Source organism: Nyctereutes procyonoides, unplaced genomic scaffold (genome assembly GCF_905146905.1).
Source record: "Nyctereutes procyonoides isolate TBG_1078 unplaced genomic scaffold, NYPRO_anot_genome, whole genome shotgun sequence".
Taxonomy (NCBI): Eukaryota; Metazoa; Chordata; class Mammalia; order Carnivora; family Canidae; genus Nyctereutes; species Nyctereutes procyonoides.
The window spans coordinates 27,371,515-27,443,603 of record NW_026575140.1 but is presented as its reverse complement, the minus strand read 5'-3'; the positions used below and the strand labels follow the sequence as shown (position 1 = coordinate 27,443,603).

The window sequence follows — 72,089 nt, the reverse complement described above, 5'->3', positions numbered from 1 at the left end:
CAGGCAGAGGGAGAAGCAGGCTCCATGCTGAGAGCCCGATGTGGGACTCCATCCAGGGTCTCCAGGATCACGCCCCGGGCTGCAGGCGGCGCTAAACCGCTGCACCACCGGGGCTGCGAGAGAGAGAGAGAGAGAGAGAGAGAGAGAGAGAGAGAGAGAGAGAGAGAGAATCTTAAACAGGCTCCATGCCCAGCACTGATAGAGCCCAACTCGGGGTTTCGATCTTAGGACCTTGAGATCATGACCTGAGCCGAAGTCAAGAGTTGGATACCTAACTGACTGAGCCACCCAGGCACCTCAATAATACTTTCTATTTTATGTTTTTCCTGCTTTTCAGAAACTTCTACTCTTGTTCTTTCTTTTCCAGAATTTTTAAATTCTAAAATTGAATGTTTAGTTCATTTATTTTGAGATTTTCTTCTTTCCTAACTTACATATCCAAGACTAAACATTGTTTCTATACATTTTTTTAAATATTTTATTTATTTATTCATGAGAGACACACAGAGAGAGGCAGAGACACAGTCAGAGGGAGAAGCAGGCTCCATGCAGGGAGCCTTGATCCAGGGGCTCCAGGAAAACGCCCTGGGCCAGGGTAGGCACTAAACCACTGAGCCACCCAGGGACTCCCTGTTTCTATACATTGATTTCAGTTTGTGTCAGTGTTCAGTTCTGATTCCTTCCAAGTGTATGCATTTTATCCCAATTTAATTTAGCTGTATTTTGTCACTAATTTCTAACTTAATTGTAGTGTGGTCAGAGAGCCTGGTCTGTGTGGTACCAATCCTGTGAAATATGTGGAACCTAACAGTTGGTCAACTTTTGTAAATATTTCAAGTGTGATTGAAAAGAATGGGTCTTCTCACATTCACCAAAATGGCTTAAATGAAGAGTGGAATACTACCAAGCATTGATGAGGTATGGAGCTACTAGAAGGCTCACATACTGCTGGTGGGAATATAAATTGCTACAACCATTTGGAAACCTTTTGGGTAATGTCTGCAAAGGCTAAATGTACCTAACAGAAATACATACACATGATCATCAGAAGACATCTACCAGAATGTTCATCCTGGGACACCCACTGGCTGGCTCAGTTGGTACAGCACATGACTCTTGACCTTAAGGTCACGAGTTCAAATGCCTTATTGAGTGTAGAGATTACTAAAAGAAAAATAATAATAAAGGTTAAAAAAAACACAAAAGAATGTTCATCCCAGCACCATTTATGCTACCTGCAAAGAGGCAACAATCTCAATGTCCATCAACAGAAGAACGGATAAATTTAGTTCATTCATACAATGGAATGAGAATGAAAAAGATATTTCCACACACATAAATCTCACAAACATAGTATTGAGCAAAAGGTACACAAAAGAATACTACTCTATGGTTTCATTTATATTAAGTAAATATAGGCAAATTTAATCTATACATTTGAAGTTAGGGTGATGGTTTCTTGTAACATGTACTATGACTGGGGGTGGAGCAGTGGCAGGATAAAGGGTTTGAGAGTACCATGAAGTTCTATTTCCTGATCTAATCAAAGTCTTGAGTCTCTAGTGTGTCAACTTCATGGGAATTCATTAGGTCATATATTTTTGATTTGCATACTTTTCTGTATATATGTTATTGTTCAATAAAAAAGTTCAGTTAAGGGTCATCTGATGGCTCAGTCCTTAAATGTTGGACTCTTGTTTTCAGCTCAGGTCATGATCTTGGGGTCCTGGGATGGAACCCTCTATCAGGCTCCATGCTTAGTGGGGAGTTTGCTTGAGGATTCTCTCTCCCTCTCTCTTTCAAATAAATAAATCTTATAAAAAATTCAGTTAAAAAAAAGAATGTGTGGTGTTTAATTACTAGGTACAATATTTATATATTCATTGAATCAAGTTTGTTAGACGTTCCTGGCTGGCTCGGTTGGTGGAGCCTGTGGTGCTTGATCTCTGGGTTGTGGGTTTGAGCCCCACGTTGGGTGTAAAGATTATTTAAAAATAAAATAAATCTCTTTAAATCAAGCTTGTTAATTGTTCTGGTCAAATCTCTATCCTTACTTATTTCTTACACACTTGATCTGTCAAACTAAGAAAAGTTGTGCTAAACTTTCCCACCATAACAGTAGATTTGTCGGTCTCTTTTCATAGATCTGCAAATGTTTGATTTATATGTCTTGAGGCTGTGTTATTGGATGCTTACAAGTTTAGAATCATTATCTCTTCCTGGTGAATTGGAATTTTTTGTCATTATGTAGTCCTTTTTATCATAGGTGACAATTTTTGCTTTCTTATCTATTTTGTCTGGCGTTTGATAGCTATTGCAGTCTTTTCTTGGCTACTGTTTTCCAGTTTATCTTTATCTGTATTTTCAAATTTTTTTAGTGTCTTTATGTTTTGGAAGGATGTCTTGCAAACAATATGTAGAGGAATTATTTTTTTTAAATCTGGCTCAACAATGTTTTCTCTTAACTAGCATCTTCCTTTTGACTTTGTTGTAGTTGAGGAGTTAGTCATCTACTTGTTATTCCTTTGTAGATGATTTGTTTCTTCTCCCTGCTCTGGCTGCCTCCAAAACGTTTTCTTTTTTTTTTTTTAATTTTTTTTAATTTTTACTTATTTATGATAGGCACACAGTGAGAGAGAGAGAGAGGCAGAGACACAGGCAGAGGGAGAAGCAGGCTCCATGCACCAGGAGCCCGACGTGGGATTCGATCCCGGGTATCCAGGATCGCGCCCTGGGCCAAAGGCAGGTGCTAAACCGCTGCGCCACCCAGGGATCCCTCCAAAACATTTTCTTTTCTTTGGTATCTTTCAGTCTCACTGCAAATCTATGATTTGTGGATCTACTTTCCTCCTTCCTTTTCTCTTTTTCTCTCTTTTCTTTCTTTTAATCTGTTGAGATTTATTAGATATTTGAATTTGAGCCTTGGTATATTTGAACAATTCTGGCAAATTCTTATCCATTGTCTCTTCAAATATTGCTTTTTTTTTTTTTTTTCTAATTCTCTCTGGTCTCTCTTTCCAGACAATATAACTTACTTCCTTTCATCCTATATTTTGTTTCAACTTCTCTTTCACGTTTTCTTTCCCTCTGTCTTTTGGTGCTGCATTCTCTGTGATTTTTTTTTCAAATATATCAGCCAGTTCATTCTTCATCTGTGTCCAATCTGGTGACTGGAGCATCCACTGAATTATGAATTGTAATCATTACATATAAAGTTTATTTTTAAATGTTTTATTTTATTCTTTTAAAAATCTATTCTATGCACATATTTATTTGTTTAAACATCCCAAACACATGTATTCTATGTTCTGTATCTGATAATTCTAAAATTGGAAGTTGTAATTGTGTCTGCTATCTGTGGTTTCTGCAGTTCTTATTTTATGGCACTTTGTTTCCTTATGTGTCTTGTGATTTTTGCTTGGGAAGTGTTCATTTTCCTCTATTTCATTTTTCATTCTATAGGAATTCCTTGAGGTTTAGATTGAGGTTAACTTCTTCCAGAGAGGGTTTGCATTTGCTTCTGCAACTCATCTGAGGGCCCTATTATCCCAACATGGGTGTGTGTGTGTGTGTGTGTGTGTGTGTTGCATGTGTACACACTGGGTATTAGTTTTGGAGTTCAGTGCAGAAAATAGAAACCACTCAGTGTATTTTATGCAGAAAGGAGTTTCAAACAAGAAATTAGATGCTTATAAAATCCCTGGGAAAATAGAGGAGTCATAATCAGGAGGCCTCCCTGGAACTGTTCAGTTGAAGACCATATCACCATAGTTTTGATTCAGGCATAAGGAAACTAGGATTATGAAGCCACTAAGCCACTACTGAAGCTGTTACCATAACAACCATATATACCCAGAAAGCTGCTGATAAAACCCTAAAATGCCTGCCACTGCCACAACCATCTTTCACACTTGCCTCCATGACCTTAGCTGTGAGCAGAAAGACCGCCTCTGCCTCAATTCCATCTACCAAATCTCACACAGGTCTGTGCAATTGGCCAAACCTAATCCACAGCTACAGCCTAGCTGCAAAAGCCCCACAGAAATGAAGTTTTTACTTTCTAGCCTCTACAATGTAGGAACGGTAGTGTGTACTGAGTTCTGCTGATCATATTCAGTATAGAACCACCATTTAGCTTCTCATTGCTTCTGTAACAGCTCAGTTTTGTTAGCCTTGGGTCAACATGTGTCTAGTGTATCTTTTCCATCCCCCTATTTTGAACCTATGGGGGACACTATTCACTGGCCACTGAGCACTATTTTCTAATTCTGTTCTCTCTTGTATGCTTTCACTATAAAGTGTAGGGATGACTATCTTCTCTTGTCAGGTGACAAGTGGTTTGATTAATGAAACACAAGCAGAAATCTGTTGAGAATTCTGGTAAGGTTTTTGCTTTTCCTGAAAAAGGAAACAATGTGACTAGTATTGCTCTTTTCTAGCCTTCACTTCTGTGACCATGAAGAGAAGGTCAAGAGAAATGCTGAGACACCATCCCTACACTACTGAACAAAGACCAGCAGCCACATACTCCCAGACTTCTTTACAAGAAAAATAAACCTGCTTTGTCAGCTATTGTTAGGTGGTGTTTCTTTTATTTACACTCAAAAGTAGTTTTTATTTTCAACTTTTAGAAACTGTTTATTTTCAATCAACCTTATTTCCATTTTATTTGCCTTTGTGGAAGAGCAGCTTAAGACCACTCAGTGATTGTTCCTATCCATTCAGTGGCCTGAGAAGTGGGAGCTGCAGACCAGTCTTCAGTGGCCTGCTGAGTGATCCAGTTTTCAGTAGGGAACAGCTGAATAGGCACAGAGGGCACCTGCATGCCTTCAGACCAGTCTGCAACTTCAGGCTAAGCAGGACTTCCCGGGCCAGCATCCACCACATCAGACCCACTCAGTGAACTCCCTTGTTGTTGGGAGGGATGACAATGTCCACATCGTACAGAGGAGAGTGTGTTACACAGAGCAATAGTAGGCAGGTTAACATAAGATGAGAGGCTGGTGGTCAGCTCTGGCATCAGTAACCACCAGAAGCCTTGGCTTTTGGAAGGCTGCCTTGAATCTAGTTAGTGGAAGTTCCAGAAGTGAAGCGACTGGCAATAGGAATGGCTCCAACAGCAGCAGCAAATTTCAGCACAGCTCGCTGGCCAGTATTTCTGGATGATAAGACACTAACATCAGCTTGGTTTTCAGTGACAACAATGGCACAAGCTGCTGGTTCTCTTCAGATTTATGATGTAGATACCATCATTTTTCCTTTTGTAAATGTTCCATTTGGAAGTCAACGTTGGTGCCACCTAAGTGGGTTTCTGCTGCAAGGAATTTGAGGACATCCTCCTCCTTCATTTGGAGAACATCAAGGACTCTGGACATTGTTAACATTTCCCTTTAAGTTACGATGGAAATGCAAAACAACACCATATGGATCCTTCCCTGGGTAGTGCGTTCTAACCAATATATAACTTTCTCTTTATGTGTCTTCTGTAAATAATGTATAGATTTTGTTGTTGTTGTTGTTGTTAAGTAAATCTAAAAGTCTTTGTATTTTAAAATGGGGATTTAATTCATTCTTCTTTTGTGATTGCGAATTGTTCTGATTTATTCCTGTAAACTTACTTTGCATACTTTTTGCCATGATTTTTTTTTAAGATTTTATATTTAAGTAAGCTCTACACCCATTATGGGGCTTGAACTCACAACATTGAGATCAAGAGTCACGTGCTCTACTGACTGAGACAGGCAAATGCTCCTATTATGATTTTTTAATGTTAAATTCCCCCCTTTTTCTTTCCATTTGTTGGATTCATCATTTTTTAAAGTTTCAATTTCTTTTTCATTGAATGGTTTAGAAGTTGTACATCCAATTTCTAGTATCCTAACAGAGACAATTTTCTGATCATTTTTTCTTTTTGTGTGTTGTAGGTTGAATACTTTCTATTCATATGTCTTTATGTTCATGTTATGATTCTTTCTTTTCATCCAATCTGCTGTTAATCCTCTAAAACAATAAAACATTTTTTTTGATATAGCATTTTTCAGATCTAAGATTTCCATTTGGTTCTTTGTTATATTTTCTGTGTTACTTCTAAAAACTCCCTATATCTTCACCCACTTTTCCTTGAAATCTTTATATTTATGGTAATTATTTTAGCATCTTTATTAATTCAGCATAAGGTTATCTGTGGGTCTGCTTCTATTGACTGCTTTTTCCTCTTAATTATAAGATGCATTCTCCTGCTTCTTTTCATGCATTCTCCTGCTTCTTTTCTTCGTGTATTTTTATCATATACTGAACATTGTGGATGATATACAATGGTTTCTGTTATTTTCCTTCGAAAAAGTGATACATTTTGTTTTAGGTGGCAAACAAATTACCATCAGATAACTTTGATCCTGTGGTTGTTTGCTTATAGGCTTTCTTAGGGTGTTTATTTCAGTTTTGCCCTCAGTCTGGGATGTGTTCTTTCTGGGGTTTTAGTAGAAAGCCCAAGGTTTAGCAAGCACCTTGAACTTGACTGGACATGATATCTAAACTCTATCTCCATAGGTGGGCAGCTGTTGAAATTCCCGCTCAGTTCCTTTGGCCTTCTGGTTGCTGCTTTCCACTTGATCCCTTGGAGATGTGACCTGCACAAGTATAGTTCAGGATTCAACCAAGGATTTGGGGGGATGTTTGTACACAGATTTGGGGGCTTCCTCCTTTCCAGGATCTGCCCTCCCTCAATTCCATCTACTCTGGCAGGAAACCCTGAACTCTAACTTCTGTATTTTCAGCCCAGTAAAACTGCCACTTTCACTTTGAACTCTATTTCTTGTATGCTGAGAGAATTAAGAAACTGTATTGGGAGAAAGCTGGTTATACATGGGTCTGCACTAGTTTGTTTCCTTTTATCCCAGGGCACTGTTGCTCTCTACTACCTTCACATAGTTGTTTTTTAAAATATTTTACCTTGACTTTATAATTGTCACAGGCAGGATGGTTAATATAATGCAAATTTTTCTGCTATTACCTAAAGTGGAATTTATTCTCTAGTTTGTAAATGTACATTTAATAATAATAACACTAATAACCAGAATTAATCAATTGTATCCTCTCCTTCCAAAGACTAAAACCTTAGTCTGTTTTCATTTTCCTCTTCATTCTCTCCCTCCTGGGATTAACCTGGGATCTTAGTTCTCCATTAGTATTAATTCTTTAGTCATGCATAAAAAATCATGTAAACTTGGCAACTATAAGTTATAATGGCTTTTCTACTTGCCTTTGCCCATTGGTTACATCTTCCTCCTCTTTAGATTCTTTTCATCTTGCTGTGTTGCAATCCTTGAGAAATGCTTTCAGAAAGCCCATCTGAGAATGACAGACTTTCTGAGGTTTGTATGCCCAGAGTATTTCATTCTGACCTTTCATTTGAATGCTAACTTGGTTGAGTACAAGACTGTGGGTTCAGAATCACTGTTTCTTAGAATCTTGATAATGCAGCTCCATTTTCTTCCAGCATCCTGTGCTTCTGGGGCTCATAGAATTCTTGTTCCTTGTGGGTAACTTCCTGCTTGTTTTTTCCCTTTGGAAGGTAGTCCCCCCCAGAGCCCCAAGCTTGATATTCTGCAGTTTGGGAAATGTATCTGGGTGTGTGTCTTATTTTCTTTTTTCTCTTCCTTCCTTCCTTTTAAAAAGATTTTATTTATTTATTTGAGAGAGAAAGAGAGAGCACAAGCTTGGGGGAGTGAGGCAGAGGGGAAGGCAGGCTCCCCGCTGGGCAGGAAGCCTGACATGGGGATTGATTCCAGGACCCTGGGATCATGAACTGAGCTAAAGGCAGCCGCTTAACCTACTGAGCCACCCAGGTGCCCCTGGGTGTGTCTTATTTTCAAGTAAATTACTTGTTATCTGAGAGTCCTTTCTGTAAGAAGACCCGGGTCTTCAGATCTGGGAAATTTTTTCTTATTATTATTTTTAAAATTTTTAATTGATGGATAGTTGACATAATATGTTATATTTATAAAATATAAATTACATATACATATTATATTTCATATAATGTTATATCAGTTTCGGGTTTCAGTATGAAACCTGAAATCATTTAGTGATCTGACAATTCTATACATTACAAATACATGTTTTAAGTATTTCTTTTCTGCTACTCTCTATTCTTGTCTTTTCAGATACTAAATGCCTCTTAAATTTTCCTCCTATTTTCTGTCCTTGGGCTCTTTTTCACCATAGCCTGTTTTTGTGGATATAATATTCTGTCTACTTGCTGAGGATTATTTTAACACCTGTTTGCTTTGTGAAATGTTTGCATGGGTGCTGGTCTCTGTTTATTGAATTGTGCTTCTCCTGACATTAATTTTCCCCAAGTGCTTGGTGATTTTTCTTTTTATCCTGATATTTGTGTTTGAAAATCCCCACTCTCCTGTCTGTAGGTCCACCTTCTGATTGCATGGGCTTGGAAGTGGGAAGGCCATGCTTCTAGACAGTGTTGGGATGGGCACCCTCCAGTGGGAGGGCTTCCCATCCTGCCTAGATATCTCTTGCTACCTGGGGCCTTGCTATGTCTCTGTCACCAATGATCCAGCTTGTAGGCACACACTCACTGACACAGCTTCACACAAGGGGAGAGGGGAAGAAGTTGGGCGGTACTCTGGAAGGGGTTCCCCCAGATAATCACCCTGACGCCTGCCCCAGGGTTCCTTTCTGTTCCATGTCCGTAAAGGCAGAGTTTTCTCAAAATTTTCAGAGGGGCTGTCACAGAAGTCATGTCCTGTGACTATTTTAGCCTTTCTTTTCATTTGATCCTATTTCTTCATCATATCACAATTGCTTGCTCTGTATCTTTCATGAATTCCTGAAATGGTTTGATATGCCAATAGACAATTTTGGGTTTTACTTATACCAATAGACAAACGGTCTGGTATGCCAATAGACAGATTGATCCTTTATTTCAGGAGGTTTCAGGAGATGCTTAGGAGGGCAACAGGAGAGGCCCTCACATATTAGGCTATTGACAGACTCTCCATAACTCTATTACCGTGCATTCCTGGCTGTGAGTTATAAAATAGGATGCTGCACCACTCTGAATAATTAGTGCAGCTTGTGTTGTTTGAGATTCAAACTTAAAGAGACCCGCCAACGTCAGGATTGGTAAGCAGAAAAGGAATTGAACATATGTCCTTAAAATGAAGCTACCAATTTTTAGAAGAAAACCTTTCAGGGAATTTCCCACGTAGAATCAGTAATGGAGAAGTAAGGTGATAAATAATCCCAGAGAAATATAAGTGGACTTCTAAGTCAGCCACAGCTGTGTGAGTACACACTGGTGTATAAATAATATGGCCAAGTTTTATGTGCAACTCAGGGTGTGGCACTTAGGTATGATTCAGAAAGCATAATATGAGTTTGTATACATGGAAATGGGCATTTGGGTGGGGATCAAGCAAGGACAGAATTATAATGCATGCTGGTGGGTGGTAACACCTCCTTTTTTTTTTTTTTTTTTTTTTTTTTGCCTATACCAAGGCTGTTCAGAGAAGACTCAGTATCCCGAAAACTTTTTGTAATTAATGCATGCATACCCAGAATCCTGAGGAGTATGATTTAAGAAAAAAAAATGGAGAGAAGTTGCCTACAGACTGGTAGGGAAGATTTTGGAGAAAAACATTTTAAATAAGCATTTCAGTTCAGTACATCAGTTTCTTTATGGGATCCTTATCAATGACCAGATGACACATGGCGGTTTATTTATCACTGTTAAAATTTGTGGATTCTTGCAAAAGGAACAATCGGACTGATTCAGCATCCACGGAGCCTGGAAGGAAAAAAAACAAAACGAGTCTTCCAAAACAAAAAACAAAAACAGATCTCTGGCTGCGGTCCTCGGAATCCTCCTACACAGCTGATTACCGACAGGATCGACAACTGTTGGGTTACACGCTCCCACAGCGCGGCTTTCCTCAGTGGGCCACTCACTGGCCCCGACCCCAGGGACTTTCTCGTTTGGCTCCGGACAGGTGTGTTTCCTTTCCAGCCAGGCCTCCTGGTTCTAAGGCCGATTCCGATGTGAGCAACTTGCACACTCGGTGCACCCAGCGCAGCGCCGGGCGGTGACAGGTGTCTGAGAACCAGGGGCTGTTGATACGGTGGACAGCTGCGAGCATGTTCGGCTGGCTCCAGTGCCGTCACACGAGGCAGTCTGGGGCCAGAGCTCCGTGGTGTGGAGGAAGCACGCGACACGGGGACACGACACTGTGCCCTTCTGCACCCCAGTCCTGCTGCAGTGCCCGGCAGCTGTCTGCTGTCCCCGGGTCGGGGAGCAGGAGGAAGGGGGCAGACGGAACAGCCGCAAAGGTCGAGGGGAAACACTGTGGCAATGCTTTGGGAAGAAGGAACAGCCCCGGTTAAAAGGACTCTTGTTGTCTTTGGAATGCAGTTATTCTAATTTGTATTGAAATGACGCACGGGACTCGGAGGTGCCTCCCCCACCTGGCTGCGCAGGCAGTGAGAACCCGGCCCGCGCTATCTTCACAGTTCTGGGATCATGTGAGCCCGGCCACCTGGGCTCCTGCAAGCCCCAGACGTGTAATTAGAGGCTCCCGGGCCGGGATGATGCGCAGACAAGTCTTATCATGTGTCTGGGCCGCTGTGGGTGCGGGAGTTCTCTCTGCAGCTCGGAGCTGCTGAGCCGGCGCCTGGGCCTCTCTGAGCCTCGGGAACTGTCCAAGCGTCTGCTCAGCTCTGAACTTTGACCCATCCCTCCCTGGACGCGGGGTTCGAGGCCGCCAGCTTGGGCAAGGACACCGGGGCGCCTGCGGACCAGACACACGCACCAAACACAGCTTCCCGGGAGCGCTGGCTCCCGGCCCAGGCCGCGACGCCAGACTCCTCCTGCCTTACACAAGAGGGGAGGGTGCAAAAGTCAGGCAGTCCCGGGGGGAGGCACCGGGCTAAGCCCTCATGACTGTAAAATGAAGAAATATGCAGGAAGCATGTGATTAAGATGTTTATTTGACGTGGATCCAGAGTTATTTCCAAGGAATGAAGTTGCTGCCTTTCTCCAGGAGGCCACAAAGTCAAGTCAAGGGACACACAAACACTCCCCAAGGCTGGTCCCCTGGTTAGGACAAATTGCCTCCTCTTGGGGGGTGGGGTGGGTGGGCTTTTTACTTCGTGGCCAGGGGGAGTGGGGAGAAACAGATTTATGCACGGTCACGGACGCTGTGTTAGTGAACTTGAAGCAGGTTTACCAGCTGGGGGTTCCGGGCAGTTTTCTGGAAGCATCGAGAGGCACCTGTAAGCGCTGCAGCCTGATAGCCACGCTCCTTCTAGCAGGTGAAGGTAGAGCCCCGAAGAGTCCTTTCTGACCAGCTCCTGCTCGCTCCCCATCCTCAAACCCCCTTGCTGCCGGGTGGCAGGTGACCCCGAGGGACAGCTTACAGGGCAGCTCTGTTGGGAAGGCTTTCCCCAGACACTAAAGTCAGACACGCCACGTAGGTTTGCCACTCTGACTTCTGCGCAGGTGACATGAAAGCAGGGGCCAGCTTGCTTCGACTCGCTCCAGGGACAGATTCTCGGGGGCTTAGGCAGAATGTTCTTGAAGTTTGATACATTCGAGTGAAAAGCAAGCACAAAAATTCACACCCTCCAGTTGCCTTAGACATGCCGAGATGTGGTCACTTCACTCCGCCACGAGGAGTAAAAGGCAAGGCTAATCAGGTTCGGGCACATTCGGGCCTTCTTCCCTGTTCTCCTCCCCTCCCCCCTCTCCCCTTTTCCCTAAACAAGACCCCAAAACGTCTCTTAACAGGTGTAGGATTCGCGTGTGGGGGGAAGAAGACCGGAACATTTGTCAGATGGTCTAGTCTGCAGAGAAAACTTGTCCCTGCACCGTAGTCTGAGCCCGACTTACTTTCTCCAGACGAGGATACCTCAAAGCTTTCGGACCACCTTCGAAATTCAGTTCATCTCCTGCTTTGCTTACAACGTTTCAAACTTGTGGCACCTCAAGGCTCTGGGAAACCATTCGCGAATCCTCAAGGTTGGAAATCGTAGCTTTACTGGAGCTCAGGCAAAGTAATCTTGCAGAAAATCTTGGCCGATCCAAGTTAACACACATCAGCTTTATCTCCTCAATTACCATTAGCATAATGGATAAATATTTACACGGCAATGTATTTTTAAGGCTTTATTAGCTTTTCACATAATGCCTAACAGAATGCCAGAATTGATTTCTAAGTTACTTTTTAAAAGTGGGACCCAAGTCCCTTCTGATAGGAACTCTTTCTAAACCATCTACTGAATACGAGTATTGTGACAATGTCCATTTCCTGGTTTTGACACTGGACTATAATTTTGTAAGATGCTATCTTTGGGGGAATCTGGGTAATGGGCCCAGGGCATCTTTCTGTACTAGTTTGAAACTTCTTGTGAGGGTGCCTGGGTGGCTCAGCAGTTGAGCGTCTCTCTTTGGCTCAGATCATGATCCCAGGGTCCCAGGATCGAGTCCCACATCGGGCTCCCTGCATGGAGTCTGCTTCTCCCTCTGCCTGTGTCTCTGCCTCTCTCTCTCTCTCTGTGTCTCTCATGAATAAATAAATAAAATGTTTAAAAAAAGAAAAAGAAACTTCTTGTGAGTCCATAATTACTATAAAATAAAAAGTCAATAAACTATGTATGAAATAATCATGCCAAGAGTTCATTTTTAAGAAATAGTTTCCATGTACCTCAAAAGCTACAAATTAGGTGATGAAATAGAAAACTACCATAGAGAATAGCTTAATATATATTCTGATCCTCGAGGCAATAGACAGAGGGACGCAGACCTCTTTTCTCCAATTATGAAATTCTCTGGAAGAATCTGTTGGCCTCTTTTTTTTTTTTTTTTTTGGAACAGGGCCCCTAGCAGCGAAGAGACAGTCTCTTTTCATTATTTAGTTGAGACATCTTCAAGTTCTTTTCATTACTTAGTTGAGACTCCCTAGAGATGTAGAGAGAAATAAGCAACATATAAATAAGCATGTGGCCTTTAAACAAGATAGGCAACACATGATCAATTATTGCAGCCTGGGACGACTTCACGTTTAATATTATCTGCATTTCGAGTTGACTGACAAGTGGTCCTCCTGACCTTAGCATCTGCTGTCTGCCATGACACAGTCCCTAATAATAAATCCCTGTGGTTTGTGTGGTATTGGGCCTGCTGGGGCCTGGTCTCACGTTGAGGGGACAGTGGGGCTCAGGGAAGCTAAGGGAATCCTTCGCATCGAATGTAGGAGGTTGACTGGAGCTTACATTTCCTGACTTGAGGACAGAGCTTTGTCACTATATGGGACCTGCCTAGTAACAGTGCATCCAGTGGCGGCCAATAGCTGATTCCCCCTGCTGCTGGTCTCTGCAACAGCTGAGAGTGCAGGCCTGGGCTGGCCTGTGCCAGAGAACTCTCCAGAGCTCCCCTGGCTCTGTGAGCTGCCAGAGGACTGAGCTGGTGCTCCAGACAGCGTTCTAGTTGTAGAGGATTAGCACTGCGGCGAGGCACATTTAGCCATGAAAAGATAGGGGAAAAGGCGTGTTCTTGTGAAATCAAGGAACAACATCAAGATTCAGAGGGAAGCAAATATGAGCTAATTAAAGATGGTCTTGGGGCACCTGGGTGACTTAGTGGATTAAGCGTCCAGCTCTTGATTTCGGCTCAGGTCATGATCTCAGGATGGTAAAATCGAGCCCCACGCACCTTGGGCTCTGTGCTCAGTGGGGAATCTGCTTGAGATTCTCTCTCTCCCTCTGTCCCTCCCCTAGCACTCCCACACTCTCTAAAATAAAATAAAGAAATGATTAAAAAAAAAAGATGGTCTTAACCACAATACAAGTAGAGGCAATAGAGGAGGGAAAGAAAAGAGGCAAAAGATGTGAGATGCAGGTACAGGTCAGTGGGAGTGCTCCATTCACCTCTCCTGGACCTTGTCTGCTCCCCTGGAACTCACACAGGGGTGGGGGTGGGGGCGTCACAGCCACAGGCTCCTGGGTTCATCCCACCCCTGAGGTATCCAAGCTGCTGCTTCTACCTCAAAGGATCTCTCTAAGCCAGTTTTCTCCATCTCTGGTCCCGACCCCTCCCCTGGGTCCCCTTGTCTCTCCAGGTCCTGACATCCCAGCATTGCTGTGCCCCGTGCATCATCGATCCCCTCGGCTTCTCTTCATGCTGTTCCCCCTGCAACAGCCACTGTCATCTTTTTAAGATAAATCCGATCCCGTCGCTCCCCTGCCTGGATCTCGGAGTGGTCACTACCTTGCTCAGCGTCCATCCTCCTGCTGCCACAACGTCTGGCTTATAGAAAACACCGGCCTCTTCTTTCCAGCCTCAGGGGCTCCCACCTAACTTGTTTCCTCAGTCTTTTTCCTCCCTATTCACTCCACTTCTTTCAGCTTAGAGTCTGACCCTTCACATCATATCACCTTAGAGAGTACAGCCCTCTTGCTACCTACCAGCACTGTTCACCCCATGCTGGTGCTCTCCGCAAGCCATAAAGAGGGACTGCTTGAATTCTAGAGGGCAGGGCTACCCGAGTGGCTCAGCGGTTGTCTGCTGTCAGGTCAGGTCATGATACGGGGACCCAGGATCGAGTCCCACATCAGGCTCCTTGTGGGGAGCCTGCTTCTCCCTCAGCCTAGATCTCTGCCTCTCATGAAGAAATAAATCTTTAAATAAATAAATTCTAGAGGGCAGAGGTTATGCCCATGTCCCAGGATCTAGCATGTGGCTGGCATTCCCCAACAAGTGTCTGTTGAACCAACTCCCTGAGCCCATTTCTCATCTATAAAATGTCAGAAATAATACCTGTCAGGGCAACTGCGAGTAAACTAGGACTACAAAATCCACGCACATACCAGGCCTTCACCACAGACCAACTGCCATGGTTTATATGCAGTTGCCACAGAGAATTCCCCATAGTGAGTATCACGACCCCCACTCCAATTTCACCCAAGGACAGAGATGTTAAAGAATCTGCCCAACACATAGAGGTGGAGGTGGACTCTCAGCCTATTCATTGACCTCTGAGCCCTCACTCTTGACTCTGGAGGATACCAAGCACATTCAAGGTCTCCATCAAGCTCACAGAGAACTTCACCATTGTCCAGGAGCTCGTTGAGTGGTGAGAGCAGCTGGGTTTTGGCTACAGGGCCCAGGAGAGGGGACAGCTGGGCACAGGGCACGGCGGCGCTGGAGAGTTGCCCTCACATTCAGCCACCGGCTTCCTCCTGCGTCCAGAAGCTGCGAGAAGCATGGCTGTCTTCTCCATGAGAAGCCAGGGCAGGCTAGGGTTCCTCTGGTGGCCTCATGTCTGGCAAGAAGCAGAGCCACCCAAAGGCCCCCAACAATCTGGACCTAGTCCTGAAACTCAGTGTGGGCCACATCAAGTGTGTACGAAAGCCCATTTCTTCCGTATGTTCCTCTCTCCAGGCAGTAACTGTCTTGACAGCAACACCCTGGCATCAGTTCCAGTCCCCTCTCTGAACTGTTGAAGGTAAAAACAAACAGTCCGTTTTCACTGTGCGTGTGTATCAATCGTTCACATTTCTTTTAGGGATGACAGTGTATTTCAAGCATTTAGGAAGCTGTAAAAAAAATCTTCCCTAGTGCTTAAAGATGGCAATACTTGTCGACGTACTTGAGACATAAAGTTTTATAAGAGTTTAGGCAAGAAACATTGTTAACGGTGTCATAAATAGTATTATAACTTTATTAAAATGAAAAGACAATATTCAAAATAATGCAACAAAAATGAATAACATCCTTTGTCCAATACTGTACACATAATGCAGAAATCAGTGCATTTTTCTAAAGCATGTCTTAACCTTCATTTAGTTCATACTAAAATATAAGCTTTAAATAGCTCAAATAGTATTCAGCAGTTGAAACTGTAAACAGCTTGTTTAACTGTTAAGAGAACATTGTAGTAATGTACCTCTGTTAGTGAGCACCTTCTCTATTGTGCTTATCTATACAAGATACATCGCAGCACGTGGAAACCCAAGCACAGGCTACGGGTCTCCCTGAATCCAGGTGAAGCAGCCAGCCGAGAGAGTCTCAAAAGCAGAAAGATGCTGATGTGACCTGTGCCATTAAGACATACTGTACTATTGGTCAGAAGTGTTTTACTTAAAGAAGCAAACAATCCCCAGGAAATACTGAACAGGAACCAGCAACACAAGGCCAGCTTGTGCTGTACATGTTTCTTAATACAGTCTAAACAAACAAACAAAACAAACAAAAAAAACCCAAAAAACAAAACAAAAAAAAAACACAACCAATACAAAAACACAACACATGCTCCCTGGTGATGCTGTCATGCAGCAAACTGTTTCACGACTGTGTGACTGACATCCCAAACACTGATGAACGGTTTGCTTTCGACATGAGTCTAACAGGCCCCCTGTGGCTGTGAGGCCCACGCTACAAACAGGCCACGTTAGTGGATAGAACAGAGCAGGAAGTTCGGGGGGAGAAATGATTAATGAATTGTTATCTTCTCATTTCTCGAGATGCGAGACATGCATGCACAGGTGAAAGCATGGCTGCCCGGCACACGGCCATCCTCCCCTCCACGAGCAGAGAGTGAGGAGCTGTAGGGAGCCAGGCCTTGGGACGATTTTGAACCTGGGCAGGGAGAGCCACGGGACGGACGCGCGCCCTGCCCTGGGTGGCACAGGCTGCTTGCAGACAGAAAGGAGACAGAGCTTCTTGGGCCCAAGAGCTGGGCCGTTTCAAATGGACTAGGCGAAAATTGTTTTTTTGTTGTTGTTGTTTTATGTCTTTTTGTGGTTTTTTTTTTTGCATTTTTTTTTTTTTTTAAATGATTCTGATCTAAGGAATACTGTGTTTTCTTCCATTTGCTCAATTCTCAGTCAGGAGCCATCCTCTGGCTTGTTTTATCATTCTGAATATATGTGACTCTAAGGTAGCAACTAATTGGTTAACCTGCAACTATAGCCTGTGCTTCCACCACAGGCTTCTATGGGTCACTAACGTGCTCACAAAGCCTTCTCTCCCTGCCTGCACATCTTTACACTCCGGGTCGGAACAGCAAAATCAGGGATTCCCAGCCTGAGCATGCGTCCCGGCCGCTCTAACCCTGTCTCTTTCAGATGGTGGGTTCGACTATTTCATTCTGGGATCTGAAAACCTTTCCCTGTGAACCTCAACTAAACCAGAAAGTGGCTTAAGGACCATCTGCTCCCAGGGAGCCCCTGTCAAGCCACCACCCCAAAGCCTATGGAGAAACCACATAGGACAAATGTTTGCGCTTCACGTGGCCACCAAGGTCCAGTTTTGTTTTTGAGTCCAGCTTCTCTGCGGTGGAGATGACACTGCAGTCAGCAGACAGGGGTTGGGTCGAGGGGCCTGCGTTTGTTTCCTCTGCTTCCTGAAAAAACTTTTCATATTTGTCCAGGTACGGGGGTCTCTCAGGTAGTAGGTAATAATGTGTTGAGCTAACCTTCTTCCCATTTTCAATAATGGGCAGGATGCAAGGGACCTTATTGGCAGACCCTTCGCTGTTCTGTCTTTGCAGAGCTTTGCTGCTGACGTACTTGGGGTCAGGGGCGAAGCTCTGAGTAGGGGGCATGACCCCATTGAGGTAAGACGGGAGGCTTTTGGGGCTGGGTGTGCGGGAGTTACTCCGGGATAAAGGTTCTCTTGGTGGCACTTTGGGAGGCCTGTCTTCATCACTGTAGGTGCTAGAAGTAACTTCCGCTGACCACCTTCTGTAATCTGGCTTCACTGGCCTAGGAGGTATGGGAACCCTGGGGGGAACCTCAGGTTTGTCTTCATCGGAGTTTGGAGAAGCTCTGTGTATGTAGCTGGACACCCTTATGGCTGGCTTGTTAAAGGATCCAGCTGGTCCCGAATGGGACCTTCTTAATCTTCGGTGGGTCTGAGGTGGAGGAGGATTTGAACTTTGCACCCCTCCATTTTGGTCAGGAGCCTGACTGAGATCCGCTGCAGAGACGGCTGGGGTATCAAAATATGCGTAGTTGATCTGTCCACACCCACGGAAGCTTCGCCTGCCCGGAACATCGTATTTGAAGCCGGACAGCGTACAGTCTTCTAAGAGGAAGTCCGTGTCCGAGCTGGTGAGGAATTCGACCTCGCAGTCTGTCTCATCCAGAGAGAGGTCTTCAGAGATGGGCAGCGGCGGGAGGGGCCTGGAACCCCGATCACAGAGGGCAGTGCAGGGGAAGGGGGATGGGGGGTTCTTTATGGGTGTGAGTGGAGGAGGAGAAGCACAGACCCCGTTCACTGAGAGTTTCTTAAAGCCACACACGACTCGCTCCTCTTCACGCTGCCCCAAGTCTTCGCCTGGGGGAATAAGAAGAGGGGCGAGGCTGGGCTTCTGAGTAGGGCCGTTCCTTGGACCAGACGTCACAGCGTGCCCTAGAAGGAACGAGAGAGGTCAGGGAAAGGCCCGCATGCGCAGTGCCCTCCCCAACCGCTCGAGGCCTAGCCCAGCTACCTGTGTGCCCACGGCTCCCTGCGAAGGCAGCACACACCTGACGGCTGCCACCCTGAGAACACCCATGGGAGAGCCACAGGTGTTAATTAGGGGCCAGGAGATTGTTCCTGCACATGATTGGGTTCAAAGAACAAGCTATCTCTTCTATCTCCTTTGGACATGTGCATGGTGCACACCCACACACCTCAGCAGGTTTTGTGACGTGTGCAAAACTCGCAGATGATGAGCAGCATATAATTTACGTGAAGACCACACCACAGTAGCCCAGCCACTTAAGAGACGCGGTGACACGAGGCAGGCAGGGTGTGAGTAAAGCGAGACTGGGTCTGCACTGTTAGTGCCATCATGACCTTAGGAAGAGTGCAGACCTGCTGGCAATGTGCTAAATGCTCCTGACAAAGTCTAAGGAACACAGTGCCCACGTCAGAAGTCCTAGACTGCACATCACACTCTCTCCTAAGTGTTTATCAACGTGGACACTACTCGATCGCCCTGGGACGCGCATCCGAAACTCGTGAGAGGAGAGATCTTGTCCAAGGTCTCTAGAAGTTAAGTGTGGATCAGAGCAGGGATCAGAATTCACTGACTGTGAAAGATCACACTTCCACAAATAGGTGTGGTCAGGGCATTGGTGACTCAGGGTAAAGGCAGGGTGGCTTGAAAGCCAAGCACACGGCTCTCTCCAGAACCTGCTGCCACCAGGGGTCAGGCTGCTGCTGGAAACAGTTCAGGTGGCTTCCTCACTGGAACATCAGGCTGGAGGACCAGCCAGTACTATCCCGACTGTGGACTTCCTGCTCAAGCACTAGCCTTGCTTTAGTTTCCAGGACACGTACCAAGAGATGTTAGGCGCTCCTGAGCAGTAGAGTCGAGGCTGTAAGCCATGGTGATTGGGTCGATGCTCAAAAAGTGACTGAAATGAAAGCAAAGACATCTTGGGTCATAAATAAGGAGCTGTCATGTCCCTGATCTCAGATCTCATTTTGACAGTACCGGCTTAGAGGTTTCAGGGCCATTCCATCCTGCGCTTACTTTTCAAACTCACTGCGGCCACCCCAGCAGGTCCTGACGGTCCTCATGGCTTGGCCATCATGCAGATATCCGGTTTTTAATGGGACTCTAATCTCCTGAGCAGCAACTCCTGCCGTGGACATGGTGCCTTACTCTGGGAGGTCTCCACACCTTTGAGGCCTGGGGATCTGTAGTTAACCAGCAGCTTGCATTCCCTAGGTGGGGGGCGAGACAGAAGAGACAAGAGAATAAACAATTCGGAAATACCCACGCACAGCTAATATCAGAGAATTGGTGGGGGTGTGGGGGACGTGGGACAGAAAAATCTAGTTACAGATGTTCACTTCGTCCTCACATTTTTGCATGAACCAATTCTTACTTCTCATGATGGTACTTAAACGGAGACATTGAGAACAATTTTTTTTTGGAAATACTAATCAAAGCTCTGAAATGTTTTCAGCAAAGTGAGAAACGATCCACAGCAAGCAGAGGCAGATCTCCTACTGCAACCCAACAGCTGCACAACAGATCCTGCTTGCTGGCCAAAGCGCGCACACAGTTCTCTAACCAACTATGACCCGACCTTCCAGAGTGTGCGCATAGTGAGCTCACAGTCTCCCAGGCCAACAGGGCCATCTCAGAAATGACTGTATTCAATATTGCAGAATCAACATTCACTAAAACCCAATGCTCTGAACAAGAGAGTCTACAGTGGCACCGGATTACTCCATGGCCAAGCATTTGTTTGGATTCTCTATTTCAGGGTTGACCCTGGGAGGACAAATTCTCCAGTTACTACCTACTTGAGAATAAAGAAATAGATATGAAGATCCTAATTTTCATTATCCTGTAAAAATCAAGTTCTGCAAGGTTACCAGCTTCATCAGAGGCCCGGGACAGCTTCCTCCTCCCTCTCAAAGACAAACTTAAAGGCACATTCTTCACATTCTCCTGTATGAAGTGCCTCGTGATTCCTGTCTTGCCTCGCTCCAAGGCAAGATTACAGGGCCTAAGTAAATGCCCTTTTCTTAATCTAGTAGTTCCCCAGCGTGAGGACCCCCCTCTCCCCATCAGATGGTCTGTGTCTGCAGTCAACCAGTAGCTCACCCTGTGCCTTCTTTCTAGAAGTGTTCGTTAGCATCCATCCCTGTTCTCTTCAGATATTCATGCTTCTTAAGAGAAAGTGCAGGCTTTTTTTTTTTTTTCTTTTAGACACCAGAACACAATCTGTTAACTCTCTGTGTAACACTGACCCCCTTCTGGGACATGCAAAGACGCTCTGTGATGCTCTATCATGTGCTCACCAAGCATGTGTGCAGCCACCCAGAGTTGGGTGGCATGCTGGGGATTGGCGGTGACACAGATGAGTGAGGCGAGCATGCAGTGGGGGTGGGGAAGGGGGTACACAGGTCATTTGTTTTATGGAACATCTGTCACCCACTAGACTGTGAGTCCAGGAAAGAGGCTAGGTTCTAATCATAAATCATCCCTACCTGGCACATCAGCAAGTGCTCAAGAAGCGAATGCTCACTGAATGAAGTACTACACTCTACCATCTAATTATTACCATCACCAGTATCAACTGGATGTACACGATGAATAGAGCACGGGGTCTTTTCTTTTTTAGCTACAGATCTAACAAATACTCTGCAAGTGCTTGTGCTTCATGCAAAAAGAAATGGAGAGACAGTCATGTTTCGGTGACAAAGCGAACATGGGGCTGTTCTTCAGCTTTTTATTATCCCAAAGCCAGCTGCTCTGATACATTAGGCAGAGACTTAAATAGGTTTCAAATATGATTTCAAACAGTCAAGCGCTCTTTTCCTGTGAGCAGTCTCTCCAAGGCATAGGATTAAGAACAGGGAAAAGAAAACCCCACCATTTAAGAAATCTAAGTTATTGGGGGATCTTTTAAGTTTTCGGTCTTCAGAGGCTTGAAATGAACACACGTGTTTTTACTTTACGTGGATTAAGGAAAGCTACGCAAAATTAAACAAAACAAAACAAAACAAAAAACAACCAACAACCCATTTTTAGAACACACTGCTTGGCGCCCCCTCCGGGCACTTGGCCTGGTGGTATGTGGCGCTTTCCCGGAGCACCCTACAAGCACGGGCATGAGCACAGGGAAAGTATCTGTGGTGATGTAAAAACGAAAGGCCAAGATAGGAAGAAGAATATGGTATTTAAGTAGTTTGAAAGCACACGTTTGGAGATCGCTCATCTAGATTACAGGAAAATGCTGCGGGGGATTCTGGAGGCCCAACCCCCACCTGTCTGCAGGCCAGCAAGTGCTCCTCGTAATTACTGTGTGTCAGCCTCCTAATGCCATCTAAATCTTAGCTTTCAACAGAATGATTGTGTAACTATCGCCTCTGCTGGAATGGCCTCGGAATTCTAAACTCACATTTCAGTGGCCCCTTAAAATTATGTATATGTTCTAGAAAGTTATTTTTTATTCATTGTTTCCATCACCTACTTGTTAGCTTTCTTAAGAAAAAAATTTTTTTAGTATAAAAAGAATTGTGTTCACTAAGCCAGCTCACTTCTGACCACAATAGTGTCTTTGTGTATTCATAGAAGGTGACCTGCCTCTACATTTCAATGGGGAATTGTGAATGGGACGTGTTATGAAACTATCCGAACTTCCTACTAGCTTGCATGGGAGAAGCGAGGAGGGAGACATAACTGCATGTTCTCTTTTGGGAAGTAACTTCCAACCATAGACTCAGGAAGGGTGACCTACCCGTAGGTTTGGAAGCAAATGTTTTCGGCACGGTCCTAGGAATGCCAGCAGAGGCAGGAGGCGACCTGCAATTCTTCCACGCCTCTCTCAACCCTCCCCACATCTGCAGTACATACCCTCCTCGGGAAAAATCAGCCCGGCCAACCTCAAGTTAAAAAGAAACACAATGGTCCAGGGAAATTCCACTAGTGCTGTAGGGTTTCTCTTACTTTTCTTTCTTTCTTTTTTTTTTTTTTTTAAGATTTTATTTATTTATTCATGAGAGACACAGAGAGAGAGAGATGCAGAGACACAGGCAGAGGGAGAAGCAGGCTCCATGCAGGGAGCCCGATGTAGGACTCAATCCTGAGACCCTGGGATCAGGCCCTGAGCTGAAGGCAGACGCTCAGCCACTGAGCCACCCGGGCATCCCAGTGCTGCAGTGTTTCAAGTTCTGTTTCTGGAACTGTAAAGCCAGTTCTACCCGACAATTCATTAGAAAAGCAACTGCAAAAATACTCCTATGTGGGGAAATCAGGACCTCTAAGCATAAGATGGCATTCTGTTAGGAAATGCAAAATGTGAGAGCGAATGTGAACCCAGGCAGCGTGGTGTAGAACAGGATCGGAATGACCTTGGGCAAAAGAATGTCCCTAAAATTTGTGAACTGATCTTTACCCTTTTTAGTGTCAAAACTGCAGTTAAATACCAATCCCAAATGTGGACTACTTTTTCCTATTAACATCACTTTTTCAAAAAGACAAGAAACAGTATCTCGTAAAATGATCTGTTTCTTGCGGCTGCACTTTGATTTGCTCTCCTTGCACGCCTCCTCCCCCACCCTGTGCCTTTTGAGTTTGGATCCACTTCTGTGGCTTCAACCCTGCATAGACAGCTTCTCAATCTCCTGCATCTCCACTCCAGGCCGGGCTCAAGCTTCCACTTTGCATTTCCTATTGTCTGGTGATTATCTTTCCACTCGGCTGGGCTTCTGGCATCTGCAACTCTACAGACCCAACTCCTGTCACTTACTTCACACCCCCTCCCCCTTTCCAAACCAGTTCAGGGTCTGCGAGGACCCCACTTCTCCCACAGGCACCATTTTTCATAACCTGAGTCTCAACAGACGTATGTTTGATCATCCAGTCCCAGAGCCTATTTCCACACTGCCTCTCAGACCTACCTTCCTTCTGTTCATGGGCATCGCTCTGCCTTGGGTCTGAAAATAACCTAATCCGCCTAACACACCAGTACCAGATCCATATTCCTGAATTGGAGCTCAAATTCGGATCTTCCACTGCTCAAAAGTCTCCAAAGCCTCTAAATAAAAGCTCTTGCAGGCTGGCCCTTAGGCCTCTGCAACAAGGCAGGCCCTGAACCACCTTTTTCAAGATCTTGCTTCTCTTTTCCCCAATCTCTGTTAGAATTCACCTTTTCCTTGGAAGCCACTTGTCCCACCACCTTGTACACTAACTGGCTCCCTTCTGAAGGCCAGGGCAGGGTCTCTATGTTCTTGAGTTACTTTGTGTCCCAATTCTTTGATCATCCTCCAAATCTTTTGGGATGGGACTCTGTTCCCCTCTCCTGTGTGGATCCTGCTATCATTCATTTCTGATAAATATTTATGAAATGGATATTGAGAAAATATTCATCTCATTTTTAAAAGAAGTAATGACATGACAGGTTTACATTTAGTGAATTCAGTGAAGAACTGAGGGATCAACCTAACATGGGCTGACACCCCCCAATAATAATGTAGCCAGTTTAGGTAAGCAGCAGGCAAGGAATTTTCATTAAATATATTTCCAAAATCTAAAATGGACAGCTTGCAGGCTGGGTAAAAATCCTAAACTTAAGTGGTTAACAGTGTAAATTTCTCAATTGGTTTCTATTACTGTACATTAACTTAAGCAACCAGGGGGAAGGTTTCTGAAAATAATGAATTTCACCTTTTCTTCCACATGATTCCTTCTGCACCTACTGTTGTTGTTGTTAAATTTAAGGTCACTTTCCTTAAGGAAAACAAACCAAAAACGGCCACACTGAAAAGCATATCATATATGCTTTATTAAGGTGAAATCACATGCCTTTAGCTTGACAAAAGTCACTTTGAAACTTTTTTGTTTTTTAAACCAGGCTACCTTAAGACAGTAACCTAGATGTGCTTACCTTGCCACCAGATCTCATTAATAAATCTCAAAAGCAATCCACAGGAGGAGGAGGGGCACATTTTTGTCATACAACTCATCCAGTTCTGCCCAGCGCTTCCTTATTTAAAAGTGTGATGTAATTTCCTTCTTTCAATCTGGTTTTAGAACCTGATTTCTGTTTATTCAGGGTGATAAATGGTCTTTTCAACCTTATTTAACAACTACCTACAAGACTATTTCCTTACAGAGAGAGATAGAAGATAATCCTATTTGGAGCCAAGATTTGTAAAAAGAAACTGATTACAGAACATGACAAATTCCATGATTTTGAACATGACAAATTCCATGATTTTTTTATTTAAAAAGAATTTTGTTTTAATTCCATGATTTTAGATCCTCCCCAAATAAACTACCATCTGCATGTTTATCTTCAGTCTGAAAATGCTTAAAATAATCACCTTTGAGAAAAATTAAAAACAGAACAAAATCCTATCGTTTTTATTGTGATTAGTGTCTACAGCACTAGCAGCTGAGCTATCAGACACACTGAACATTAGTGCAGCTGTTTTACAGACTTTTGACTTTTATTAATATGAGAAAGTTACTGATTTAACAGTCATCTAACACATTCAGTGTCTATGACAGTTCCAGTGTTGCATGACCTGAGTTTACTCACTGAGCAAAGGACTCTCACAATCAAAGGCCCTAATTCAGGGTTTTTCTCAGATTTCACTGCAACAGACGTTGATCTGGGGGAAGGGAGTGGAGGGGGAGGCAGGCAGGAATGTCCTCTGTGGCCCCCTGCTACCACAGGAAGCATAAATGCCTTCGTGTTAAAAGCACAGAGGACTTAACACCTTTTATGTTAATAAATAAAATGTAAGTAAAATGCCCTTGCATGAAATCAAGGTAAACGTGATGGTTTCAGGACCTGTGGCGACGTAGTTCTGCGGGGTGAGGATGGACATTTTGTCCCCTGTGGCTCCCATCCTCCCTTGAGCAGGCGAGCACATAACAACCCACTTGTAGGTGGTAAAAACTGAGGCAACAAGGAAAATAATTTATCTTCAGACTGTCAAAATCAAAGCCGAGTGACATAATTTCTTGAATAATTCAGAGTATTTTCTAGCTGAGTATTTTAAGAAACGGCAAACTAACAAAAAACCTATTCGTTCTACAGCCATCATCGTCATCAATAGCCTTTTGATTCACTTCGTGTCTACACGGTCTTCATGCAGTGGCAGAAATGTGCGTCAGCGGGGATGTAGTCTCTTGTCCTTTGTACTCTTCCTACAGATGCTACGATGAGTAGCAACACACACACAGGATGGAAAAATATTATTCCTTCTAGACATACACATAATAGATTTCCAAATGGAAAAAATACGTGGGTTCTATTCTAATCTTAATGACAAGGAGCACAATAGCCCAATTTTACAAACTTTAAATTTACTTAATGAGCACTGGAGTCACCCAATGGCTAACTCCAGACTGTTAAAATGGACATAAAATCAGTATAAATAAACTAATTCTTGGAAGCTTATTTGACAGGCATTGTTCTAAGTGATTTATACACAGAAGTTATTTAATCCTCTCAACAACCCTGAAGGGTGAGTTACTATTATGACCCTGGTTTACAGATGAGGGATGAGATGGCTCCAGGTCACATCTGGTGAATGGTGGGGCCTAGAGACTTAGGCCAGGCTCTCACCACACCACCTGGCCTCTCCAAACCCCTCATGATCTTCAACCGGTAATAAGATCTGACCCACTACAAGGCCTATGTGAAGGGTGGCTCACACGGCTTTTCTAGGGATTTGCTGCTTGGTAAGTTTTTCTTGGGTAACCCTTAGACTACGAGAGTTCCTGATTTACTTCGACTCCCTCAAATCCTCCTGTGAAAGTTATTAACTTCAGATTTGGCTTATGTATCCTCTGGAAGGGTGGGTTAAGGTATCAATTTTATACTCTGTGACCATTTCAAGCAATTCTTTCAAAGCTCTCAATCGGAGCATATGCTGATGCCAGCTGATGCCTCCCCATGCTGGTCTGTCTTTACCCATAAGAAGGGGTCCCTACATAAACCCCATGGGTCTCCTTTCAATACACTCTTGCAGCATGGTTCCCAGCAGTGGCCCTACAATCAGGCTCCATTTTAAAGTCTGTGATTTAATACCAGAATATCTTGTATTTGGAAAGCACTCAACAAGTTACAAAGCACTTTCTGACACATCATCTCACCTGATCCCCACAACATCCCTGTGAGAGGTGGCAGGGATTACTCTGTGTTTTGCAGATGAGGAAGTGAGGCCAAACATCTTCCTGTTAGCAGAAAGGCCAGTGAGGCTCTTCTGTCCTCTAATGCAGCACACCCCTGCTACACTTTCACTCCTTTCCTCTCCAGTCTCTTCATTTTAGATAACCACCTCACTTTTTCTTTTAAAGATTTTATTTTAGAGAGAGAGTGTGAGCGAGCATGTGCAAGGAGGGGGAGAGAATCTCAAGCAGACTCCCAAATGAGTGCAGAACATGACTGGGCTGGGGGTGGGGGTGGGAGTGGGGCTCCATTTCACAGCCCTGAGATCATGACCTGAGTTGAAATCAGGAGTCAGGCGCTTAATCGACTGAGCCACCCAGGTACCCCCAACCTCACTTCTCTTTCTAATGTTCTTAATCAGTGGGGAAACTGATGAGGGGATGGCTAAGCTCAAGATCTAAGTGTGTGTCAATCACAGAGATAGGACCTGGAGCTCCATGCACAGGGTTCTGCTCACAAATTCTTAGAGGGCAAGGATGAGTTATTTCCACAAATGGTTCTCAAGTGCTTATTCTGGAGTAGATACTATGCTAGTGAAAGAGATGTGGCTGCTGCCTGAGAAAGCCTCAATCTAATGAGGAGACAACCAGCAATTTCAGATTGTGATGACTTCCCTGGGAGGACAGGGAGGGGAGGTTGGAGTCACGAGGGCCAACTGGGCAGACCTCCCTGAGGTGACTTTTTAAATTAAAATTTAAGGATGAAAAAGAGGCAGCCATGAGAAGAGTTGGAAGGGCATTCCACGTAGAGGGAATACTATTTGAAGTAATCTGTACCTGGCCAGGTTTCATATTCTTGTGGTCCTTCAAGAAGAGCTTTGGACAATGTCTTCTCATCCTTACCTTCCTATTGCTTCCCTTGAAATGTTGAATCACGGCACTCTGGAGTGGGACAGGACTAAGGCTCATGTAGCCAAACCCCATATTTTACAAATATATTCCCCGAGGTCTAGCAGATTTTACCTTTTAGTAATACTGCCCCATTTTACAGTATGAGGAACTGGGCTGAAGCATCAACAATGACTTCAAATTGCAGAATCCATTTCTCCTTTTGAAATCTGAATCCCACACTAACTTTTCCCTACCTTAAATCAAATTTCTCTGTTAGGCTAGTAACCAACATTCAGCACCCTGAAACTCAGCAGTTTTACCCACCTTTACAGAGCATACACTAATGCCATGCCCATAATGCCAGAATGCCACAACCGGATCTTGTTTATCTAGTAGGTTATTTGTTAGCTTTTATAAAGCATGGCCAAACACCAGCACCAAAAGGTGCAAAAGGAATCCTCATGAAGAGGTACCAATTCAAATTTATTTAGATTAAAAGGAGAGCTGTTTCTCTGGCAGAGGGAGCTGATGACATTCAAACTCCTGGAATTACCCTTGGCACCACCTTTCCCTCCTCTGCTCACCTTTCTAAAGCAACCTGATGGTATGCAGACATTCAGGTCAGTTTCAAGCATGTTAGATTGTACCTGTAATTTAGGCAACTTGCTTTTAAAAGCTACCATTAGTATTAGCTGAAAGGGAGTATTATCTGGTTCAACTTCTGAGAAGCAGCAGTGAAGAGTTATTTTCACACAAAAACTCAAGTCTATAATATAATTAAACCTCAAGAAAGAGTGGCCAGTAGCTATTGTGAGCTGAAAGGAGGAGAAACAATTCACTGAAACAGTAATTTCACCTGTCGAAAATATGAATAATTCAGGCATTTCATAACAGCCATAAAAAAAGATTTGCTTTGCACCCTTATCAGTGACTGGTCCAATCCTGCTGAGCTTTAAAGATGTACAATATGCTTTCAAGCAATTATTTATCAACCATCAACTATGTGCAAGGCTGCACAAGATAGAAGCTGTACAAGGAAGAGTTCCTGCCCTTAAGGAGTTTACAATCGAATATATGTCAGGTTATAAATGGTTAGACCAGGACCTCTATCACCGATTAGCCAGACTCCACTGAAACACCCAGCTGAAAATAAACCTGTGAGTGAAGAAGCTGACAATTAGTGTCTGAAGCTCAGGCTAAAAAGCTCTATGCATTTCTTTTTAGATCTGCTCATATCTGGAACAGAGAGCAGTATGTGACTTGATAACATACTGGTAACCAATCATAGCATAATTCGCAAGAAGCCAACTTTTGTCTTGGCAAAATTTGGTCATTTCCTCAAATGGATACCCCGGCCTCCTGTTTTTGATCTGTTTACGTAAAACTTTGCTGAAAACTGTATAATCGCAGAAATGCAAAAAAAAAAAAAAAAAAAAAAAAGGCAAGACTAGGCATGGTGAGTGTTTCAGTAGCCTCAACAAACACATACCCTTTGCATTCTTACAAGATTTATAAAAGCTGACAACCGTGCAGAATACTGTCCTTCAGAAGTGGGGGGGAAAAAAAAGGCATTTTAACCTCACCTTTCTTCACCTCTGACAGTTGCTTAGAAACCAGTCCGGCCCTACCTGTGTTGCAGGTGTACCTAAAGTCACCAACACATCTCTTTTAAAGCTACAGTCTATTCTGACTGCACTTAAGTTTATGACTAACAATCTATTCATATATACATATATACACACACATATATAATTTTTTTTTTTTATGTATCAGGTAAGAGACTGGTTCCTTTCAAGCAATGACGAAATCCTAATAAAGACTCAGCAAGCACCAATCCAGCACCAATCACGGAGAAGTCATCTAACGTGTACGAGGCTGTGACATAGACATAGAAATACACACGAGAAAACACCCAATGAGCAGTCACGTTCCGAACACACGGCTCCGCGCTTCGGTTCCCTCGGAAGCAGCGCTGCGGGCGCTCGGGGCCAAGGACCGCGCTGCCGAGCCGCGAGCCAGGCGGCGGGGGGCCCGGGACTCCTCCGCCCGGGGACGACGGCGGTCGCCGCGAGGCCGCCCCCCGCGCAGCCCTCGGACGGCTGGCGGGCACCGAGCGCGCCGGGGCAGCGCAGCCCCATTGTGGAGCGCCGCCGCCGAGGCCGCCGCCAGCCCCGCGGGCGCAGGACCCCGGGCCCCCCGCGCCCGAAGCCCCGGCCCCCGCCCCGGCCCCCGGCCCCCGGCCCTCCGTCCGTCAGTCCCGGGAGACTCCGCGTCGCCCCGGGGACCCGCCCAGCGTCGGGAGCCGCCCGCAGCCCGGCGCAGGGGCCCGGCGGGGGCGCGGGGCAGCGCCGCCCTCCCCACACTACCCCCGGCCCGCAGGCCCCTTACCCCCGCGGAGCCGCGGCTGCCCCACGGCGCCCTCCCGCGCATGTCCGTCCCGGCTGGCTCAGCGCCGCGGGCTCAGGGGCCCGGACACCGCGCAGGCGCCTCGCCGCTCGCTGGCCGCCGCTCCCCACTCGCGTTCCCCGCTCGACTCGGCCGCCGTCGGCGCGGCAGCCGACGCCGCCTTATATAGCGAGTGGCGGGGCCGTGACGTCGACGCTCGGCGCCCCACCTCCCCCGCTCGACCAATCCGGGCCGCGCGCCGCTTAAAGGGGCGATGCCGCGACCCAGGCGCTGGCGTGGGGTCCACCGGCGTCGCGCGGCCCAGCGAGGATGCCGCCTTTGTCTCGGAGGGAGCCCTTTCCCGGCCTCGGCGGCCTCGGCGGCCTCGGCGGCCTCCGCGCCTCCCCCCTGCCCCGTCCGAGCGGCAGCGGCCGACCCCCCACCATCCTGACGCTGAACTTTTCTCCCAAGTGTGCGGGCAGCTCGACTTCGGCCCGCGTTCCGCCAAAGGGGGCGCCGAGCGTCGCGCGGGGGTTCCCGTGGTTTCCCGGCCCCGGCGGGGTTCGGCGGCTGTTGCTGTGTCCACGGGCCGCAGCCCCCGCGAGGGTGGCCGAGGACCCCCGGGGCCGAGGCTAGGGGAGCCTCTGCGTCCTGGAGGCCCCGCACCCCCGGGGGCCGGCGGGCCAGGCGGGGGAGGGACAGCAGGGGACAGCGTGGACACAGTGGGGCACTGGTGGACAGTGAGGGGCTCTGGTGGGCAGGGAGGGGCCCTGATGGGCAGGGAGGGGCACTGGTGGGCAGGGAGGGGCACTGATGGGCAGGGAGGGGCTCTGGTGGACAGTGAGGGGCACTGCTGGGCAGGGAGGGGCACTGATGGGCAGGGAGGGGCACTGGTGGGCAGGGAGGGGCACTGCTGGGCAGGGAGGGGCACTGATGGGCAGCCCAGGGCACTGATGGACAGTAAGGGGCACTGATGGACAGTGCGGGGCAGCATGGACATGGAGGGACAGAGTTGCATGGTGTGGAGCACAGGGGGACAGCGTGGACAGAGTGGGGCATTGATGGACAGTGAGGGGCACTGATGGACAGTGAGGGGCATTGATGGACAGTGTGGGGCAGCGTGGACATAGAGCTGCATGGTGTGGGGCAGAGGGGGACAGAGTGGGCAGTGTGGGACATTGATGGACACTGAGGGGCATTGATGGACAGTGCCGGGCAGCGTGGACATGGAGGGACAGAGTTGCATGGTGTGGGGCACAGGGGGACAGCGTGGACAGAGTGGGGCATTGATGGACAGTGAGGGGCAGTGTGGATGTGGAGGGACAGAGCTGCACGGTGTGGGGCAGAGGGGGGCAGGGGACAGAGTGTGGCATTGATGGACAGCGTGAGGCAGTGAGGGACATAGAGCTGCACAGTGTGGGGCAGAGAGGGACAGAGTGGGACAGGGTGGAGCACCGATGGACAGTGTGGGATAGCATGGACATGAACAGAGCTCATCTGCGGGGCAGAGTGGAGCACTGATGGACACTGTGGACATGGACAAAGCTGCACAGTGTCGGGCAGAGGGGACTGCCTGGGACAGGATGAGACCTCGAGGGGCAGCGAGGCCACCCTGCTGAAGGCCTTTCATGAGACCGCTTACCGCAGGTCTGGCAGCCACCTCTCCTCTTACCACGTGTTTGAAAATGAGGGCCAGGCGCTGGTGGCAGTTGCCCTGCCCAGGGTAGCCCCTGGGCTTCCATAAGGAACACCCCCAACCCCAGGCAGGCCTCTTTCCGGCTCCAGTCTTGCCCTTTTTTTTTTTTTTTTTTTTTTAAGATTTTATTTATTTATTCATGAGAGACACACACAGAGAGAGGCAGGCTCCATGCAGGGAGCCTGATGTGGAACTTGATCCTGAGTGTCCGGGATCGCGACCTGAGCTGAAGGCAGATGCTCAACCGCCGAGCCACCCAGGTGTCCCTCCAGTCTTGCCTTTACTTAGGAGACTCACGCTGCTCTCAGCATCTCTGGGCACCTGGGCAGCCAGTGATGCCCAAGGACAAAACTCCCGCAAGCCCAAGGGAGGAGGCTTCTCCTCAGGATGGTGATGCAACTTAGGCTTATAGTTTAACCATAAAATAAATAATACAAATGATAACAAACCAAGAGTAACTAAAGTAAGAAAAAAAGCAAACAGACAGAAACCCTCCAGTTTTAACTACAACAGTCCCCTGAATGGTACTGTCTCTTTAAGTGGAGGCCACAGACCTTCGGCTGACCTCCTTAGTCTCCTAGAGCCCCTTCTTGGGTTCAGCAATTGTGCCTGAGAGTTACACATTTAGCACTCCCTAATTGGGGTGGTTTAACATATAGAATGAGATTCTGACCTCATTATCGGGTTAATTATTAACTCACGCACTCCATGAAATGATTTGCCTTTTCTCCTGTATTGTTTACTTACATTCTTTTAAATTTAATTCCAAGGCCTAATTTTGAATTGGAAGCCTTCACACACACACACACACACACACACACACACACACACACACACACACTCCCCTGAAGGATCCCTTTGCCCCCTTTCAGCTGCAGGATAAATAAATGTTTAGCAGAGCTCTACTCTCCTTTTGGATGGGCTCCTTCTGGCCTGCAGGGGCTTTTGGGTCATTTTCATGCCTGTGCTGCTTATCTAACAATTCAGTTAGTCCGACTATCAACTTATGATCTTATTGCCCTTTGTTTAATATTATTTTAGGATGATGGAAATTAGTCACAACTACTTGCCGGTTTTCTTACTGAATTAGGTTTTTTGATTTACAGAAAATCTATTCAGATCATTTCCTCCCAGTTTGGTCTCATTTATGTTTCAGACTTACCCATATGCTGTTATCAGTGTACCAAAAGGACCTGCCTGAGAACTTGCCAGAGAACATCTTTTCAGACCTCACAGTGCGGCATTTACTGAATGGGGACCTAGATGAGCTCAAGTTCCATCCAAAAGGAACCCTCGTTACGCTATTTCAAGCCACTACAATACAGTTGTAATTTGTGCTGTGGCCTTATTGGCATGCTGTTACATTTCCCTATTCATTAACAGTGATAATTACCAGAGCAACCATCAAACACACCCCTTCTTTAGAGAAAGAAGATCAACAAGATACTTGCTATATGGTTATGAGCTGTATGGTGTACTGTTTTGGTAAATTATCAAAATTCATAAAATCACATGACTTATATACAATTAATACATTTTTTTCTTCTGATCTATTTTTAAAGAGATTTTATTTATTCACGAGAGACAAAGAGGTAGAGATGTAGGCGGAGAGGCAGAGACATGGGGAGGCTGATGTGGGACTCGATCCCAGGACCCTGGGATCATGACCTGAGCCAAAGGCAGATGCTCAACCACTGAGCCACTGAGGTGCCCCACTTCTGATCTATTTTAAACCAGCAAAATCAACATCTTGGTTTATTCATTTTTGGAGAAAAAAACAGTTATAGCTGATAACTTACTGAATTTTGTTTACAATTATGTACATGTAATATCGATAGCTCTTTCAGCTGTGGCTGAATTGCATGAGTAGACTTACATCCCACAGATCTTTTATTAGTGATATTTTGTAACAACACAGTCATGTCAGTAATATTGTAGAATATTTTGGGAAGAGTTTAAAAAGAAAATGCTAAGCGACTTGAAATAATAGCATATTGTGTTTATCAAGTGAGCATCCATGGACTTTTAACAGATTAGAACACTAGACTAGAGGTTTAGGATAAAAATACTCCCTTTGTACTGGACCTAACTTGTTTTAAATTGTCTCTGGTAAGAGAGAAGGTTAAAGTCAGACTTTTTTTTTTTTTTTTTTTACATTTCTTACAGTCCATTTAATTTTGAAGCACTTCCCAAGGAATTTATATTAGCAGATTATTTTTTAATATAAAAACCTAAAGATAACATCTAAAATGTTAGACTTACATTACATTGACCCAAATTGTCCCTTTGCACTTGCCCATTTTTGGTGTAAGAAGAAGCTGTCCTTGGAGTGAGAGCAAGGAGCAGTTCTGGCTCAGAAACCACGGAATCACAGACACTGCTTTTCTAAAGACATTGTTCTTTTTCCTCCTGTCTAGCAATACCACGAGACATGTGTAAGCAGGAACATGCTGGACAGAGACCTTACAACCCTCCCAAATTTATGTCTGAATATTATTGAATCCTGCAGAAAAGGATACACATTTTGGTGTTTATTCTTCTTGATTATAGATAGTTTTGTGTTTCCATGTTGTTTATGAAGAAGTATTTTAAAGTGAGACATTTTCTGATTTACCCTCTTAGTTCTAGAGCATTTACTTTTGTCTATTCATGATATAAATGTGACTATGCACCTTTATTTTTTATTAATTTATAGCTAAGTGTGCAAAAAATACACGATAATGGAAAAATTGCATTTCCTATAGGTCATTTGTTAATATGCCACTTTATGATTTGGAGACATCCGGGTACAGATATATATTTATATATCCAATAACCTTTGTGGGTTACTGCAAAACATCCACCCTGGTAAGAGCTGAGATTCATTCATGAAAAAAACATATGTGCAGTATAAGCCTGTGAGAAGACTGAGCAGGCTGATTTTAATGTATCATTCTATTGTTTAAATGTCAGGGTCATGGTTTAACTACTTTTTTCTTAGTATGAGTTTTAGGGAGCCTATTTCTATAGTTGCTTGTTTTTAAATTGAACCACTTTTCATTGACCTGATTCTTCCTTAAGAAACCTGTGATGCTATTGGTGATTATTGTATTTCCAGTTCTAGCCCATTTCTGGAACTTATAACTAGAAACATTTTAGTGTCCAATAGGTGCATTAACTGAATACGTGGATGTTTGCAAGACAGTGCTTTTCAGGTTTTTTTAAACGTGAATCTGATTTTATCTTCAAATTTTAACGTTTTACATTTTCCTCCAGTAAATGCTGTATTTCCTATTAGCTCGCCAGTAGGGTGCGCTCTAGTCCCTTGCCAGATAAATAAATTAATAAATTGATAAATTAATTAAAAATATTAATGTAAACCCTTCATGAAGAGATTTCAGAAATCTATTTCACTCCCTCATTGCCACCAACAAAGATGAGGTATGTCTACATAGACACAAGCTAACTACTCAGCATGCTCAACATAAATGGAGAGCAAAACTATTACATTAGAAAAAGAAAGTTTTGAGATGTTTACTTCTTTGGATTTAGTTCCGAAATTATTTGCTGGTATTTTACCAGATTGATCCGTCAGTGACACTTATTTTCTTTTATTCTGGATAAAAGGAAAATAAGAAATCTGGTGCAGTGAAGAAGAGCCCAGGCTCTGGGCTTAGATCCTTTCTCACCAGCTAAGTGATTCAAACACTTACTAGATAATAGTGGTTCCTACTCCACAGGGTTCCCGGCCAGAGAAATGAGATTGTACGTGGGAAAGTGTTTAGAACACAACCAGGCACCAGGCAGGGTTCAATAAAAATACCTGTTTTTATCATTATTGCTATATTCTCATTGTGATGGCTGGTAACATACTTGTTGAGGGATTTTTAAATACCTTTCTTTGCAAGATTCCAAAATTCTCTATTGCTTATTAGTATACATGATTTAATTTGTCTGGTAAGTTGTTTCGTTAAATACCAGGAGCATAACCGATTTATTTTTATTTATTTTTTTATTTATTTTTATTTATTTATGATAGTCACACAGAGAGAGAGAGAGAGAGAGGCAGAGACACAGGCAGAGGGAGAAGCAGGCTCCATGCACCAGGAGCCTGATGTGGGATTCGATCCCGGGTCTCCAGGATCGGGCCCTGGGCCAAAGGCAGGCGCCAAACCACTGCGCCACCCAGGGATCCCCCGCATAACCGATTTATAAGATAAAATATCTTACTTGATCTGCATTATTTCCACTTAAGAGGCTATAAAATTTTAAGCCAAAGAAGAGGATCCGCCATAGTGAAATTTCAGACACCAGCAATCCTTGGGCAGATCCACTTAGGGTGGTGGGAAGAATCTCAGCATCTCTGAAGGGAAGGTAACAAGTAGCCACAAATCTGTGAGCATCATCTTGTAAAACCATACTCATAAATATCCATAGACACGTGTCCTTTAGAAAGACAGATTTCATTTGTACATAAAACCCCTGCAGAACTTTTAAACACGAACAGATTTATCATTTTCTCGTATCATTTATCATGCAAGGACAAGGGGATATACCCAGTGACTAGGTACAGTAGCATTTTGAGAACTCAGTGAATGCCAACACTTCCAGGGGTTCTACCTTTATTCATTCATACAGTCATCGATAAATATTTATTGAACTCTTTTTTTTAATTTATTGAACTCTTAATATGTGCCAGTCCATGCTAGGTACTGGGCAGAGAGCTAGAGAAATGTTCAGAGAATGTTGGGTGGTAGGGATTATAAACAAGCACACAGGAAACCTAATTGATATAAAAATGCAAAAGAGTCTTTATAACAAGACTGTAGATTCCGCCTTCTTAAAAAACTTTGAGACTCAAATAGATTCTTTGAACCAGTATTTTCACTAGCTCTACACTAAAGAAATAATCATAAACAAAGCTTTCCACCCAAAGTTGTCTGATGCAGTGTCGTTCATAATAGTGAAAAACTGGCCTGTGAGTAGGACAATTGGCACATAAAATATTGACTATCTACTCGGCTATTAAAATTATGCTTATGCAGATTTTATAATTAAGAATAATAATAACTAATAAGAGCTAACACTTTTATAGCATTTACTAGGAAGTGGGCTCTGTTCTCAGGCTTTACCTATATGAGTTAATTAAACCTTCACACAACCCTGTGAAGTCCATGCTGTTACTATACCCAGTTTATGACTGAGTGAAGTAATATGCCCAAGATTACAAAACTGGTAACTGTGGGTTTAAGCCGAGACAGTTACTTTCAAGCACTACAAATTCTTCCATTATCAAGCTTGGTGTACAAAGTGGAATATGAAATTGAATATGTGGAATATCTATCCTCACGTTTTCAGGACTTTTTTAGTGTGCTAGTGATAGAAAATCCAACTCAGATTCATTTAAAAAAAGCAAAAAGGGGGATCCCTGGGTGGCGCAGCGGTTTAGCGCCTGCCTTTGGCCTAGGGCGGGATCCTGGAGACCCGGGATCAAATCCCACGTCGGGCTCCCGGTGCATGAAGCCTGCTTCTCCCTCTGCCTATGTCTCTGCCTCTCTCTCTCTCTCTCTCTCTCTCTCTCATAAATAAATAAATAAATAAATAAATAAATAATAATAAATAAATAAATAAATAAGAAAAAAAAAGGGAATTCAGTGCTTGTGTCATGGATAAGTCTAAGGGTGTGTGGCTGCATGCATTGCTTTATTCAGGTGCTCAGTTAATGTCACCCAGATCAGGGCTTTCTCCAACTTTTGGCTCTGTCCTATTCTGCAGTGACTTCATGTCCTATTCTTCACTTACTTCTAATGTACATTCCTTGTTCTTTTGAGGTTCCTTGGGGAGCATGATGGCTGTCAGCAGCTCTGAGGTAAGATGGCAGCCAGCAAACTCTGGGTCATTTAATTAAAAACAAAAAACCAACAAAAACCCCAAAAACTTATTTAATAGTTTGGAGAAAAACCCTGGGCCTGATTCTCATTAGTTCAAACAGTGAAGCAGGGAATGAGTGTTCTGATAGGCCAAGCCTGAGCATGAACCCACCCTTGGAACCATGGGTAGAATCAGCTACACCTGAAGCACATCACCTAAAAGCAGAGGAGGTGGTATTCTCCTCCAGTCAAATTGGACATTGGACTAAGAGAAAAGGGAAATGGATGTTTTTGGTATATGTCAAGTAGCTACAACAACAATTTTCTTGTCCATAGGATAAACATTTAACACTGCCACTTACAAAGACCTTAAAGTTTTCTAATCTTTGACCTTAATGACACTACACTGTCACACATTTTTGACATTCCTCCTTGGTCCTCCTCAGCCTTCTGGTCTTGTCTTCCTAGGATGCTTAACTGCAGGCATCCTCTGGAACAATCTTTGTTTGTAGCTTAGCCATCTCATTCAATTCCTAAACTTTTATTATCGCCTGTGTATGAATTACACCAAAATCTAATTGTAGCCCTATCTTCTTTCCTGACTTCTAATTCCATGATTTTGGATGCTTCTAGTGCTTATCCCTTGGATATCTGTTGCAGATTGGCCTCCTTGAGAAGCAAGCTTTGGGATGGAGGATAGTTTATTAGAATGTGCTTTTGGAATCTATTAAAGGGAGGAGGAAGGAGTAGATTTGGGCAGAAGGAGAAGTTGAGCTGTGTTGCAGGCCCAAGATAGGCCTTAGCTGATCATATGGAAAGCTTTGGAGTTGGATTGGCCCTCCAGAGTTGTCCTAGCATGGGCAAGGAAGCTGGGTCTTTATTCCTTCCACCCCCATTGGCCAGTCATTGGATGTGGGCTGCCCTTGGGAGGAAGAGTAATCTTGCGCAAAGCAGTTTTGTTCGGCTGAGACATTCTCTAAAGAGTGTTGACAGCTAAGGGTTATTTTCTGGCAGCAATCATAGAAGTATGGGGCCTAATCCCAGAGGTAAGACTTTCAGCCCTCAGGGGATCTAGGTAGCTCATTATAGTAGCTGCCTTTTGTTCTCCCTGGCTTTTGTTGGTCTATTCTCCCTCTTTCTATTCTGGTAATGTTGTTGACATTTTTACTTAGATATTCTGAGGCTATGTTATTAGGTGCATATAAGTTTAGAATTGTTAAACTTGTCTGGTAAATAGAATATTCTCTTAATATATAATGAGCCTCTACTAGTAATAACTTCTGCCTTAAAGTTTGTTTTGTTTGGTATTACTAAGTCACACTAGTGACTTCTAGTTTGTACTCTGGTGAATCTTTTCCCAAAATTTCTTTTTCATCTTTAGGTTTCCTTAAGTTTTAGGTGTGTCTTGTAAAAAGCACAGAGCTAGTTTTTTAAAAACAAAACAAAGTTGTCTTCTAACTGGATAGTTTAGTTCACTTATATATATTGTGATTATTGATATATTTACTAAAAATCATTATTTACTTTTGTCATGTAATTCTGTACCTTCTATTTATCTTGCGCTAGGGAGTTTCTTTTTCCTTCTTTCTTGTTTTTTGGGTAGTTGTTATATTTTCTTCACATCCCATTCCCCAATTTAGAAATTATACTCTCTAGTTCTCTTTTTAATAGTTATCTAGAAATTATGAGATGCATACTTAACAGTAGTCTAAAGGTAATATCTTTATCCTGAAAAATATAAAGAACACATTAAGAACATGTGAACTCATATCACTGCCTCCCAATTTTTATTTTCACATCTATAGTTCTAATCTCTCTTTCTTTAACACCACTGACTGGACATTATTATTATTATTATTATTATTATTACTATTTATATAGTCAGTATAGTTTACTCTTGAACAACAGAGGTTTGGAAATATAAGTGCACAGGTCCATTTACACATGAATTTTTTTGATAAATACAGTACTATACTGTAAATGTATTTTCTCTTCCTTATGATTTTTTTAAAAAAGATTTTATTTATTTATTTGAGAGAAAGAGAGAGCGCACAAGCGGTGGGAAGGGACAGAAAGAAAGGGAGAGGGAGAAGCAGACTCCCCGCTGAGCAGAAAGCCCAGTGTGGGGCTCAATCCCAGAATTCTGATATCATGACCTGAGCCAAAGGCAGACATTTAACTGACTGAGCCACCCAGGTGCCCCTAAAGCCTTTCTTTTTGTTGGTGCATTGCAGTTATAATTGGTCTATGGAAATTATTTCATTTATATTTGAGGATAGCTATATTTCATTAGTTCTAGAAAATTGTTAGGTATTATTTCTCTTACTTCTATTGTACATTCCTTGTTCTTTTTTCTCCTTCTATAACTTTGACTAGATGAGTAAGAGACCTTCTTACTTTGTCCTTTGTGTCTCTTAACTCTTTTGTACTTTCTATTTTTGTCTTTCTGTGTTGAATTTTGTGTATTTTTTTTCAAATCTGCCTTCCAGTTTACTATTTTCTATCTGTATCTGCTACTTTAACATTCATTGACTTTATGATATCAATTATTATTTTTATCATTTTCGGTGTTTTATTTGTTTCAATCTTAAATGTGCTGGTCATTTTTGATAATATCTTTTCCTTTTGTTATATCTTCTTTTATTTCTTATAGTAAACATAACATTTTTATATTGGAGTCTAATAATTCTAATATCTATGATTTTATGGGTCTACTCCTGATGTTTGCTTTTTTCTGCTTTTGTTTTACTAACCTTTTTACTCCTGCATTTTCTGCTTTTTGATTTGAAGCTTCTATTTTTTGGAACTTTATTCATGAGAATTCAAAGATTGGTTTTTGTTGATGCTAGACACCAAGAGGCCTACAGAACCAGGATTAATTGAATAAACTAAATTTTTGGCTGAGGGTTTTTTGGACACCCCCCTCCCCCAACACACACACAGATAATATAGGATCTGAGGATGGGTTAATAATAAGAAATTTTAAGGGGAATTTTTTTTCCTTTCCACCACAGCCAAGATAGGCAAGAAGTATCCTCTCTGTCTCTCTCTTCAGAACAAATATCTTCCTAATCCATCTACTAAAAGTGTCACCTTTTAGGGTTCCAACTTTTTGTAGTCTTTTCTATGGCATCCCACTCTATGCAGATTCCTGGCTTTGTCTCCCAAATCCCACAAACTCAACCCACTAAAACTCAAGGCCAGGAATCAGCAAACATTTTCTACACAAATAATTTAGGCTTTGCAGGCCTAAAATATACAGTCTCTGTTCTAACTACTCATGTCTGTCATTATAGCATGAAATCAGCCATCGACAATACATAAATGAATGGGTGTGGCTGTGTTCCAGTAAAACTTTATTTACAAAAGCAGGTGCCTGGCTAGATGTAGCCCATGGGCTGTAGTTTGCTGACCCCCTGCTCTTGGCCATTAGGAGTTGGCAGATGCTAACTTCCTCATTTTCTTACCCATTTGGAGTCATGCTTTTTTCCTATGTCAGATCTCTGAGGATTTCATCTACTATTTTGCCAGTCCAGTCATGTACTTCAAAGATGTTTTCAAATATTGTGCTTGCAGTTGAGTTGCTCCGCAACCAGGAGGGCTTCTCTGGATACCTAGTCCACCTTTTTCCTGGCAATGAAAGTCAGATTTGTCTTATCAGTACACATTTTCTCAGATTTGAAACTGCTCAGAGACCTTTAATAACCACGTTTGCCTAACATAGTAAGTGCAGACTTCTCAGATGGGCGTTTAAGGGTTTTGGTCTTTGTCTTTAGCCTATCTTTCCAGTTCTTAGCACACGCTACTTCACATTTTCAGCCAAATTAGAAAACTCATACTTTCCTAAGTAAACCTTCTGTTGATCACTTCTCCTCCATGATCATACTGTTCCCTGCACTATCCTTACATGTTTCATTCCTGGCCTTCCCCATAGCAATAGCAACCAGTTAAAAGATGGCTCCATTTAATCTCAGATACCATCTTCTCTGTTTTCATCTCAGTTGGTCACATTCCTTCCCTCCTCCAGCATTCTGCTTTATGTTACAGTTATTTGCAAAACTGTTTTGAGCATCCCTGCTACATTGTAAATTCATGGAGGACAGAGAGAGTCCCATATCCAACTTGGTAGGCTTCTCTTCTTTCCTTGCAGAGCACCTAGCATAATATTTTGAATATGGCAGAGACTTAAATATTTGCAAAATGAATAAACACATAGCATCTCTTTAAGTTGGGAAAACTCAATATTTTACTGTAAAGTTCATGTCATTTTTCAAAGGTGGATCCTTAGGCTTGTTATTTACTTATTGCAGCCATTGTGTTCCCTCAGAAATAGAATTACCTTACTATGTCTTACAACCCATACAGAATCTCTTTTCATGGTCTGAGATTATTGCCAGTACAGTAATGACATCACCCAAAGATAACTAGTGTTAGCAGTGTATATATTAACATTTCCTGCTGTCAATAAGCACTCTTTCACAATATGATATTCTTATGGCTACTTAGTAATCCATCATACAGATATTGCATGATTTACACCTGACCAGTTCCAATGGTTAAGCTTTTTACATAATATTATAAATAATGTTATAATGAACTGCCTTGTATATAATTTTTCTACCCCTCTGTTTATTTCCTCGGAATAAATGCTATCAAGTAAAGGAAATACTGAATCAAGGGGATTGAACATCTTTAAAAACTTTTTTGATTCCCAAATTACAACCAGATTATTGGACCAGTTGGGACACCCACTAGCAGTACAGTGCTCATTTAATGATACACTCTCCAACTTTGGATTTTCTTGATTAGTTTTAGGTTTTTTATTTGTTTTTGAGAGTCAATTTATTAAGTAAAATTTTATTTTAGGAAAATATATATCACCCTTATTGATACTGAAGTTGAGTAGATATGTGTGTGCATGTATGCATACATATATATGTATACACATTCATACATACGTACACATGTTGATTGACCCTTATACTTCTTTTGTGACTTGTTTATTTATCTTTTCCATTGTGGTATTGCCCTATTCTTATGACTTCTATATGAACTAATTAATTCATTGTCTATCACATATGTTACAAATATTTTCCCTTTTTAGAATATGTCTTTTTTTGTTGTTGTGGTGGTGGTTTACGGCAATTCTTTACCCTAAATTTTTAAAAAAAAATTTTGTATAGTTTCAGATTTTCAGAAAAGTTTCAAGATTAGTATAAAGAATTCTCAGATACCTTTGCCCAGTGTCCTCAGATGTTAACATTTTATTACATTTGTCTTAATCTTCTCTTTCTCTGTCTATATAATTTTTATTTGAACCATTTACAGGTAACTTACAGACATGAAGCTGACATTTTAAATGATAGCCATAAAAATTTTTTAAATAGTTCTTATTTTTTAGGACAGTTCTAGACTTACAGAAAAATTGAGAAAGCAGTCTATAGTTCTCATGTCCTCTGCACCCAGTTTCTCCCATGGGTTGACATTACTTACAATTAATAAACCCATATTGATACATTATTATCAGCTAAAGTCCATTGGTTTTTTTTTTTTTTTAGATTTCCTTAATTTTTTTTCCTGATGTCCTTTTTCTGATGTACACTTTTCCTGATGTCCTTTTTCTGTTTAAGGAGTCCATCCACAGCATCATATAACAGTAGTCATCATGTCTCCTTTAGGCTCCTCTTGGCTGTGACAATTTAAGGCTTTTCTTGTTTTTGATGACCTTGACAGTTTGGAGGAAGACCGGTCAGGTATTTGGTCAAATGTCCCTCTATTGGAATTCATCTGATGTTTTTCTCATGATGTTTTTGGCTTAAAAGAGGAAGACCGTATAGAGGTAAAATGCCATTTTTATCACATCATATCAAGGGTATATGGTATTAACATGATTTGTCACTGTTGATGTTGACCTTGACCGAGGAATACAGAATTATTTAAGGCCTCTATAAACATAATCAGTGGCATTTAGGTTGGGTCAACTATTCTGAAAAAAAATTTGGGTGTTCTATTATTTTTGAATCATTATGAAAATTGTACAATAGCTGGAAAGTTCATTGCAATTCATGGAGCCGGCTATGTTGATGGGAATTCCCTAATTGGAAGGTTAATTTTATACAATGTGTTTTTGGTGAATAGTTTGAACTAGGAGTTAATGTTACATTAGTCTTAAGATCAATTCTTTAAACATTTAGCATATTTGAATGGCAGATATTTTTGCATGCATCCATATGAAGCTAAGAGCATCTGTATGTCTGTATCTGAGATATAGCCTTGGATTTTTCTAGAATTGTTTTTGCAAAGGAACATGTCTTATCTAAAAAACGATTTAGTTGTCTTGTTTCCACTATTCTTGTGTCCTTTCACTGAATAACCTTTGAAATATTTGAGCAGTTAAATTTCCCACATCCTACATTTGATCATTTCCAGGAGCCAATAAGAAAGTTTAGTAAAGTGAATATGAATGATTTATTTGTACAGAAAGGATGAATTTCCTCTTAGCTGTACATCCGACACCCACACGGTACCTCATCTATGATGCTGGGAAGGAACATTTTCAGGAGAAATTTGATGCCCAATTAGTCTGTTTTAATTTGGTCAGTGGAATTTCCATCTGTCTCTGATGTGTATTCTGGAGGGCAGACCAGCATGGAGTTAGACAGTTTATTAGTTTGTGAGACAGGATCAGTAGGTACAAAGAACATTTCACAGAAGCAGGATTTTATAGATTCTGAGTTGCCACCCCCACCCCTCACCCCCTGTGTTTGGTAGTTACAGGATGAATGGGGACAGAGAAAGCACATACTACTCATTTTGGATTAAAAATACAAAAATAGGTTGTAGATAGATGTCTTTTCTTCTAAGGAAATTAGAAATGTACAGATACAGTGGTATCTAGGAAAGAGGTAAATGTTTCCTTGTTCTAGGATATAAGGCACAGAAATTTAGATAAACGTGTTTTGTGAAAATAACAAGTTTTTTTTTAAGATTTTATTTATTTATTCATGAGAGACACAGAGAGAGAGGCAGAGACATAGGCAAAGGGAGAAGCTGGTTCCCTGTAGGGAGCCTGATGTGGGACTCCATCCCAGGACCCCGGGATCACAACCTGAGCCAAAGGCAGAAGCTCAACCACTGAGCCACCCACGTGCCCAACAAGTATGTTTTTAAAGTTTTATTGTTCCATAAATTTAAGGGCAGGAAGAGAGAGAGAGAGAACAAACTTACCTCTCACTCCTTCCCTATGTTGGGTGCATTCACACGCTAACACTGACATGAACAACAAACTCAATCTCTACAAAAAAGTCTAAGATAAAACACACCTGTTTTAAAAGTCAAGTTTTCACTAAAGGTTTTGATTCCTTTTATGCTGGAAAACAGAGGAGATTCCAGATGGAAAGGATCCTGGCCAAAAAACTCTATTTTCTGTTTTTGGAATGTATCGTTTTAGTTCACATCAAGCCGGCACGTAGGGTTTTCTGTCCTTGTTCCATCTTCTACATGTGAGAACACTCTCAGCTGATAGTGTTCACATCCTTTATTCCTCCAAGAATTAAAAGCCCTTCCTGGGCCATGTCTCTCCAGTTGGGTCACACAGTGGAGTGAGGTCCACACCAGGGTTATCTCTCAACGTTGTCTCCATTCTTTATTTAGGCAGCAAGTTAGCACTTACTCTTTAGATTCCCTGTTTTTGGTGAAGGCGTAATAATTCAATCTCAAATGACTGTGGAATGTGACATTTGGATAGGAAGGCCTGGATGTGATTCTAAGGACAGTTCTTGATTTCAGGTGACGAGGAATTCATTACCTTTAGGAGAGAGGGCTGACTGTGTGTCCATCAATTTAATCTTGACTTTTGCTCATGCCCAATGCCGATTGTATTTAATCACGACTACTGAGATGCAATCGAACAAGCCCCAGGCAGAGAGGTTTACTGTGAAAACATTCAGTCCTTCCAGGAACAGGACCAGAAATTTCTCCATATGTCTGAAGACCCTGAACCTCAGGATGTCTGTGAACATTTTACTGTGTTCCACTGTACCCTCAAGTTTGTTTCCCAGCCATGGAAAATGCCCATGAGAAAGAATTGTGCAATGCTAACTGTTAGTCACTTTATATTTCCTGAATATTCCCTATTTAATTTCCCTGGTAGCTGGCAATAACATCTCAGATTTAAATTGCTGAAGGGAATTCGGGAAAACCCACATAAATGTTGAAGATGAGGTTTGGCAAGCTCTGTGTCTTGGTGACATAACAATGTCATAACTAGAGATTTCATCCAACAGAAGAGGCAGGAAATCCCTGCTGCTGCCAGACACCCACTTACACTCTTGAGTCTGAGGATCATCGTTTGTTAAAAATGGATTCTACACAGTTTTTAATTTGATGATCAGGCTGCTGGAATAAAAATTTGGACCTGGAGTTTAGATGCAATGAGATTTCTTTAAAAATGGGCATCTGTTAGATTTCTTTAAAAATGGGCATATGTTAGAAAAACATAGCAGAAAGTTAGAAAGAAAACATAGTAGAATTTCTGTAAGGGTGGGGGGAGGTACAGCTTCTCCACAAAAAGCATAGCCTGCTCCCTCCGGGTGGGGTCTGACCTATCCACCAAGCTGACCCCGGCAATCAGACGGATGACGCCATTACCACGCAGACTTTTCTCACACCCTAGAACCCAATGGACATGATTTTTTAACTTAAGAGAGCATCTTACAAATTGAGGTATTATCTTGATCACCATGAAAATGGTCTGACATGTTCTGAATTTTATTCCATCCTCCATTTTGTTCCATGCTTTATTAAGTTTTGATTACTTCAAGGTACATTTTCCTTTTGTTCATTTTTTTGTTCTTATTGTGGTTTGGATCTAAGAATGTGGCCAATGTCTGCTCTAAAATTGGTGACTTTTTATTGGAGATACCTGTATACTTGCAAAGGAAGCACAGGGAAAAAAATAAGTTCTCTTCCTCACTGTTCTCCACTTATACCTGATAATTCTGTTGTACTTGCTGTATCATCCTGGGCTACCTCTTTGTCTGTTCTCTGATACTTAATTCTGTCACTTTGGTAATTGTTGAGGTCACCAGTTACCAATATATAGGTGTATTGGTAGCATTTCACCATTTAAGGTGAGATATATTTATTATGTTTATTGGATCATGAATTGTGTGTTATGGTTTTATCATTTAATGGTCTACCATCATATGGTGATTTTTATCTGCTGATGATTATTGCTGTGGCATTGCTTGAATCCAACACTATGGCCCCACTTGGCTCTTCTTATATTTGTACAGGCATGTTAGAATGTAAGCCATCTGGTTCCTTCAAAAGCTGGCATCTGCTCATGGTCATGTAGTTTCTGTGAATGACAGACTATTGGATTTTGCTGTCGACTGAAGTCTAGCCTCTTTGCTCATCTTATTACAATTATATCTCCTAATGAATGTCTTGGCCCCAAACTCTCCCCTCATCTCCAGAACTTGGATGTCTAAAAGTTATCTATTTGTTTCCCAGGGCTACCATCAAATGTACCACAAACCAGAAAGTTTCAAACAACAGAAATCTGTTGTCACACAGCTTTGGAGGCCAGAAGTCCAAAATTAAGGTGTCAGAAAAGCCACACTCCTGAGACCCTAGGGAGAATCCTTCCTTGCCTCCACATGTTGGTGGTGATGGCCACCCATCCTGGGCATTCCTGGACGTGAAGCTGCACATCTCTTCAATCTCTGCAAATTACCTTCTTGTAGGGACACTGGTCATATTGGATTCAGCATGTAAATGTACACAGTAGGACCCTGCAAGACCCTTTCCCCAAGTAAGATCACATTGTAAAGTACTGGGGGCTGGGACTTCAACATATCTTTTGAGGGGGACACAAAATTTTAATATAGTTTCCACATCATTTTTTAACATCTTTGCTGAGATCTCTTCTTGTGGATTTTTGAGACAGTTTCTGCCTTAGGACTTTTGCATTTGTTGTATCTTTGTTCTAGTCTTCTCATGGCTTACTTAGAGTGTTTGGCTCTCTGCTCAAAACTTCTTCAAAGAGGCCTCTTCTGATCACCCTCTCTAAAATAGAATCTCTCGTCCACTTACATGGATCATTGTCTGACAATTTATGTTTGGCTCTTGCCCCAAATACAGTGTAGGACCTGCAAGAGCAAGAAATTCACCGTGCATCTAACCAGATATCCCCAGGGCCTAGAACAGTAGGAGTTCAACCAAAATGCACTGAATTAATGTGAGAATGAATACAGTTCTAGCATCATCCATTTCCCTATCACTTTACTGGGCAGAGATCTGAATCAGAGTGAATAAGGAGATATATGGGAATGTTTAAGTGGAGCATAGGTTGGCAGTATATGCAAAGGGCCTGAGGCAAGAGTGTGCATGGCATGTTCAAGTAACAGCAGAGTTGGCTAGTGAGTAAAAGAGAGCAACAGGAGAAAGGATCAGAGAAAGGAACCATATCAAGCCCCTCTCCCCTTTCCCATAATGTTCTGATCACCTCATGTTCTTTCCCTGGCTATTCTAATAGTTGTCTTCTCATTCTTGGGTGGTGGCTTAAATATCACCTCCTTCTCATTATTCTGTTACCACAGCATCTCATAACATTTATCACCAGCAGTACATCTATTTATTCCTTTATTGTCTTGCCCCACTGTCCCAGCTGGCACAGAAGTGCTGTGTGGGTCAAGACCATGTTCATTTGATAACTGTTGTGCTCTGAGGATCCAAGATGGTGCATGTTCCCCACAAGTGTTTGATTTGTTGGTTGAGTGAATAAATGAAGATGAACTTCCATTGTTAAATGAGTTCTGCTGAGTTGTTTAATTCAGTTTATAAGAACATGTTTCTCTTTTCCTGGGAGGAGAGGAAGAGGAGAAGAAAAAGAAAAGGCAGCCATATCTAAATATGTTCCCACCTCTCATATTTATCATGAAATAATATAATTATATTCCTGGCATTCTCCTGTGTGACATTTTTCTATTCCCATGACCTTAAAGCATATCCCTGATGAATTCTAAAGCTCTGTTTTCTCTCTTGCCACACATATTAAGTTTTTACTTGACATATTTTCCCAGTGTTTCTTGATTTTCTTTTCACATATTCTTCATAACATTAACCTTATAAGGCATATAAATATTTCTAGTCTGAGTTTAAACAAGAAAAAGTGAAGTTAATTGTGTATTGTTAGTAAGTCTAACAATAAGCTTTTATGAAGGGATTTGTTTACCAATTCCACATATATTTATTGTGTATTTACTGGTTACAAGGCTTTGGGCTAGATTCTGGGGATCCTGGGACAAACAGAGCAGAAGAGACATGGTTCTTGCCTTCCCCAAGCTTATGTTCTGGTATGAAGCAAATTCTAAACATTATTTTCATCAGAAGTTATTGAATTACAATTTACATGGAAGTGACACACAAAGAAGGAGTATATGATGCTATGAAAGTATCTTACAGCAGGACCCAAGCTGGTCTTAGGAGTCAAGGAAAGCTTTGCTAGTTGCCTCTCCATTAAACGTTCTTCTCCTTTTTGCTATGAACAGAACCCTGATTTTGTTTGGATCAGCAAGGTATTCATCTTTGTACTTCCCTTGCAATTAGAGATGGCCACCTGACATCACATTGATTACTCACATAGTGGGAGTGAAGTGGATGGCACCAGCTGAGGTTGGCTTTCCCGGTAAGGGTCCCACCTCCTCACCCTCAGTGCTTCCTTCTGCTTCTTCCATGGAGTGATATGAAGATTGAAGTCACAGGATGAAAATGGTAGAACTAAAACAGCCTGGGGTACAGATGCTATGTGGGATCTGCTGCCCACTGGTGTCTATCTCCTGAATTCTTGTGAGGTGCTCACCATGAGCCCTTATTTGATTAAACCACAGGAGATGGGTTTCTACTATATGCAGTTCCTAATTAATACAGCTTGAGGGTGTGGCATTTGAACTGGCCTTTGAAGGATATGAGTAGCCACTATCTGAGAAGCGAAGGCAAAGCAGGAGCACTTCCCATGTGCTCTGCTTAGACCTCAGGCTTTTGAATACCAGGGCTTCATCATCTGAGTTAAAGGGTACCAGACCACAGTTTTCTAAATACCTCTAGAGTTGGCCTTGAGGATGAACCTGCTGGAGGAGAAAAGTCTAACAGCAGCAGCTGGTGTTGGCAGTGTGTGAGGCACTGTTCTTCTTTTTTTAAAGATTTATTTATTTGTGAGAGAGAGAGAGAGAGAGGAGAGTGAGCAAGCACAAGTGCAAGGGGCAAAGGGAGAGGGAGAGAGAATCTCAAGCAGACTCCCCGCTGAGCATGGAGCCTGACATGGGGCTCCATCCCATGACCCTGAGATCAAGACCCAAGCTGAAATCATGAGCTGAATTCTTAACTGACTGAGTCCCCCAGGTGGCCCATCAAGGTGCTGTTCTAAGGGGTTTACACCCATGACCTCATTCAGGTCTTATGACAACCTTTTGAGGGAGGCATGGTTGTTGTCACCACTTAGTTGAGGAAGCTGAACCAGAGAGCTATCAAGCCAGTTGGCCAAGATTACATAGCTAGTAAATGGAAGAGCCAGGATTTGAGGCCTAGGAGCATGGCTTGAGAGCCTGAGCTCATTAGCTCATGACAGGCAGGGCTTGACCCAAGCTTTGGACTCATTCCTGTCTCCTTACCTTTGATGCCTAAGAGGAATCCTAAGATGTGTGTGCAAACAAAGATGTTGACTGTTCTTACCAAAGAGTGCACTTCTGGAGTCTGTTCCTCAATAGCTGATAAGCCAATGAGGCGATGGTTTTGGAATACCTTCATGTAGGTCCTCTCCTTTATATTGTTTTTGGGAGCCCTACTGCATGAACTGTCTCCTTGAATCATGAGATACAGAAGTTCTTGATATTCTTTTTTAGACCCTGACCCAAAATCTATTGATTTGTTCCAAGTTGTGATAAAAAATATTTATCCCAAGCACATACAGGGCTTATTCTAGCTTCTCGGTGCTTGCTTTATCTGTTCTCCACTGCTCCTTCTGGGATGCCCCTGGAAAAATGGGAATCCTACCCCTTTAGGTCCAGCTCAGGATGACTCAGAAAAAAGTCCACAGATTACTAGTTCAAAACTATTTCAAAAACTATTACTGGTCTGCGACAAGATGAGTAGGGAAATTGAGAGACTTTGGGCAATTTAGCATTACCACAACATCCAAGGATGTGGTCCGTGAGTTAGTCTTGTTGACAAGGCACAGTCCATTCTGGGTGCTGTCAGACTCACGTGATGAGTTGGATGTAGCATGAGCTATGTTACAGGGATGGGCAATAGGACCACTTGTTGGTTAATGATGGGTTGGAAATGAAAACAAAAATGGTTCTTCACCACAGATAGTTCGAGAATTCCACTTGTGACTCACCATGGCAAGTCAGTGTGTATCATATAATCTGGCACTGAATCTCTTTTTTTTTTTTTAAGCTCTATTCTAGTTGTTTCATCTTTGGAGGTCTCACCTCCTTGCTTGTGTCCTAAGACCTAGGATGGCACTGCTTTTCCCTTCTTTTCTGTCAAATCTACCATAGCATTTAGTAAGATAATGGTTGCACACAGAAAAAAAAAAAAAGCAAGTGTTTAGTTGTGTTTTTTCCATGATTCAAATCATGAGCTGAGACAGGTTGGGTAGGCAGGAAGAGAAGAGCCAACTTTGCCTCTACTTGGTGCAAAAGGGGAAAACAATCTCTCATAACTTATTTTTTAGAAATACAATGTTATTTTTTAAGTTATTTATTTATTTTATTTATTTATTTATTCATGAAAGACACACAGAGAGAGACAGAGACATAGGCAGAGGGAGAAACAGGCTCCATGCAGGGAGCCCAATGTGGGACTTGATCCTGGGACTCCAGGATCACACCCTGGGCCGAAGGCAGCCGCTCAACCTCTGAGCCACCCAGATGTCCCTAGAAATACAAAGTTAAGGAAGAAGCTCCAGGCATACTATTGTAATAATCATTCGTAGGAAACTGTCACATAGCAGGCACTGTGCTAGAGGCTATATTTATTTACACATATTATTTCATTTAATCTTTATGCCATCTCGTGAAAGTAGATATACTTACCACCATTTTGCAGATGAAGGAAATGAGGTATCAGAGAGGTTGAGTAACTTGCACGAGGTCACGCAACTACTCAGCGGTGGTGGTCCTATCTGACCTCAAAGCCGATGTACTTTTCTTATTCTTGTTATTACTTAGTGACAGCATTTATTGCTAAGAGGGAATTTTACTGGGTTTAGAAAATACTTCAAATGGACTTTAAATGTCATTTGTCCAAAATAGCTTTTTTGGGGGTAATTGTTGCAATGTCTCATATTTCCATTAAAGCTTTTCCTTTCTATACTTTGCTTATACTTCAGAGGGTGGTGCAAAAGCTGCGCTTGGTCTGGGCCATCCAGCAAATTACAATTCCAGCTTTACCTTTGCACCTCCTGGGAGAAGAAAGACAAAGCCTTCTTTTTTAGGGCCTAATTAGGCTGTCATTTAGCATCCCAGCCACGGAGGTCGGGACATGCAGCTTTAGCAGAGATCTGGGTCCCGTCTTTGGGGACAGCAGAGCTGTTTCATGCCTGTGTGATGTGTCATCCCAACTGTGTCCAGTATGGGCTTTTCAGATGCAGCTTTCTGGTTCTTTGGGGAGAATTGTTTTCTAGTGCTTTTAGTCATTTTCAAAGGCTTTTATTATTTAATTTAAATGTATAATTCTCAGCTCATAATTTAATCGGCCTCTGAAAATGGTTTCAACAACTTGCTATCCTGGTTAGACTGAATTGCAGTTTAGACAAGACAAGGGCACATTTACTGTGGGCTGAGATACTCCGCCTGGTTATCTAATTATCCTTCAGGACATAGATTTATAATTATATTCCTTTAGATGTATGTTAGGAAATGGAACTGACTATTTTCGGGGTAAAGTTTGAGCGAGGTAAAGTGGAGATTTTTATGATATTGAATTTCTTATTTTTTTTATTTTTATTTTATTTTTTTTATTTATTTCTGATAGAGAGAGAGAGAGAGAGGCAGAGACACAGGCAGAGGGAGAAGCAGGCTCCATGCACCGGGAGCCCGACGTGGGACTCGATCCTGGGTCTCCAGGATCGTGCCCTGGGCCAAAGGCAGGCGCCAAACCGCTGTGCCACCCAGGGATCCCCTGGTATTGAATTTCTAAAGCAGAATCAGGTCTATACTTTAAAAGTATTTTTATGGTTTAAAAAAAAAAACATGGATACTAGGAAATGCCTGCATTAACTGTGAGTTCGTGGGTCCCTAACGAATTCAAAGGAAATTTGATTATGGAAAGGTGGCTGAGAAACTAACTCTGTTTATGTTTTGTTTATTTTGAGATAATCCAGTCATTCAAAGAGAAAACAGAATGATGGTGATTCAGGATGCTAATATAAAGATGGGAGATCTAATAAGGAAGGAAGAAAGTAAATTCCCCTTCCAGAACTCAAGTGGTCTGCTGAAAAGTAATCTACCGAGCATGGTTTCTCTAAAATATATTGCATGGGCTTAAGTAATTTTTCCTTAGCCAATTATCTCTGTCACATCACTGTTCCTTTCATTCCTCACATCTAATTGGTGATCAAAGCCTGAATTCCATCTGTTAAATGACGCTCTTAATCTGTGCCTTCCTCTCCAATTCAGCTGCCCTGCGGCTACTCTACCTCTTGTTCTTGAACTGGTCTTCTTGACCTCAGGATCTTCCGATCTCTGATCTGACTTTTGCCCTGCTGCCATGGTGGTGGCTTTTAGAGAAATATGTTCCTGATCATATCACTGTACCACTGAGAATCCTTCATTTCTCACAGGGAGAAGAAGAAGGAGGAGGAGAAAAAAGAAGAGGAGGAAAGAGAAAAAGATGACATAGAACATAGAGACAAAGAAAGACACAGACAAGATGAAGCACAGAGCTCTTGTTTCATAATCCTTGTCCACCTCGCCGTCATCATCCCTGGTATTCTAGCCTCAGGGACAAGCCAGTGACTCCTAGGTCTGTCCTTTGATCCAGAATGTTCTGCCTCCCATCCCCAAGCTGAGTGAAGGTTTTGGCATCGTCACCTCCTCAACAAGCCTTCTCTGACCATCTCTTCCCTTTCTCCTCTGCTTCTATTTAACAAAAATCCCAATGTATTTCCAATATTAATCTAGGTGCCATATATTTTAATTAATACATTTTTATCTAATTATTGTATTTTAAAACCAGTGTGTGAGGTGGTTGAGACCTTGGGCTCTGAATGCTGACCGCCTGAATTTGGATTCCAATTTTGCATTTCCTAGTGGGTTATGTGGTCAAATTACTTAAGCTCTCTGTACTTCAGTTTACTCATCTGTGAAATGGGGATAATGGTAGCCCCTACTTCCTGGGACTGTAGTGGAGATTCAGTGAATTAGCGTGTGCAAAGTGCTTGGAACATTGGCTGTGACAACCTGAGTGCTTCACTCATTCCATAAAGAAGCCGCTATGTGAGTTGTATAGATTTTATTTGAGAAAATACAGTAAAAACATTTTATTTTTGTTGTTGTTGTGTTTATTTGTAAAATAGATAATCAGATAATGTTAAAAATCTATTGCAACAGATTGTTCTTTGTTGGTAGATTTCTTAGAAAACTAAAAATCTTTTAAAATAAAGGAGCGTTGTACTCTCGGGCAGAGAAGTTTGTTGTTGCAGTTGTTGGATTTTAGTAATCTTAGTCAGAGCCTTGGCTGATTGGTAGCTTATCTGTAATTTACTCAGGTCATTTACTGGGTTTCTGAAGAATCCAGTGGGTAGATTAAGCGCCTCGTGTGGTGTTACCTTAACCACACAGCAGAACCGTGAGTAAGAAATAAAGACATCTGGTGTTGGTTCCTTGACTGTGTGAAGCAGGGAACGGTCATGTGGTTCCTCAGTTCGTCATGGATGACTCCACGTTTCACCATTATAAATGATGCTGAAATGAACATCCTTTACCCCCAAACTCTTGTGCATCTTTCATTATTTCCTTAGTACAAGTTGATCAAAGTAGAATGATTGAGTCAAAGGAAATAATTGAGTCTTTGGATGGTAATTGCTAGCTTACCTTCCAAACAGGTTTTATTCATTCATACTCCTACCAACAGTACTTGGAAGTGTCCATTGCCTCCACACTTTTGCTATCACTGAGTATTTATCTTGTTTTTCATCTATCCTACCTTCATAAGCCAAAGGAAAGAAAAGACAAATGAAGAAGGTCTTGCTTGTGTAGGGGGAAATCTTCACCCTCATTTGCTCTAATTTATCCTTTTTTAAAAAATTTTTTTTAGATTTGTTTGAGAGAAAGAGTATATGTGCACTCAAGCAGTGGGCAGGGGAGGGAGGAAGAGGGAGAGGGAGGACCTCAAGCAGACTCTGAAGTGAGTGCAGAGCCCCACATAAGGGTCCTGAAATCTAGCTCAGTTGTTCCCTGAGAACATGACCTGAGCCAAAACCAAGAGTTGGGCACTTAACCAACTGGGCCATCCAGGTGCCCCAGAATTATTTGTTCCTAACAAAAGATTTATGCTTCAGAGTCCATTATTTTTATGATCACAGGATTATTTATTTATTTTTTTATTTTTTCAAAGATTTTATTTATTTCTTCATGATAGATACACAGAGAAAGGCAGAGACATAGGCAGAGGGAGAAGCAGGCTCCCCACAGTGAGTCCAATGTGGGATTTGATCCCAGGATCCCGAGTCTACGCCCTGAGCCAAGGCAGAGGCTCAACCACTCAGCTACCCAGGCATCCTTCACAGAATTTTTTAATTTAATTTAATTTTTTAAAAGATTTTATTTATTTATTCATGAGAGACACAGAGAGAAAGAGAGGCAGAGACACAGGCAGAGGGAGAAGCAGGCTCCTCACAGGGAGCCCAATGTGGGACTTGATCCTGGGTCTCTAGGATCACACCTTGGGCCAAAGGTGGTGCTAAGCCACTGAGCCACCCGGGCTGCCCTCACAGAATTTTTTAAAAAAAGATTTTATTTACTTATTTGAGAGAGAGAGAGAGAGAGAGAGAGAGCACACAAACACAAGCAGGGGGAGGGGCAGAGGCAGAGGGAGAAGCAGACTCCCTGCTGAGCAGGGAACCTGATGCTGGGCTCAATCCCCAGACCCTGAGATCATGACCTGAGCCAAAGGGAGATGTTTAACTGACTGAGCCACCTAGGCACCCTGATCACAGGATTTTTAATAATCAAAAATTTTCATAGCCAGTAAGTTTCTTTTAAATCTTCATAAATTAAATGCAAGAGATCAAAAAGCCTGCTAATATTGCCATTACGTGTATTAATTATGATTGAGAGGAATCACAAAGACTTTAAACTCCAGAATTCAAAGACTGACTTTTAAAAAGGACAACAGGAATACCGACAATTAGAATCAAAGAAACTCAGCCTGGAATGAGACTGTGTAGAGTTTAATTAGTAACAGAGAGACATTAGATAATTTAAGAGACATCTGGCATATATTGCTTGTGACCTACTCAAGATCTCTTGGTGACATTGTTTTAAAAATGATCAGAACTGTTAATTCCATTCTCTTTTTATCCAAAAAGTTATATGAATTAGAAAGATTGATACCTGACTTTGTGATAATTGGTGGTACTGTTTATTAACCTCCTACAGTTTTCTTGTTAGGTACTCTTTGGAATGATTATGTATGTATGTATACAGGAATGTTAATTCAAGTTTATAGCTAAAAAGTAGTTAGACATGAGGATTTTCACTGTATGTTATTATTATTATTTAAAATCTAGTAACCTTCATGATATTTGAAAGTAAAATTCTAAAAAAAAAAAGAAAGTAAAATTCTAGGAACCTGCAGGAGGGAAGGAAGGGGTTAAGCATGGCAGGAGGTTCCTGGGACAGGCCTCTGGGCTGACTTCTCATTAGGAAATCTGGTATTTCAGGTTGGACTGGGCTTGGGAATGGCTGTTCCTTTGTTCAAGAGAAAAAGTGCATTAGATCTGGCTGCTATCTCAGACTTGTAGAAAATGAATTCCAGAACTTTCTCGCACAGTGAGGTGATCCTGCAGTACCCCCTTGAACAGCATTTACCCCATGAATGTGAGACAGTGTCCCTGATTGCCTCAGGTTTGCACCCCAGCCACGGTAACTGATCCTGCAGGGCCTGGCACCACAGGACACCCGTGGTGGTGATTAACTCTACAAATCCTTGTTCAGAGCCCTTGATTCCTTTCACATTTATTGTGAGATTAGCTCTTTAGTAAAAGCGACCTTGATGCTGCCCTTTGATTCTAGGTGACTTTGTTTTCATCGTTCAGGATGCATTTATTTCCATTTCTCTGGACCAGTGTCTGTGCGTGGATTCCCTCTTGCGCCATTTTTTCAAAAAGTTGCTTCATCTAACCGGTGACTAATTGGTTAAATAAAACCAACACGTACTCCTGGAATTTAGGAGTACGTTTCGTTCCAGGCCCGATAAAGGGGAGTAAATTGCACCGTTCATTCCTGTCATCCTTTATCTCTCCCTTTCCTGCAAAATTATCATCAAAAGTTGTGTTGGAAAGTTCTTCATTAATCTAGCATGAGCTCTTTCATTCATTGCACATGATTCTGGAAATTTCCCCTCCCCAGCCACCTCCCGGACATCCTGGGTCCTCCTGTCCATGCACGGTGCAAGAATGGAAGCCTTTGATAGGAGAAGAAACCGGTCAGAAAGAAGAGAAAGAGTGGAGGTTAGACTGTAAACTAAATGAGAAATTTATGGCCAGAAGAGCTATGACTGGATCTTAACTCTTGGGCTCTAGGCTTAGCTCCCTTCTTATCAGTTGTGTGAAACTGCACCATTTCATGGAATCTCCTGAGTCCCCACTTCCTTCGAGTGTGACATGAGAATTCTAACACCCATATGACCAGCTTCCTGAGGCGGCTGTGGGAATCACATGAGATTCTGTGCACAAAGCCCCTCCATGAACGCTCAGGCTCGTCCTGAAAACACTCTGCCATTATTGTTTTGGAAGGAAAACATGACACAGGCAGAAAAGGGCATCTGTGTTGGGAATTCACTCTGGAGTGAGGTTACTGCGGTGGTCATTGGGAAGAGTCTTCCTTGGGTAATTTACTATTTATTTCTTTAAGGAATCTCTACACTTTAATGTGGGGCTTGAACTCATGATCCCAAGCTCAAGAGTCTCATGCTCTTCCAGCACCCCATTCCTTGGGTAATTTAAATGACAATTCCTCAAAGAAGTTTTGCCTGGCCCTACCCTCTCCAAAACCAGGTCCTCGCCCCTGACATATGCCCCTAACACTCTGTGCTTTTGGTCCTGTAGCATTTTGCAGGTAGTGTTATCATTGTCCGTTTATAAGACCATAAGCCCGATGAAGTCAGGGCCTGGTCTCATCTGTGACGGTGTCCACAGAGCCTGGCGTTGTGTACATAGGGACACTAGGTAGACAGGTGGAAGTATTTCTCATGAGCAAAGTCCTGAATGAAGCATTTAGTCAGACAGGGTCACACATCAAAGGATTCTGCTGGACGCTTACACTGTATGGGACAGTCAGAGGATTGAAGCCAGGTTCAGTGTCCCAAAGGCTGGGTGTAAGTCCCCGGGCTATCACTGCTTGGCTATGTGATCAGTACATCCCTGGGACTTCTCTAAGTGTGCTGTCACTTCTCAGCTTGGGGGAGTAACTTAACCTCTCTGCGCTTTAATTTCCTCCTTCGTAAAATGGAATAAAAACACTTTTGAGTGCATCTTCTTCAGCGCTATTCTTGAGACATGGTTTCTGTTCTTTGCTAATGGCACATTTAATCTGGCAAATGCTCTCCAATGTTTTGTTTTGAAAATTCCTGAAAAATGATAATATTAAGTTGCTTTGCAAGGTTTCTAAAATGATTGGTAAAATTGTAATAATGGAAGTGGTTTTGTCCAATACAACGCCAGCCTTTCTGTTTGTTCAGGCTGTCAGGTGATTTTGAGTCATGGAGATCTGAGGGAAGCAGAGTACCTGAATTAGGCTGAGGGTTTTATATGAACCCACACTCCATTCTTGGTACATACTTCCCACTACCACTAGCTTTGTTCAAGCTCCCGTCGGCTCTGGCCTCCTAATGTACCTCCCTGAGCCCCTTCTTGCCTCCTCCCATTCACTTTTCACAGCACAGAGAAAATGTTAAAAGGACGCGGGTCTGACACATCCCTATGACCAAGAGCCCCTCAAGATGCTGCCCTGCCTGTCTGAGGCTGTTTCTCAGTATTCTCTTTTCTTTGTCTCCCTCTCTCTCTGCCACTGTCTTCTTTTGGAGTTCCTTCAACCAGCCAGGCTCAGTTCTCTCAATCCCAGACCTAGTTCTGCTCTTCCCTCTGCCTAGAATATTCTCTTCTCTCTTTGCCTGGCCAACTGTACTGTCCTTTGGGTCTCAGTTTGAATGTTACTTCTTGGCAGTGGGCCTTTCCTGATTTCCCCTAAACTAGACTGAGCATCCTTGTGATGGGCTTCCTGAACATCTCTGTTCCTGACTCTTCCACTGTTCTTTCTCCCCCTCTAGACTTGTCTGAAAGCTCCCTGAAGGCAGGGGCGTGCCTCTCCTATTCACCTCTGCACCCCTGAGCCTGCCGAGTACTGTGTGCTGCACATAGGAGTGTGGCTGTTCTATGTTCATTTTAATAGAAAGGAGAGTGACACCTAGTCAAAGATATCCCATTTACTTTCCTATTATTGTACTCATTCATTCAGTTGTTGAGGTCCTACTCTGTGCCCGGCAAGAGACACAGGACTGAACAACACAGCCATAGATTCTTGCCTTCGTGGGGTTTACATCCTAGGAGGGAGAGATCGATAATAAATTAAGTAAAATATGTAGTATGCTAGATGATGGAGAATAAGAAAGCAAGAGAGGAGGATGGGGCACACCGGGTGAGGTGGTGGGGGTGTAGGTAGTAGGGAAGGCTTTATGGAGTTGGCATTTGAGCAAAAGCCTGCAGGAAGTGAGGGAGTGAGCTGGAGGGACATTTGGGGAAGAACATTTCAGGCAGAGGGAAAGCCTGCAGAGCAGGTGTTTTCAAGGAACAGCCAGGAGGCCAGCAGGCTGGAGCAGGGTGATCTGGGAGAGGGGCGGGGGCGAGGACTTTGAACTTTACTCTGCAGGCAAAGGGGGTCTGAGCAGAGGAGGTGGGGGGAAATCCGACTTAGGACTTGCAGTTTAAAAGGATCCCTCTGACGTCTGTATAGGTAATGGACTCAGAGGGAGGTAAGGCAGGAAGCCAGGACGCTAGTTAAGAAGCTTTGCAAAAATCCAGGCGGAAGGACTGTGGTGACTTGACCTAGTAGCTAGCAGTGGGGGTGGTGAGAAATGGTTAGATTCTAGATCTGTTTTGAAGGAAGGGCCAAGAGGATTTGCTGATGGGCCCAATGTGGGATGTGAGGGAAAGTAGGGAGTCAAGAATGATGCCCAGGGCTCTGGCCTGGATGACCGGAGGATGGAGCTGCCAGTAAAGGGATGGACAGGTGGCTGGTAGAGCAGGTTTTGGGGGACAGATGGGGAGCTCAGCTTCCATACACTTGAGATGCCTATTAATTACCCAGCATGTGCTTGAGTTCTAAAGTAATGACACTAAGAGAGCAATATTCTTTAATCTGTACATGGGAGCAAAGAAATATCAAAAGATGCCCCCAAAGAATGGAAACTAACATGGCCCTTTTGTATAGAATTCGACACCTGGCCATTTCCTGTGGGGGCGCACCACGATTCCATTTCCCTTAGAGCAGACATCAACCCATATCCTGTCTTAGAACCAGCAGAATTGTTTTCATAAGCTGATGCTTGCTTCATTATATAAAGAAATTTATTTCTATTATTAAAAAAAGAAAAGAAATTTATTTCTATAATAAGCTTGTTGGGAAAAAAGTAAAATGCCACTCTACTTCTGGCCACACGTGAGTAAAATTACATTAAGTATGATTTATCTTAATGACAGAGGTCTTGGGTCAGCACAGAATCATCAGCTGTCCATCATCCTCAGTGTGTGCACGCTGAGGGCCTACTGGGTGCTGGTGGCTTGTCTGTCCCATTACCATGACCGATGTGCATGTGCGAGGGCTCTGGAGCGTGTTGGGGTTTTTGCCATCGCACTGGCTCATTCTGCCTTTCTGCTTGTTTTCCTTGTGTCCACTCCTCCCCAGAGATGATACTCAGAGCACCTGCTTTGTCCCTTCTGTTCTGACTGTTGAAATACTTTTTCTTTTCCTTTTCTTTCTCCTGTTTCTCCTAGCAGAGTTCCAACCAGTTGAGGTTGCTGTGTAGGTGATTCTCAGATAAGTGAGCTCCTATTAATTTTGCCTTTTCCCGTCTGCAACTTTAAACTACTGTTTGCATAAGCTCCTGCATACTTACAGGCCCAGAAAGCTGAAGGGCCAGGCTGATGCGGAAAAGCTACTGGTCGGTCAGATCTGACTGGATACAGATAATCAAAAGCATATGCATTACTATTTCTATGCATCTAGTTTGTATCCTTTACTTCAACTGGATAGTTTTACATACTCTCCCCAAGAATAGCTTTTTTTTACATAGGATGTCCCAGTTCCTGCTGCTGATAACTCATACCTAGCAGGAAGAGCTAGGTAGGAGGAAGTGTTAATTGAAACTATGCCATGAAAATTAATGTTAACATAGTAAGATATGTTGTGGGGCACCTGGGTGGCTCAGTCAAATAGCATCTGACTCTTGGTTTCGGGCCAGATCATGATCTCGAGATCATGGAATCAAGCCTCGAGATGGTCTCTGGGCTCTGAGCTCTGTGGGGAGTCTGCTTCAGATTCTCTATCCCTCTTCCTTCTGCTCCCTCTCTCTCTCTCAAATAAATAAATAAAATCTTTTTAAAAACTAAGCTATGTTGCTAGATATTTGTATCCAGAAAAATGGATTTATCACCGAGTTAACTTTAAAAAAAAAAGAGTGCCTGATTAAAAAAATTACTTTTAATTCTAAGCATTGAATGATAAACCATAGTTCCTAAAATGGATGAATTTTTCCAACAGTGGATTTACTCTGATTATATGGGTTTTTGTTGGAATCTAAGTGGTTTTTCAAGAGAACTGTTTTCTGATGAAGCTGTTCACATGTTTTTAAAGCCAAGAGAAGGGGTGATTTATTTGCAATCTCTTAGGGGTGCCTGGGTGGTTCAGTTGGTTAATTGGCTGCCTTTGGCTCAGGCCATGATCTCAAGGTCCTGGGATCCAGCTCAAGGGGGAGCCTGCTTCTCCCTCTCCCTCTGTCCCTCCTCCCACTTGTGCTTTGCTCTCTTTCTCTCTTAAATAAATAAATAAATAAATATCCTTTAAAAAAATTGCATTCTCTTAGGCCATAGAATTTTCTCTTAGGCCAGTAGTGTTTGATGAAGTCTGAATTTTCATTTCTACTGTCCAGACAATGAGACTGTATGAAGTTAGGAAACTGTCTTGGTAGGACGAGGTAAAATCATACCACCATACAAGCAAACACCAACATAGTGTGTATGTATAATCACAAAGTTGCCGAATATGCAGTGTTTGAAAGGATAAAATACATTAAAAATATATTTTTTTCTTTTTTAGTGATTTTTTTTTTACCATGACATGTTTTTGCTATCCTTCGTGTTATAAAATAGGGTTGTAGCTCAGTATCATTTTAAACTTGGTACGTAAAGTGATATGTGAGGCTGGGGGAAAGGCAAAAGACATGAATTTGAGGGACAAAAAATATAAAAGCACACATCCCTCGAAGACCTCCCCTGTCTCGAAGATAGAACATGCCTTGGCAGTAGCAATTTTTGTGCAGTCAGAGGGGAATTGGTTTCCCAGCTGTTCTGGTGCCTTTTCCTTGTTAGTCTTTGCTCCCACGGTCTAAAAGCAAATACCGGATCTTAGCGCCTACAGCACTGGTCAAGAACTGCAGCTTCCCTTGTGTGTGACTCACAGGCGGGAGCAAGCCACCTACTGTAACAGCTGGCCACAGACCCTGGCCCGGACGCGGCTCGGCAGCTGCTTGGCCTGACCCCATGTGTTGTGCTATTGACCATTGCTCTCACCTTTGCGGGACAGTAAAGGCAGGGTTCAGATACCTAGATGCTATTATTCGTTTTCCCCAAGTTGTATTTCTCGATTGCTACTACAAGATCTTGGAGGTCATCCTGAAGCCTAACTTCAGTTGAGGATTGCTAAGAAGACCAGGCATCATTGAAAATTCCACTGCATGTGCTCTGGTGCATAAGTGACCACTTTCTTTTTTTTTTTTTTAAATTTATTTATTTATGATAGTCACAGAGAGAGAGAGAGAGAGAGAGAGAGAGAGAGAGGCAGAGACACAGGCAGAGGGAGAAGGAGGTTCCATGCACCAGGAACCCGATACGGGATTCGATCCCGGGTCTCCAGGATCGCGCCCTGAGCCAAAGGCAGGCGCCAAACCGCTGCGCCACCCAGGGATCCCCCAAGTGACCACTTTCTTGAAGAATCAAGGTTGGGCTCAGTTTGAGGCCCAGTCATGGAATCAAGCCTCGAGATGCCTATTAATACTCATGGTCATTATTCGCTACCATTACGATCCGTAGGAGGTGAGCCACCTTTATAAGAACGTGTTCCTTAAACAGGATGACCTCTGGTTGCATTTCCTCTGCTCTCCGGCATGCCTCTCCTCTGCTCAGAGGCCAGTTCTAGAGGCTTCACTAAGAGCCAGGGAGAGTAGGCACCTGCCCTCAGAGAGCTTCCAGACCAGTTGTGGCTACAGATTAACATGTTCAACTCACAGATTCACGAGGGAGATGCAATTTCAGAGAGAGCGGAGATTATATTTTTGTGTCATTCTGAACCCCAATGCCTGTGTCTCCCAGCCTCGTGTTTTACTTGCTGTTAACATTGTTTCACAGAGGTTGTCCTGCCGAGTATCTCCTCCTTGTTCTAGTACATTCTGGCCTCTGCATGGTACACGGCACTTTATACAGAATGCATGCCAGGGAAGCATTTGCTGACATAACTGCATAGGAGAAGGCTTTGTGGAAAAGGCCGAGCTCGGGCTTTAGATAGAGAGGGGAGGCTGGGTGGTGACAGGCTGCCCATATATGAGTCATTTGTTCTGGGCCCGAGGAAATACTTGCAAAGTCAAAACAGAGCAGAGACACATGCCAGGTTGAAGGAATGGGCTACAGCAGAGCCGAGTGTTAGTTTGACGAAATATGGGGTCAGGGAGGAGGCTGGCCAAGTCGTTGTTCTGGAGCATAACTGGGGTGTTGGTGTGGCTAGATATAACAGCAGGGCCTGACAGGGTGCTGTGGGTGACGTTCGCCAAAGTGAGAGCATTTCTTTCCCTCCCTATTTCTTGCTAAGGACGCACTCTTCATTTGTACCTTAGCACATTGATTATATTCTTGATGGTGCTGAGGGGTGGGCAGGGTCTGTTCAGGCGACTTCATAGTTCCTTTCTTTACATGCATATGTTTTATTTGTTAATTAGTTTGTTCTGGAATTGGCTTGTTTTCAGGAAAGAGGTTGAAGGCATTTTGAAAACCTATTTGAAAACTAGATGGAGAAAATGGGTTTCTTTTTTCTTTTCCTGCTTTTCTGTTTCTCCTGGGACCCTGGATGACTTTATAGAGATGCCACAGATGAAGCAAAGGAATTCTATTTTTTAAAAATAAATTTTATTTATTTATTCATGAGACACACACACACACAGAGAGAGAGAGAGAGAGAGAGGCAGAGACACAGGCAGAAGGAGAAGCAGTCTCCCTGCAGGGAACCCGATGCAGGACTTGATCTCAGGACCCTGGATCATGACCTGAGCCGAAAGCAGATGCTCAACCACTGAGCCACTCAAGCACCACAAAAAGGAATTCTTTAAAACCAGAAAGATATCTAGCTTGGGGCAAATGCTTGAGACAACTGCTTGAGACAGGGAAAGCAGGAAGAAATAGCAGGTTTGGAGAAATAAGTGAGTTTCTGTGCTGGCAGTACTTGTGGGCCATCAAGGAAGAGCTGAAAATTGCCATATGGAATCAGGGCTCTGAGTTGGAGAGAAGTCAGAGCTGGAAAGAGATTTAGCAACAAAAGTGGTAGTTAGAAGTGGGGGACAGCACCTGGGGAGAACAGGTGGAAAGGGGTCCTTCACTAGGATCCATGGTGGCTCCAGTGATTGGATTTCAAGGCTCTATAACCACTGGAAATTGTGAGCAGGATTTTCTGTGAGCTTCCACCTGGCATGCTGGGATGGAGCATATCTGTAACTTTGGTCAGATTCTTAGAGGTAATCAAAGGTTAAGAAATCACTGCTGTAGAATGGGAAGATGAAAGCAAGAAGGTCAGAACTCTGAGGAGAAATCAGCATTTAAGGAGTTAGCAGAGAGGAGCCAAAGAAGCCAAAGAGATTAGCAGGGCAGAAATCTATCCCGGAAGTCAGGAGGATGCAGAAGGCAATGGAATGCGTGGGAGCATTGGCAGCAAGGTCCAACGGTATCTTAAAGTCAGATGGGATTAAAAGAACGCATTCGATTGACCACTAGGAAGTCACCGGTGACTTTCAGGAGAGCAGTGTGAATGGAAGACACATGTGATAAGTGGAGAATGGGAAGTGGGGAGGGGAAGTAAGTCTAGCTTTCTCTTTCTGAAAGGTTAACATTTGACAAGAGTGACTATTTACTGAGTTCCTGAGAAAGGCTGGAACTTGTGCCATTCATTGTAGACATAAACCTGAGCCAGGTGATGTAAGCTTTGCTCTCATGGATCTTAGGGTCTCATGGGAGAGCTAGATGCTAATCAAGTGACACACAGTAAGTCTATCGTCACAAACTGGGTCAGGGCTTTGTGTGTGTGTGTGTGTGTGTGTGTGTGTGTGTGTATTTTTTAATTGGAGTTCAATTTGCCAACATATAGCATAACACCCAGTGCTCATCCCATCAAGTGCCCCCCTCAGTGCCTATCACCCAGTCTCCCCATCCCCCTATCCACCTCCTTTTCTGCTACCCCTTGGGTCAGTGCTTTGATGGAAGAAAACATGTTGCCCAGCACTGAAGCATGATCCAATCTGGGTTCAACAAAGTACCGCTGCAGGCTCGATCTTTGAGCTCAGACCTGAAGGGTGAACAGGAGTGAAATGGTTGGGGGTGGGGGCAGAGAGCAGAATATTCTAGGCAGTGAAGAAAGCCAGAGCAAAGTGTAGAGAGAGGAAGCCCAGTGATGAGCCCATACTGGCTCTTTTAAATGACAATAAGGATCTAAGAACATTTAGGAAACAGCTTACTTGTGGATGGTCGAACATAGTTTTGTGTTTCAAAATAAAGTAGAAGAATCCAGGTGAGAAATAATGGGAGTTTGGACCAGCATTCTGGCAACGAGGGTGAAGAGAAGTGGAGGGATTCGGGAATCATGCAGGAGCTGACACAGCACCAGAAGGCAGGAGAGAGAACACTGCAATTTAGGGAGGACCTGCAAAAGGGAAAGTTTTTCTTCAGGGAAGGAACACTGAAGCTCACTTGTTGGCAAAAAGAAAGAGCAACTGAGAGAGAGAGCTTGAAGAGATACAAACCAGGAGGGGAGACACGGGAACTAGAATCAGAAACACTGTTCCCTAGATGGAGAAGACGGGGCTGGTGAATGTGGAGGGGTGGTTACAGTAGAAAGGGGGCGAATTGAGGATTGAAGACTCGATCCACAAAATGGGGCTTGCATGTGTTTTGGGGTGAGCCTGTGACCCAAAATAATAGGGTAACCCCAGGCTGTGGAGGATGAACAGCAAGAAGCTCTGAGATGGTTCACAGAAGGGACACAGTTGCCATCTGTGTCTGTACACGAACACGGTCTGACCCTCCTAGCACCTCGCCGAGTCAGTACTTTGGTTTTATAATTGGAAACAGTCAGGGAGTCTTCGCATGTCCTAACGTCAAACAGATATCTTGAGCTGCTTAAGAAATCTTTTTTTTTTTAAAGATTTTATTTATTTATTCAGGAGAGAGAGTGAGACAGAGAGACAGAGACAGAGAGACAGAGAGAGGTGGAGGGAGAAGCAGACTCCATGCAGGGAGCCCGATGCAGGACTCGATACCAGGACCCCGGGATCATGACCTGAGCCGAAGGCAGGTGCTTAACCGCTGAGCCACCCAGGCGTCCCAGAAATCTTCTTTCCCCCAAATCCATGAAGTGGTTTGCTCGACAGCTGGGATGAGGGGTGGGTGGGTGGGTGTGGTCCATGAGCAAGAGCACAAATCTCAGACACTCGAGTTATTACTCAGGAGAATTGGATCTTTGTGTTTTGGACCAGGCATCCGCACAAGCCTGAATTTCAAACGGCACGTTAATGTGCATTTCTCACTGACAACAAAGTCCAGCTATAGGAGCAGCAGTGGAATCAATCGATCTTTAAAAACCAACGCTGATTTTCAGTTCACTCAGAAGGACGCAGTGAGAAGTCGTGTGTCAGGTCTCGCCAAACAAATGTGCTCATTTAATGCCTTAGCTCAGAAAAAGAATTAGAGTTTTTCGTTGACTTTTAAAATAATACTGAAGGGTTCGTGCGCATCTCCCCCACCGACTTTCGATACAGTTGTGGTAAAGTTGGACTCTTCTCAACACATCAGATCCTTGTTGCAGAATCTCTGAGTGGATCTATGTGTTTTTGGTGACTTGTAGTCTTTTCCAGGCACCCTGAGCACAGCTTTGTCACAAAATGGATTTTCACTCTAAGATATGGCTTCTTTGAAGATCAGAGGGAGAAGCGTGGTACAAATGTGCCACGTGGACTTAGAAATGAACAGTGCAGTACCGGCCGCAGCAGTGGTTCCCCCCACCCCCCACTTGGCAGTCTTGAAATAAATGCAGCTGGAATAATTTTCGATTCAACACTTGGCAATCCTGCAGTGTGTACAACCCCCCACCCACCCCACACCTGGGGAGGAGGCTCAAGCGCTGGATGTACTCAGTGGTCATCTCTCTGTCTCTTGGAATTGCCAGTAAACAATAGGTCAGCTCTGCATCCTTTTGAGGTTCAGTTAGCACTCTGGGAAGAAATTATTGTTCCGAAGTGAATTAATACGCATGATTGCTGATTGTAGCACATTGTAGTATTTAATGAATATTAACTATTATTTTTAAACATGATGATTGTTTGGGATTATTCACTTCCTAGGACTCAATTTGTGCCCCCAAAGGGTCACGATTATGGACTACATTTCCTTCTCCATGCATGTGGTCTCTCAGGTCTACACTGACATACCCAGGTTTTATACCGCCGTTCCAAGGAGACCATTCGCCTCTGCGAAAGCGCTTTTTAGTTCTAGTGCGACTCTGACACTGGCTTCTGTGTTACGAGGCTCCAAGCACTCACAATTGGCTGGTCGAACCAGAAAAGTTTAGCAGCCGACAAAATCTCCCCCTCCTGAGGTCCCAGGAGAACTAGGTTTTGAAATTTTCCCTAAAAGTCTATCCTGCTCGGGCTGAATCGAACCTTTGGCGTTTCCTGTTCTATACTGGGAACCAGAAGCTTTCTGAATTATCTCATAGGACATTTCCTGATCTGTGAATCTGTAAAGCATGAAGATCATGTTTTTCCCCTCATCATCTCCTGATCTCAGTCTCCAAGGAGCATGTGTGTGTTTCTTTACAACTCCACCATTTCCCGCGTTTGGTGATAAATATGTGGGTTACAGTGTGTACATTCATACGCGACACCAAAGGTTACCAGTGCAGATTTATTGCTCGTTACATCATTTTACTGCGGGGCTGATTCACTCGATCAGTTTATTTAGCAATTAAAGAATATTAAATAAGGCAACTGTACCAACTTACACCAGCCCTGGCTTCGCTGGGTCCACCGCCTCTGCCCTCTCCTAATCAGTGGCTTGATAAGGTTGAGCCGCACTCACAGGGATGGGCCTGCTGGGGAGACGGAGCAGGAGCTTCCCAACAGGGCCTGTCTCCACTCAGGACTTTGAGAATAAGAGGACGTCGTGAATCTAAACACACAGGCAGTCTTCTCATTAATGATTTCATTTTTACTTTTAAGGTCTTGAGTGTTCTTCTCTTGCTATTGCTCACTTGACCCTTCATTGTTTAGATAACATTGTTCTGACTGCCAAGTCTGGTATGAGGTTCTCCTGTCCTATGTCATCCTGATCAGAGTCTTTTTATTCCACTCTGCTGGTGTCAAATTACTGGTCACAAAGCTCTCGATGTTCCCTTAGGAAGAAATAAGTTACTACGAGAACCGAAGTTAAGTGGAATTTATTAAAAATTGGATGTTCCTGGCTGGGGGAATGGGGGAAATTGGTGATGGAGATTAAAGACTGCACTTGTCATGATGAGCACAGGGTAATGTATAGAACTGTTCTATACATCATGTTCGGATGTATCGTACATCCGAAACTAATATAACTCTATGTTATACCGGAATTAAAATTTTAAAAACCTAATTAAAAAATGTTTCCAACATTTTATTTTTAAAAGCTTCAAATATACAGAAATGTTGAAAGAACTGTAGAGTGAACAACCTTATAACTGTCGCTCAGAGTCTACAATGATCATTTTCATATATGCATATTATATAACCATCTAGCCATCCATCAACCCATCTCATCTTTTTAGCTTCTTATTTTGAAATAATTTTAGATTTACAGAAAAGTTGCAAGAATAATACGTAGAATTCCCAAATATCCTTCATCAGCTTCCCCTGAGATTAGCATCTTACAAAACCATAATACAATGATGGAGTCATCATTGAAATTAATTAACAAAATATTAACATTACTACAACACTGCTTTTTTTAACCTTTCTAATAGCGAGGGTTTGGGTTTTTTTTTTTTTTAATTTTACTTATTTATTTGAGAGAGAGAGAAGAAGGAGCAGAGAGAGAGGGACAAGCAGACTTTGTGCCGAGTTTGAAGCCTGAAGCAGGGCTCAATCCCTCAACCCTGAGATCATGATCTGAGCTGAAACCAAGAGTTGGATGCTTAACCAACCGACTGAGCCACCCAGGTGCCCCATTTTTTATTTAAAAAATTGTTTTTCCAAATGGAATTTAAATAAAAACTTGGCGGAAAAACACTACAACACTATCAATGAATCTGCAGATCTTTTTTTTTTTTTGACACTTTTTTTTTAATTTATTTATTTATGATAGTCACAGAGAGAGAGAGAGAGGGAGAGACACAGGCAGAGGGAGAAGCAGGCTCCATGCACTGGGAGCCCGACGTGGGATTCGATTCCGGGCCTCCAGGATCGCGCCCTGGGCCAAAGGCAGGCGCCAAACCGCTGTGCCACCCAGGGATCCCTGAATCTGCAGATCTTATCTGAAGTTCCTCAATCTTCTCACTAAGGTCTTTTTTCTGGTGCAGAATGCAATTCTGGATCCCACCCTGCATACAGTTGCTGTGTGTCCTTAGCCTCCAATCTAGGACAGCTCCTCTGTATTTTTCTTATGATGTATTTCTTTTGATGTATACTAGCCCCTTCTTTTGTGGAAGTTCCTTCAATTTGGGTCTGTCTGAAGTTTTCTCATGATTAAATTGAGACTATGCATTTTTTTGCAGGTAGACCACAGAAATGAGATTACGCCCTTCTCTGTTCATCACATGGTGGGGAATGGGCATCATGGCACTCTGTGTAATTGCTACAGATGTATCTTTTATCACTTGGTTACGGGGCTATGTGCCAGCTTTTCCACTATAAATTTATTATTTTTCACTTTGTAAATAAATAATAAGTGTTTTGGAGGAGACGTTTTGAGGCTATGTAGATCTTCTGCTTCTCCTTAAACTTGACCTACAAATTATAGCAGGCATTGAGGAGTTGTGCCCGTGCTCTCTAATGGTGATTTCCTATGTCCCTGGTTCTTTCTACATTGATTGGCTACATTGATAAAAGGCATCCCCTCTTTGTCTATCTATCTATTGAATTGTTTATTTATATCAAGATGGAGCCAAGGATCTTTCTTTCATTCTTTGGGTTATAAGCCAGTATTATCACAATTTATTTTGTTGCTCCAGTTGTCTGTTGGATCATTCAAAGCTCCCTTCAGATTAACTCCTACATCCTTTTGACCTACCCCGACATTTTTGGAGCACTTTCTTACTTTCTGGCAACACAAGATGTTGTAGGCTTATTTTGCATTTTCCCTACTTTCTCCAAGGAGCAGTGGGTTCTTTTATGAGAGAATGGTGTTTAGAAATCAAGATCTAGGCCCTAAATGTGCTTACTGCTACTGGAGTACTGTTCCCCTCCCCGTGGATGGAGATAGGAAGTGTATGTGTGTTATTAATGTGTAACATCTGTATTTCCATATTTATCCATCTGTGTGAGTAGATGTGTGCACATATATATTTACATACATATATTCCCATATATATGAAATCATGAGTTCATGCTGATGCCTCTGGGTCCAATTCAATACCAGGGCTTCCTTCCGGACTTCTCTTTTTCTTAACAAATAATTTCTAGCTCCACAGTGGAAGACATGGCTTCTCATTACCCACAGTATACTTACTTATTTATCTAGTCCTCATACACACATAATGTGATTTCAGAATTGCTAATCCATATCCTCCCTCTTTACTAACTGGAGTCTAATGTTTATACACCAATCTTTTTGTCTTTAACATTATAGTTTGTAGCCAAAAATTGCTTAGCTTAGTTCTTCTCTTCCCTACCCTCTTCAGTGTGGTTGTGTTATTCTTTTGTAATACAGTTAGGTTCATTTGTTACTGCTTATAATTTATTTTCAGTTACCTCCACATCTTGGTTGATTCAAAATATTAATACTCTTTTGGTGTGTATGGGGAATGACAATATTGCCATGATTCTGAAGTTGGAGTGATAAAGAAATGTCCATCCAGAGAAGTGTTGCCTTTTTGCTATTCTTTCTGCCACATTCCCATCTACTCCTCGCAGGTGACCAATCTCATTTATGTCTGATTTATCCTTCCTATATTTCTTTTGGACACATTAGCAGATTCATGAACACCTCCACATATCCCTTTCTCTCCTACATGGATCCAGCTTATTTGTGATGAATTTCATAGTAAGTGGTGGCTGTTGGTACATTTTTACCCTAAACACTTTGGCATGCCTGTCATTCACTAGGCTTCAACTTATATACAATTTTCTCCCTTTTTATTCATTTTAAGGTTAAAATGCATGAATGATAAAACTCACGAATCTTGAGTATACCATCAGATACGTTTTGACAAGTGTATATGCTTGTGTAAAAGCAAACCTCTAACAAAATGTGGAGCGTTCCCATAACCTCATAAGGTTACATCGTGCTCCTTCCCAGTTACTTCCTGCTCTGGCTTCGAGACAGCTGGCATTCTAATTTTTCCTAAAATCAATTGGCTTGGCCTGTCTTAGACTTTGTATAAATGGAATTATACAATGTGTGAAGCTTCTTTCACTCTGCCTGTCTTTGAAATACATCCACGTTGTGGTGTGTATCCCTAGTTCATTCCTTTTACTGCATTAGCACGTTACTGTGTAAACATATTAGCGTACGCAGGATGAACAGTGAAGATGTTCTGTTTATATGGAGTTAGCCTTTTGGCACCTGATGCATCAGATTCTTTTAGTGTTACAGTGCCATGCTACATATATTTTAAATTA

General features: G+C 43.0%; 1 protein-coding gene across 1 annotated transcript; it reads right to left on the bottom strand.

The window, feature by feature from the left end:
• Nucleotides 1–15,701: 15,701 nt before the first annotated feature.
• Nucleotides 15,702–30,074, bottom strand: ERRFI1 (ERBB receptor feedback inhibitor 1). Its single transcript, XM_055305198.1, has 4 exons — nt 29,928–30,074; nt 19,539–19,732; nt 19,343–19,419; nt 15,702–18,427 (listed from the first exon to the last, which is right to left on the bottom strand). The coding sequence occupies exons 2-4, from the start codon at nt 19,658–19,660 to the stop codon at nt 17,265–17,267; spliced, it is 1,362 nt and encodes a 453-aa protein (XP_055161173.1). The 5' UTR covers nt 19,661–19,732; nt 29,928–30,074; the 3' UTR covers nt 15,702–17,264.
• Between the last annotated feature and the right edge of the window lie 42,015 nt (nt 30,075–72,089).

Coding starts and splice junctions, on each gene's coding strand:
- ERRFI1 (XM_055305198.1), bottom strand. CDS start 19,660: ATGTCCACGGCAGGAGTTGCTGCTCAGGAGATTAGAGTCCCATTAAAA. Junction 19,420..19,538: donor GGCCGCAGTGAGTTTGAAAA/GTAAGCGCAGGA, acceptor CTTTCATTTCAG/TCACTTTTTGAGCATCGACC. Junction 18,428..19,342: donor GGAGCGCCTAACATCTCTTG/GTACGTGTCCTG, acceptor CGTTCCTTCTAG/GGCACGCTGTGACGTCTGGT.